Here is a 71,543-nt window from a genome sequence, read left to right on the forward strand (position 1 = left end):
ACTCCCTGACGAAGGACACCGGTCAGAGGCGAGAGCCAGCCCATTCTTGGTTTCAGATTTCTAACTGGGCCTGATCCGGGCGTTTCTGCCGCCCTAACCGGTGGTCACCGTGGGGCAGAGCCGCTGTGACGCGTCTCTGCTGACTCAGCCCGTCTCAGCTCCTTTGGTGAGGATGCTTCCTGATACGTGACTTCTCCCCTGCAATGCTCCTTTAAAGACCCAGGAAAGAGAAAAACGGCGAGCGCAGCCTGCTGCTCCTGGACCCTGGACGGGTTCTTCCATATTGCCGAACCGGGCCTGTCAGCAAACAGCCGTGGATGGACTCGGGAGCGGAAAACCAGGGTGAGCACCCACACCAGGGGAACTGGGCTCCCTGGATCAGACCGGTCTCTGAAGCCACAGTGTGGGAAGGCCCAGAAAGCAGAAGCCCTCTAGAACCATGTGCTGAGTTCACGGAGTTTCAACCTGATTCAGGGAAACCGCCCGCGGAGATAAACATTTAATGAGTCAATTAAACAAGAACCAGATTAGATAAAATTGTTGTAGAGTTACTGACTAATTAAAGAAAATAAGACATTTCCATGAAAAAAAAAAGCAAGCACTCCGAGCAAGGGCGCAGATAAGATAACTCTGGATGGAGCGGTACCACTGACGCTCACCTTGCTCTGCACCCGCCTCCCCCTTTCTCCACTCCGTACCAAGAACCGTGGGCAGCCTCTCCCACGCCCGAGGTCATTCAACAATCAAACACAGGATGCATTAATTTCCCCATCTTTCAGATGGCCCAGCAGGCTCAGAAAAGCGTGGTAACTCCCCCAGGCCATGCGGTAGGGAATGGAGCTGTGACTCCAGTGAGTCCTGGTCTCTTAAATAGGTCACCGCGGGGCGTCCCCACGATGGCAGGGGCAGTAAGAGAGCAACCAAGGGCAGCTTCCACCAGTTTCTTCAGTGCCCTCGGGGCTCCCCTCAAAGGGTCTCCTCTCTCTCCAGCTAACTGGTTCTCCGGTGCATCCTGTGGACAAAAACGGGGCTCTGTGAAGAGCAACCTCGCAGGGCGATCTGATCATCCTAACTGGGCAGGTCGTGGTGGGTGGTCACGTCCCCCAACCTGTAACTTCTTCAGCAAAAGGTTCTACGCCATCCCTGTCTGCGGTTCTTGTGCATCTGGGTTAACACACCTTTGAAATACCAGAACTGCTACCCCTTAAAGGGGGTGTTAACCCTCGAGACGGCGCAAAATCTGGGTCACTATCCTGTAATCCAATCCCACCTTGCCTTCTCCCACCCCCTTAATTTCAAATGCATACGGGAAGCTGCAAACTGTCATCTGAGATCTCGCTCCCTGGCATGCCATCAGTTTGACCGAAACAAACTCTTCCGAACATTCTCTACAGGTTTAGCTGTCTCTGATTCCTGAGGTTTGGACTGGAGCCCGAGGCTGCGCGTGTCTAAGTCCCCAGATGACGCTGGTGTTGCTGGCCCTGAGGACCAGACTGAGGACCGCTGAATGCCAACCCTGCCTTTCTTGGAGCACGGTGCTAGCATCTCAGAGGCTGTCTGAACACATCCTTCCTTCTTCTAATAACAAAATGCACACACAGTTTTGCTGAACCATCAGCGGTTTTTCTCCTTTGCAAAAGGACAGCTGTTCAGCTAACGTACAGGTTAAATAGGTCCCGCCGGCAGCCCCCACACCCACAGTAGCCACACTCTTTTCCCCTCTGTGAAACGGCCCTCAGTTCTGGCAAGTGGCTCGCACCCCGTCCGTTTCAGACCCAACCTATTTGGAGCGGGGACGTGCCCTGAGTGTCGTTGGCTGGGGCTCCGGTTGGAAACTCACTCGTGACTAAGCGGCTGTGTCTGCGTGGTGGCTGCTGGCCGAGGGAGGTCTCTGTTCCGGGCCAAGCCGCCAGGAATGCTGTCCGAATGCTGGGCGGTCCGCCTGTCCTCCGCTGAGCCGTGCTAGGCTCCCTTTTCTGTTCCCCACCCCCCATTCTTGTCAAAGTCACTGACATTCTCTAAGCGCTGTCCAACAGAAATAGATTGTAGCCACATAGATAATTTAATTTTTCTCGATCCCACACTAACAATACCTTACCTTCTCCCTATCCTCCGCCAAGTCCTTGGACCTGCTGTTCCTTAATATACTGTACTGTTCTCACATGGCTGTCCGGAACAGCCATGTTTCAGGTGCTCGCTAGCCACACGTGTGGCTGGTGGCTTCCCTGGGACAGTGCGGCTCTTCTGCATGTGGAACTGTTGTGCCATCTGAACCTAGAGAGAGCCCCTCTGTGAGAGGCAGAAATATACAAATGTTTACACCTGAGCATTGGTTTATGTTTATTAAACATACACATGTAAGCAGCCAAAATGTGGCGGCACTTAACCACAGACGGACTCGATTAGAATGCGGGTGGGGGGGGGGGGAGAGGGATATGCATTTCTAATGAGCTCGGAGGGTAATTTTGCAGCATTCAGCCGAGGACTTTCCACAGAAGGACGTTTCCAAAGCATCAGACAGAGAAGTATGAAATCCCACTCAGGGGTGTCAGGCCAGGGGCCAGAGGCAGCCCAGCGTCCAGTTTCTTCTGGAGAATGGTTATTCTGCTCATAGCCAAAGCCTGATTAGCATGTCTTCTTAACAGATACACATTTTGATCATTTGTCAGGATTGGGTTTTCAACCACTTTGTAGAAAACCCCTGTTCATTTGATTTTCTTATCTTGCTTTTGTGGTTTTTTAATTTACGGGCGCCCTAAATGTAGAGATTTGTGTGCAGGTGCTGCCACCTAGTGATAAAAGATGCTATTGCCACACATTGGAATAAATGTGGGCTTGCCCTCTGCTGGTGAAAGATGGCTGCAGTTTATAGCAGAGTTCCGCCCACTTGGGCGTATTGATGGCGGCCGCAGCAGACATTGTAAAGCAGTGGTCCTCAAACGCAGTTCCCGGATCAGCGGCAACAGCTGACCTGTCGATATCACATTTCCAAATTTGACATTCCAAAGCAGTGGTTTGCTGTATAATTAAAGTAGCTTATCCCTGTCGTAATTTTTCAAATTATATGTTATCCAGAAAACTGGGATGTCTGTGATATTCTTTCATTATTGTAAACCTGTATGTTAATAATAAAATTAGTAAATCTAATGTAGAAAAAAGAAATTGATCCTAACATTGAGTTTAGTGCTCATGGAAGGCCTGATCATGAGATTTTTCAACGGAAGATCTTTCTCCATTTCTGTTTTTGTTTTCCTGGTGGAGGAGTTGGCATCAAAATCAAGAGATTATGCAATTTTTTTTTAGCATCAATAACAGATGTTTGATAAACATAATCACTGGTTTTCTTCAAAGAGTTTTAAATTCCTTTGATGCTTTCAAGAGCTTTCTGCACGTTAGTCTGAGTCCTGCCTTGTTTGTCTTGTATCACTAAGTTTACTTAGTAGAGCATCTCAACTGAGCGCTGAGTAAGTACAATGTAAAGTCCATATTTCCAGAAGCATGACTTTGGCTTGCTTTTTTTTTTTTTTTTTTTGCATTTTAAAATGAGTATTACATTACTTCTCTTGTTACTTGACCTTTCCACCGTGCCTTTGAAATGGCCCCAAATTTAGGTTTGATAAATATGGGTTTTTTTATTTATTTTTATTTATTTATTTTTTACAGAGACAGAGAGTCAGAGGAATAGACAGGGACAGACAGACAGGAATGGAGACAGATGAGAAGCATCAATCATTAGTTTTTCGTTGCGTGTTGCGACTTCTTAGTTCATTGATTGCTTTCTCATATGTGCCTTGACCGCGGGCCTTCAGCAGACTGAGTAACCCCTTGCTGGAGCCAGCAACCCTGGGTCCAAAATGGTGAGCTTTTTGCTCAAGCCAGATGAGCCCGCATTCAATCTGGCGACCTCGGGGTCTCGAACCTGGGTTCTTCCACATCCCAGTCCAACGCTCTATCCATTGCGCCACCGCCTGGTCAGGCTAAATATGTTTTTAAAATGCAATTCTATAACACAAGTAGCTGTAAAGTTCGTGGGCAATGTTTTAAAAACTTGAAATGTTAAGGATTTTTGCTGCAGCATTTACTATCAAGTGAATTCAGAATAAGAGATATAGAATGTGTTTTAGAAATTTAGAAGACAGAGGACCACCATCACAGAGCTCCGCAAAGAGCCCTGTGCAGCTGCCCCGTCCCCTGTACTCTTTTCAGTGTGAGTGTGTGTGTGTGTGAGTGTGTGTGTGTGAGAGTGTGTGTATGTGTATGTGTGTGTGTGAGTGTGTGTGAGTGTGTGAGTGTATGTGTGTGTGTGTGCGTGTGTGGTGGGCATGGGGGCGGGGAGGGTGCTGAGCAGGTTGCATAGAAGATTCATTCTGACGTCCCTGTCTCCTGGAGCCTTTGCTAGAAGGTTCTGATGACCTGCTCTGGCTGTAGGCTACTGTGGAAGGCAGAATAGCTGCAGCCCTGGATCATGGTGCTAATCAGCTGACCTTCAGATAAGGAGAAGCTCCTGGGTCCTCCAGGTGGTCCCAGTGAAATCACAGGGTCCTTCAATAGAGGGGCAGGAAGCGGAAGTCAGTGTGGGAAAGATGGCGCCGTGGGACGGACTAGGCTGCTTGTGGCGACCTTGAAGGCGGAGGAAGGGGACCCGAGCCAAGGAATGTGGGGGATCTAGAAGCGGTAAGAACACGGGGTCTCCCCCGCAGTCTCCGGGAAGGGGTGCGGGCTTGCCAACAGCTTAGGGTAGCCTCGTGAGACCCACTTTGGACTTCTGACCTCCCGAACTTAAGTTCCTGATGACACCTTACCTTGTCTGTGTGTTTTAAGCCACTAACATATGTGGCCATTTGTCACAGCAGCAGTAGGACTCAAATACAACTACCACTGAATCCGAGTTTCAGCTTAGTGTCACTCCCAGGTGCTAGAGTCAACATGCTACGTCCTGAATCTCAGACGAGTATACCCATGAAAATAAATTTAGCCCTATCACATCTTGTAGTCAGTGGTACGCCGGTCAATGTTTAACTGTCAGCAGTCCAGGAAAAAATAAAGCCCTGACTTAGAGCATTTGCCAATTTCCAAGTTGAAAGGCTCCTTACCATTCTTCACTTTAACCTACAGGCATCTTATTACCAGACAATCCTGGGAGGAGATGCAGACTAGCCCACCGTTATGCAGTATTTTTATTATATAGACACAGTAGAGGTAAATAACCTTAAAAGCATAGATAATAGTAAGACGTAATGAAGATAAGTATTGGTAGGAGCGATGAGTTTTGGGTATTACCTGTATTTTTAATGTGCCGATTTGTAAGTTTATGTGATTTAAGGTTTAATAAGGGCTATACTTAACAGGTATCTCGTAAAACTCTTGGCACTGTAACCCCCGGCTGTCAGGAGCCCCTTCCGGCCAGCTCTGGCGCGCTGTGGCTCACAGTTCGCCCTTGCCTGTTCATCACCGTCAGAACGCGTTCCCGGGCACGCTCCCGGGACTCTAGCCCAGGACTGATGAGGTCGGAGCCCGCCTGGGTTGTCCGGGCTACAGTGGGATCTAATTCTTCTCGCGGCGCTAGAGGCGCACCCTGGTCGTCATGGCGAGGTTTCTGCAGGTGGAGGTAGCTCCCGTGGATGGGAGAGGGGCTGTCTCTGAGGGCAAGGCAGATTTAAGGGGAACTGAGGGTGGGGGGCTCAGGATCCTCGGCTTCATCCGTGTCTGTGCAAATATCCCCAGGTCCGAGTCCCCCTCCTTTCCCACCAGAGCCTTGCGGTGGTGCGATTGTTCTCACACTGTGGCCTGCATCACAATCACCTGGAGAACCTGATCAAACCCGGGAGATCAAACGCGGGAGATCAAACCCCGGGGGCTGGGCGCCATTCCCAGTTGGTCTGTTTAGTGGAGCCAAGAAGTTGCATTTCTAACAAGTCCCAGCTGACGCTGTTGCTGCTGGTGTGGGAACTATACTTTGAAACTGCCTCTGAGAGACCTGGTGGGTTTGAATGTTCATTTACTGTTGCAATTTTGCAGCCCTGACAACCAGGTGCTGGGCTCGGCTCCCGGCCACCTCTGCCTGGGATTACAGGAGGTCCTGGATCCCTTCCAGGCTGCCGAGGAGCTGCTGATGTTCCGTTCTGTCCTCGGTGGGGCACCCCTGGCCTTCAGGGTGCCCTCTCCCTCTGCAAGCTCTCTGGTTTGGTCAGGAAAAGTCAATGGGCCTTACTAGCCAGTTAACCTTTGAAGTGCAACGAGTCACCCAAAGCAGAATGGCTTAAGGAAACAATCATTTGATTTGCTTACATTCTGTGGGCCAGCTGGCCATTCTTCTCAGGTCTGGGCAGCTCGACTGGCCCTGGGTGGTCTAGAATGTTACGTCTGGGGTTTCAGCTGGGATGTGGGAGGTGCTGGGATGGCTGGGACCTCTTTCCACGAGGCCTCGTCCTCCGGGAGGCTGGCCCAGGTGTTGTCACATGGTGGCCCAGGGCTGCCCAAGAAGAAGAGGAGGCAAACCACAAAGGCACAAGCACGTGTGCAGCTTCTGTTTGTCACATCTGTGAATATCCCAGTGGCCTAAGAAATAGATGGCCTAGGCCAGAATCGGGATAGAGAAATACTCTACCTCTTTTTTTTTTTTTGTATTTTTCTGAAGCTGGAAACGGGGAGAGACAGACAGACTCCCGCATGCGCCCAACCGGGATCCAACCGGCACGCCCACCAGGGGCGAAGCTCTGCCCACCAGGGGGCAATGCTCTGCCCCTCCGGGTTGTTGCTCCGCCTCGACCAGAGCCACTCTAGCGCCTGGGGCACAGGCCAAGGAGCCATCCCCAGCGCCCGGGCCATCTTTGCTCCAATGGAGCCTTGGCTGCGGGAGGGGAAGAGAGAGACAGAGAGGAAGGAGGGGGTGGGGGTGGAGAAGCAAATGGGCGCTTCTCCTATGTGCCCTGGCCGGTAATCGAACCCGGGTCCCCCGCACGCCAGGCCGACGCTCTACCGCTGAGCCAACAGGCCAGGGCCCAATACTCTACCTCTAAATAGGGGGAACTGCAAGTCATTGTTGACCTTTGAACAATGCCAGGGTTAGAGGTGCTGACCCCGACCCCCAGTGGGCAGAAATCTGAGTATAACTTTTGACTCCCCCAAAACTTAGCTACTAACAGCCTACTGTTGACTGGAAACCTTATTAATAATATAAACAGCCGATTAGCACATATTTTGTATGTTATATACATTATATACTCTACTCTTACAATAAAGTAAGCTAGAGAAAAAAATGTTAAGAAGATTCTAAGAGAAAATACATTTATAGTACTGTATTATTTATTGAAAAAAATTTGCATATAAGTGGACCCACTTCAAACCAGCATTGTTCCAGAGCCAACTGTATTGTCTACTCTTTCCAGTTTTATTGAGATGTAGTTAACCTATTATATAAATCTAAGGTGTACAATTTAATGATTTGATATTGTGAAATTATTGCTACAGTGTTTAGTTATCACTCATCACCTCACAGTTACATTTTTTTCCCTTGTGATAAAAACTTTAAAGATCTACTCTTTTTGCAACTTTCAAATATACAATACAGCAGTGGTCCCCATACCCCGGGCCGCGGACCGGTACGGGTCTGTGGGCCATTTGGTACCAGTCCGCAGAGAAAGAATAAATATCTTATTTCCATTTTATTCATATTTAAGTCTGAACGATGTTTTATTTTTAAAAAATGACCAGATTCTCTCTGTTACATCCATCTAAGACTCACTCTTGACGCTTATCTCGGTCATGTGATACATTTATCCGTCCCACCCTAAAGGCCAGTGAAAATATTTTCTGACATTAAACCGGTCCGTGGCCCAAAAAAGGTTGGGGACCACTGCAATACAGTACTGTTAACCACAGTCACCATGCTGGCTACAAGGTCTCCAGAATTTATTTATCTTATAACTAGAAGTTTGACCTTTGACCACCTCCACTCAATTCTCTACCCCCTCCCCCCCACTTATGACATCCACATATCTAATCTCTCTCTGAGTTCATTTTTTCAATATATAACTGGTATCATATAGTATTTATTTCTTTATTTGGCTTATTTCACTGAGAAAAATGCATTTAAAACCCATCCATATTGTCACAAATGGCAGGATTTCCTTCCTTTTTAGGCCTTTCTGTTGGTGGTGGTCTACCACAATCACTATCTTTAGGGTGGCTGGAAGGACCACAGTCGCCTGACTTCCCACTCACTGTCTTGCACCCCACCTGTCCCTCCTCCGCCGTGACCACTGGGCAATAATTCAGGTCATCCTGATCCACTGCATATCCTTCAACGAGGGAGTTTATCCGTGGAGTCCTCATATGCATGAGCAAAACATTCTCACCATTGCATTCTGGGCTGTTTCCTAGGGCCGTTTCCTAAACTAATTACCCAATCAGGGTCCTGGCAGGCCAAAGGTGACATCCTCTAACTGGAGGCTGTGAGGAGAGTTCACTAAGGGATTACCGACCCGGGTGCAGGCAGGTTGGTCATGGTTAGTACAGTCTGCTGGAGTTAGCCCTCGCATGCTGCCATTACCACCTAAGCCTGAAGGGACAGGGGAGGCAGGAATGGCTGGGATTCAAGAGGGCAGCGGTCGAGGGGGACTTGCTAACCAGGACTGAAGCCTTCTGTGGGTAAATCCTGGGGACCCACGGGGAGGAAGCCAGGGGGTAAAAGCCTTGCCCTCTCTCTTTGCCTGCCCCCTGGTCTCCTGCTGGTGTCCCCCTTGGCCAATCCCACTGGACAGCGAAAGAGGAAGGGGTCGTGGGTGCATTCTACAGGTCGACCTCCCAAGGCAAAGAGCAATGCCCTCGTCTGAGCAGGGGCGGCTGGTCTGTCCACGCCAGGGTCAGCTGATAGTCCTGTTCCTTGTGGTAACAATGTATATATATAACCATCACCCTTTCCAACGTACAGGCCACGTGTCCATGCCTGAGCTCATCGAGAACGCACGTCGAGGCCGAGGTGGTCGGTGGTGCTCCCGTTTCACAGACGAGGCTACGGTGTAAGTGATCTGCTGGGTGACTTTGACCTGTACAGGCACACAGCTGCTTAGTGCTTTTTAGCTGTATCACACGTGCTTCTCTCCAGCTGAGGCTGCGATATAAGCAGACCCCTCGCCCGGTCACGAGCGCCTGCATGAGTTTGCTAGGGCTGCCACACAAGGTCCCACAGACTGGCTGGCTTAGACTCCAAGCCTTAGAGCAAGAGAAAGCTATAGTCTCTCAGTTCTGGAGGTGGGAGCAGGCTTGGTTTCTTCTCGAGAGGGTCTGTTCCGTGCCTCCCTCCTAGCTGCTGGTGGTTTGCTGGAAATCCTTGCCATGTTCTAACTTATAACACGTGACCCCGACCTCTGCCTTCATCCTCACACAGTGCTCCCCCTGTGTGCATGTCTGTCTCTCTCTGTGTCAGGTTTCTGCTGTTACAAGGGCGCCGATCCTTTTGGGTTAGGGTCCACCCTAATGACCTCATATTAGCCTGGTCATCTGAGAAGACCCCGTTTCCCATTAAGATCACAGTCACAGGTACCAGGATCTTCAACTTATTCTTTGGAGGACACAGTTCAGCTCATAAAAATAAATTCCCTATTATTAGACATATCAACCATGTTTGTTGTGGGTTCTACACTCGTCTAGTGGGAGGAAGGGTCAATTTACAGTATGAGGGAGAGTTTAATATTGTTTGAAGTATTGTGCTTTGGCTGTATCACACTCTCTGAAAACTACTCCAAGGATGTTCTAATAACTACTAATTAAAATATGTTATTAACTAGAATAAGACCTTCCCTGATTGTACCAGGTAAATCAGAAACCCCAAAACAACGAATGAACGAGTAGAAAGAGAGCAGCAGGCAAAGCTGCCCTCACGGTTTTCTGCTTTATTTTTATGGGTTCGAACCCACTCTGAACGGCAGGTGTCGCTGTTGCCTGCTCTGTGAGCGTTCATGCTCCACAAAAAGCTTTGGGTGGAAGTCATGAATGAGAAACAGTATCTGAGGCAGCCATGGTTTCCTCACGGGGCTGTTGGGATTCTCATCTGTGACGTTTCTCTAATGCTGGTAAGGCCTTCACGACCCTTCATCCCCATCCTCTCCTTTTGTTAGAGCAAAGGCATTTATTTTATTTCTTTTTTCAATCACGGTTGACATACAATATATATTAGTTTCAGATGTGCGCCATAGAGATTAGACATCCATATGAGTTAGGAAGTGAGCTTCCCAATACGTCTGGAGCCCACCTGGCACCAGACATCGTTGTTACAGTACTGTTGACTACGCCCTAGGCTCGGCTTTACATCCCTGCAGACTTTTGGTAACAATTTGTGCATCTTAACCCGCAAAGGGTTTATTGAAAATTCCACCCTGGTTCTCCACTTCAAGATCGAATCGAATATTTTGAAAGCAGGGCGGAGTGCAGCACAGCAGGGGTGAGGAGGAAGAGGGTGGGGTCTCCTGTCCAAACACCGGTTCCCACTGTCCCTGGGCAAGGAGCCCGCTCGGTGACCACGACCTGCAAGGACACTCCTTGGCTCCGGCTGGAAGGATCACAGATGGCAGGGAGGTGCGTTCCTGAAGGTGGTGGCTCGCATAATAAAGCCCTTCCTTTTCGACCCAGTTAAACACACACAAAAAGAAAGGCGCGGCCCACAGGAAACGTGCGGAAGGAATCCCGCCCTTCGGGAAGGAGGGGTGGGCGGGGCTGGAGAGGAAACCGCATCTGCTGTGGCGAGCTGCAGGGGCCCGGAAGCCACCTGCACAGGGCAGCTGGCCCTGGGAGGGGGCGTCGAGGAAGGGCCGAGGGAAGCAGAGGTCAGGGCCAGTGTGCGGCCACCTGCTTCAGATGTTTATGCAGCAGCAGCCTCCCTGTGGGGGCCTGTGGGAGTGGAGGGGGCCCTTTGTGGGATTTCCAACCTCTAGGATGGGTTAGGATGACTGTAACCTTTATGGAGGGCGGGGGCGGAGGGTCCTGGGACAGTCCTCATCCCAACGACTCAAATAGATAGCAGTATTGGTATAATTGGCTCAGTTTTACATATATATATATATATATATATATATATATATATATATATATATATATATATATAATTAATTTATTTATTTTACCTGTCTCATTTTTCTTGTTTTGAACATGCATTATGGTAAACGTTAGTGAAATGCACTTTGATTTTTACTCCCGTGTCACAGTTTTCAAACACTCCCACACTGAAGGATCTCTGAGCAGACTACTCGTCCTGCTGTTCATTAGGGCTGTTAGATGGTGAGGCGGTGCAGAGGGGTCAGGGCCGGTTGGAGTCTCCGGCCGCACGTTTCCCTGGGCCTAGCTGTCTCGTGGAGGCCCAAGCATGCTCCTCTGGGCCTGGGTCTGTCCTTCCGGCTGCGGCCGTGCTGGGACCCCTGAGCCTGTCTCCGCTTTCTCCAGAGGCTGTCAGAGATTTCCTGTGAATGCGAGCAATCTCTCATGTGATCTCTGGTTCCTGTTGTGTCAAACCCTGAGGGTGAGACCTAGCAATCCATTTTCTCATGGGAAGGGGGGGGGGATCATCCTGGTTAACCACTGACTTAAAGGAATGAATCTCTAATGGTGGAATTTCAGGTATCAGTAAACGTACTAGGGATAGAAAAACCCTCTCATGGCCTCTCGGATAATACCCATACACAACTTTCCACACTTCCTGCTCTTAAAGGGAGGAAATGGGAGCACCTTCTGTCTGTATTCCTCGTCCTTACATAGTTTTAAAAAACCTGTTAAACGTGGAAAAACGGATCCGTGACTTCTTCTAATCCGGAGGGACCCGAAACACTGAAGACAGGAACAGGGTCCGTCGTTTACACATCAAAGCTTTATTGTCTAGCTTGGTGGCCAAGCGGCGGCAACTCCAACAGTTGTCTGAGGGAGAGCTCGCTGGCCCTTTGTTCTACTTGGTTTTTATAGTTTTGTAAGTGGGAAGTACAGAAGCAAAAATTGTAATTAGGAGCCCTTTACCACTATTGGTTATAGTCATATGTCCTTTAACATGATAGGACCATGTTCAATTTACAAGCCATACATCCTTTTGGAGAAAACAAAATTTACAAGTCAACACAATGGCAGAAAGATATCTTTTTACATATTAAAAGGCATTCCTATATTATCTAGTGTTCATCTGCTATCTCTCTGTCCAGAGTCACACGTGTTAACTACATGCATTTACATAGTAGAGGTAGTTTCTGTGGGGACAAATGCTCGCAAATGGCTCATTGCTATAAGAAAAGGTTTATTTTGGCTTTTCTCTCCCTGCACCTGGCTAGCCATTCACCCCTTTCCCCACAGGTGTGGTGGAATGTCTGGGGATCCATGTTTTCCTCCCCTTTGCATTTACAATACAATGCCAAGGGCCATCCTGGTTATGCCAATCACACAGTACAGAGACTATTCTCACAATTTCTCTACACACCTTAACCCAAATTAATAAAATGTTCTCCCAGCCTCTTAAAATATTAATATTAATTCTGTAGTTTTTGGTACCTTACAACACCTGCGGGTGAAGTGGCTCAGTGGCTCCTCACTTCCTTCTAAACTGACGTTTTCCTTCCAGGTGTCAGAATGAGCACGATCGAGTTTTGTCCTTTCTCATCACTGTGAGAGATAAGAGTTGGGCATTTTTTTTCTCAACAGTTTTTCTTCACAAAAGGCAAAAGTATGATGCACCTCCCATTCCTGTGCCTGCAGGACCCACAAAGGCGTCTCTCATATCGCCAAGAGCTCCCCCGTGTGGTAGCTGCTGAGATAACCCGGGTGCTCTTGCCTTTGCCCTGGGCTCCCAGCTGATTCTAGGTGTGGGTTTGAGGTGAAAGGCAGGCATGGTGTGAGGGATTTACTGGGTAACAGACCTGAGAATAGCAAAGTGTTACCCCTTTCGATTCAAGTTGACCCTTTAATTTCTCATCCAGAAGAAACTAGTCACGGGGGAATGCGAGGGACCCAAACAGGCTGACAGGTATAGGGGTTAGAGGGCCGTCCCCTCCCCAGGTGACTGCCTTTTTTCTCCCTGCCCTTCCCCCGGAATGCAGAACTTTCTAAGCACTTTCTGGCGCCGGTCCCACGGGACTCCTGGTGTTCTGCAAACAAATACGTGAGCAAAAAGCTGGGTTTCTTTACTGCGGGACTTCTCAGGGGCTCGACAATGCAAATAGACCTTGCAGGACTCCAAAGATACAGTGGAAGTGTGAGATTTCCCTAACTCTTTCAAACATGGAACCTCACTTACAGGGGTCACAGACAAGACTGGTGTTCTGTGAACCACTCTCTGGAAACTCTTACCTGGTCTGAGCTGCAAGGAGCTAATGATAACCAGCAGTGGCCGTGAGAAAACAGGGGACTTTGAAGGCTGCGAATGTAGCTCCTGTAGCCTCATTGCTGAGTAAACGGGACACTTCTCCCCTCTTTTCCTATTAGCCTGAATTTCTAACTCTCCGGTCCCGAATATTTCTGTTCGCCTCTAGTTTTCTACGGGGCTTTAAATGGACACGTGCCTATTAAGCCAGCCCCAGGAATCTCGTTAGCCTCTTTCTGTGTACAATGTGTGCCCTATCGGTAAGCTATGCAGTCATTTTATATTCCTCGAGTGACCCCGACTGAGCCGGCCTGGAGCGGAGGCTGCCAGGTCCTTAGTGCCTGGAAGGAAGGACGTGGGGAGGAAGCTTTTCGGGCGACACAATGCTCTGTTCTAGAAGTTCCATGGAAGGGAAATGCTCAGCCCAGCTCTCGGAAACACCCAGAGTAAACTTGAATTGACCCGATAATGCGCTGAAGGTGCAGATCTGGTAGTTAGTGGATAAAGGGTGCTCCTCTTCCATTTTTTTTCTTTGAAAGCCCTACTTAGATATTTATTCCCAGTGCAGTCCGGATAAAAGACCCAGCTTAAAACTACCACGATGTTGGCCTCTCAACCGCCCAAGGATGGCATTGATGGAACCCAAGGAAGGCCAAGATGTTGACGTCTCAGGCATCAAGGATGGCATTGACGGAGTGGAGTGGCCCCAGAGCCCAGAAGGCCAGCCCCATGGTTTCCCTCCCTGCTTACTCAGTTCTCTCCCTGCCTTCCCTTGTCCCCGGTGTTACCAAATGTAGCAAACAAAAATGACAACACCCAATTCAATTTAAGTATCAGATCACCAACGACTAACGTTTCAGTAAAAGTGTGTCCCATGATGTGTTTGGGTCATACTTGCACTAAAGTTATTTGTCAGTCACCTGAAATTGAAATTGACCTGGGTGTGCATGTACCCCTTCTCCCGAGAGCGTGCCCTCTGTCGGTCGTGGGGACGAGCGTTCCTGTCTCAGGCTCTGCTCGGGGGGAACCCGCTAGGAAAGTCGGGGTGGGAGGGCAGGAAAGGGATAGACGCAGTTTGAGCCACTCAGGGCGCTTTGTTCAAAGCTGGTGAGTGAGGGGGCTGTGAGCAGCGTCCCCACAAGGACTCCAGGAATCTGAGCACCAGACGCAGATGCAGCTGCGTGCGGCCCCCGTGGGGGCCATCAGTTCTCACAGAGACGACCGTGGCCACCGGGTCACCCCAGAGCAGGACTCGGCTTCCTGGGTTTGACCTAATTAGGTGTGATATCTCGGTGGGAACAGATGCCAACAGATTTATGTTACTTCAGTGCTGCCTCCTCCCTAACCCTCCTGGATTACAGGAACTGTGCTGCTGACCCGAACTCACTGACTCCTGTCCGAACAGCAACAATGTAGCTTCATTGCCTCCTCTTTCCACAGGGCAATCCTCTGGTGTTAGGTGGCCGTGTTTCCCTGAGGAGAGCTCCATTCTCTCAGTGCACATGTGAACTTGAGCTAGACCCATGGCAGGTGCCTTATAAAACCAACTCACCTGTGAGTCTTAGATACCTTAAAAAATAATCCACCGCGGGGCACTGTTTTCTAGTGCATATGAGGATTTCAGGTGTGCGGACAAGCCTGGTGATCTTGTTAGAATGCGGGTTCTGGCTCATCTGTCTGGTGGGGCCTGGGGCTCTGCATTTCTGACAGCTCTCGGGTCATGCCAGGTATCCACCCATTGTCCTCCTCTCACAGCAGGTGCGCGGGTGGCGGACAGCCCAGTCCCAGAGCTCCTGTGCCTTACCACTGAATCAGTGACCGGAGAGGCTGATGAAACGACTGGGTGAACGGGACTGATTCGTAGATGAATTCACAGGAACTGGGCCGGGAGACTTGCAGGCATCCATAGTGGATGTCAGGTCGCTGGGGTTCAAGTTCAGCTACTGCCTCTCACTGGGTGAGCTTGGATGTCACTTACCTTGTTAACTTCACAGTCAGATGGGGTCATAACAGTGACTCCCTCAGAGAGCTACTGGAGGGCTCCATGGCCTAATGCATGTTAAATGCTTTGCCCTGAGTCTGTCGAGTGAATGTCTAATAACCAGTAACCGCTATGACCACTCTAACCTCAGGCAGCGGTCCCCGTGCCAGCCAGCAGGGCGATTCACCGTGGTCCCTCGGGCAGGAGGCAGGACCCGGCCAGGCCCCGAGTGGATGGGACCCGGGCCTTTCCCCTCACTGTCCCGCGCTCTCTCACCGTCTTGCAGCAGCTTGTTTCTTCAGCCGTACAGTCTGCGTCCCGGTCCTGTGACTGGTGGGGGTCTGTGTGGGCGTGCCGCAGCCGGCGCCGGTTACAGACGGGGCTGGGCCTCTAATGGGCGGCGGCGCTGTTCTCAAACGGAACGGCAACAGTCCCTGTGCCCCTGAAAGGCGTGTCGTCACTGGGAAAAGGAAGGGGAACGTCAGACCGCCCTGGGGGTGATCAGTCCGTGCAGACAGAGTACCCAGACGACTCAGCCCGCGTCCTTTCTGCTCAGTAGAGGGTTAGCTCAATGCCTTCGTCCGCCTTCTACAGCAACTCCACCGCCCCTCGGCTTTTATAGACTGAACCTCCCTGCGGCCAGCTACAAATTGCCACAGCAGCAGGGCATTACCTGTACCCACCCCGAGCACCAGCCCCATGGTCTCCTCACCTCTGTGGGGTGACTGGGTCCCCGCTCACAGACACCTGCTAGCGTCCCAGAGTAGCACTGGTCCCCGGGAAGCAAACACGTCAAGCTTCCAAAAGAAAGGAAAGTGCTGTGTCTTTGGGAAGACTTGGCTTCGATTTCTAGCGGTGAGTGATATGTAAAATTATGGCTCTGAATTGTGACTTTTGAGGATTCGAAGCAGGCTGAGGCTTATTCTCATTTATGTATGAAATAAGTTGTTACCCCTAACAGTCGAGAAGATGGTCATTTTAAAGCACTCTCCCTGGCTGGCGCGGCAGCGAGGGACAGGACTGCTGGGATGAGGGGTGTGCTCCGTCTGCTCTGTGCAGTCAGCAGACTGTCGTCCCTGCGGCTCTCGTGTGACCGAGGACAGAATTTTAAACTTTACTTCCGGTTAAAAATATTTTAATAGCGGCTACTGCCTTGCATAGAGCAGTTCTAGAGAGAGGGAGAACTTTATGCATCCAAGCTCGGGAGGCTGACAGCTTGGATTATCAAGGAGGTCCTCAGACAGCATGTGACGTCCAGAGTATGGGCCACCGGCAAGTGGCTTCTTTCCTACTTGCCCGCACCCTCCTTGGAAGACACTCTCCAAGGATGATACTGCAGTGAATAAAATGTCTTTTACTTGCCTAGCGGAAAGAACTAGTTGTTATAGTTTAGAGGCCCTTAACGAACAAGGCTGCAAATCGTAGCATACTGCACACTGTGCTGGGACTCCTGGAGGAAGGCAGGGAGAACGTCCTCGATGTCCCTCATCCCGTGTGGACGCCATGATCTACCCGTTCCCTCCATCTCCCTCTGCCCCTTCCCGCCCAGTCCTGCCGAGGGAAACCCTGGGCCTTGTTTATTTCCTGGTGAAAATGTTAGAACTGAGGTACAGAGATGACACACAGTCCCCTGGGGCATGGAGAAATGTCTTTATTGTCTTTAAAGCAAATTGTCAGGAGCTGAATCTTGAGTGTTTGGGGGGGAGCCTGAGAGATGGCCTCTTGGTGCCACACCAGCCCTTCTCTGAGGTTCTGCCATCCCGAGGTGCAGCGGGGGGCTGGGCACTGGGACAGTGGGTACAGTGAGGAGCTGGGCACTGGGGACAGTGGGGTACAGCGGGGGGCTGGGCACTGGGGACAGTGGGGTACAGAGGGGGGCTGGGCACTGGGACAGTGGGGTGCAGTGGGGGGCTGGGCACTGGGGACAGTGGGTACAGTGAGGAGCTGGGCACTGGGGACAGTGGGGTACAGCGGGGGGCTGGGCACTGGGGACAGTGGGATGCAGCGGGGGGCTGGGCACTGGGGACAGTGGGGTGCAGCGGGGGGCTGGGCACTGGGACAGTGGGTACAGTGAGGAGCTGGGCACTGGGGACAGTGGGGTACAGCGGGGGGCTGGGCACTGGGGACAGTGGGGTACAGAGGGGGGCTGGGCCTGGGACAGTGGGGTGCAGTGGGGGGCTGGGCACTGGGGACAGTGGGGTGCAGCGGGGGGCTGGGTACTGGGGACATTGGGGTGCAGCGGGGGGCTGGGCACTGGGGACAGTGGGTACAGCAGGGGGCTGGGCACTGGGGACAGTGGGTACAGCGAGGAGCTAGGCACTGGGGACAGTGGGTACAGCGAGGAGCTGGGCACTGGGGACAGTGGGTACAGCGAGGAGCTGGGCACTGGGGACAGTGGGGTACAGCGGGGGGCTGGGCACTGGGGACAGTGGGGTGCAGCGGGGGGCTGGGCACTGGGGACAGTGGGGTGCAGCGGGGGGCTGGGCACTGGGGACAGTGGGGTGCAGCGGGGGGCTGGGCACTGGGGACATTGGGGTGCAGCGGGGGGCTGGGCACTGGGGACAGTGGGGTGCAGCGGGGGGCTGGGCACTGGGGACATTGGGATGCAGCGGGGGGCTGGGCACTGGGGACAGTGGAGTACAGTGGAGGCTGGGCACTGGGGACAGTGGGGTACAGTGAGGAGCTGGGCACTGGGGACAGTGGGGTGCAGTGGGGGCTGGGCACTGGGGACAGTGGGGTACAGTGGGGGCTGGGCACTGGGGACAGTGGGGTACAGCGGGGGGCTGGGCACTGGGGACAGTGGGGTGCAGCGGGGGGCTGGGTACTGGGGACATTGGGATGCAGCGGGGGGCTGGGCACTGGGGACAGTGGGGTGCAGTGGGGGGCTGGGCACTGGGGACAGTGGGGTGCAGCGGGGGGCTGGGCACTGGGGACAGTGGGGTGCAGCGGGGGGCTGGGCACTGGGGACAGTGGGGTGCAGCGGGGGGCTGGGTACTGGGGACATTGGGGTGCAGCGGGGGGCTGGGCACTGGGGACAGTGGGGTGCAGCGGGAGGCTGGGCACTGGGGACATTGGGATGCAGCGGGGGGCTGGGCACTGGGGACAGTGGAGTACAGTGGAGGCTGGGCACTGGGGACAGTGGGGTACAGTGAGGAGCTGGGCACTGGGGACAGTGGGGTGCAGTGGGGGCTGGGCACTGGGGACAGTGGGGTACAGTGGGGGCTGGGCACTGGGGACAGTGGGGTGCAGCGGGGGGCTGGGCACTGGGGACAGTGGGGTGCAGCGGGGGGCTGGGCACTGGGGACAGTGGGGTGCAGTGGGGGGCTGGGCACTGGGGACAGTGGGGTACAGTGGGGGCTGAGACACTGGGGCAGTGGGGTGCAGTTGCGAGCTGGGCACTGGGGACAGTGGGGTGCAGCAGGGAGCTGGATATCGAGGACAGGGTACGGTGGGGAGCTGGGCATTGGGAACAACAGGGGCCGCAGGGAGCTGGCAGGGATCCTGGAGCTGCAGTGTGGCCACACAGATCCCCTCTCCTCCCAGGGTGACCCCTCAGTGAGCTCTGGTTTACTGAAACCACAGAGTGAACGTGGAGCGGTCTTTGCGCCCCTGAGGTAAGGGAGCGTGATGGCCTGACCTCCCTCTTTGAATTGAGGGGGGAGAAGATTCAGAGGACACAACCCAGACTTGCCACATTGTGAGTGCCCAGTGGCGGCCCAGGGCAGGAGCCCCCGTGTTGGACAGCAGAGCCACAGAGCATTTCCATCCCTGTGGGATGTTCTGTTGGTCAGTGCGGGGCCAGACCAGCGATTTTCAACTGTGTGCTGCAAGAATTTTTAAAACGTGCGCACCTAACTATTTAGCCAGGGCCCTGACCTCTTTTCCTTTGGATTGTCAAATAAAAAAGGTCACAACAGCCAACACACAATAGACACCCAGTGTGGATGAATCAAAAGTACAATTTTTTTGGGTCAGATTGGCAAAAATATCTTTTTTGGTGTGCCACAGAATATTAGTAATTACTTTACGTGTACCATGCAATGAAAAAGGCTGAAAATTGGGGGGTTAGACCAAGCCCTGTGCATTCACCCACTTAATTCGTACAGGTTAGGGAGTCACAGTCTCACCGAGGGGTGGACCGAGGGCGCTGGGGTGTGAAGGTTCGCCAGGGAGCAGATGGTGGCCGGGCTGCGGGTTTCTACCCAGACCGCTCTGACTTCTGATCACATCCCCCAGAGCTCGAGAGGCTGGCTGCTCGCCACAGCGGCAGTGTGTGGCTATCTTAAGACCGTGTTAAAGAAAAGTGTTCGGCCCTGGCCGGTGGTAGAGCGTCGGCCTGGCGTGCGAGGGGACCCGGGTTCGATTCCCGGCCAGGGCACATAGGAGAGGCACCCATTTGCTTCTCCACCCCCACCCCCTCCTTCCTCTCTGTCTCTCTCTTCCCCTCCCGCAGCCAAGGCTCCATTGGAGCAAAGATGGCCCGGGCGCTGGGGATGGCTCCTTGGCCTCTGCCCCAGGCGCTAGAGTGGCTCTGATTGCGGCAGAGCGACGCCCCGGAGGGGCAGAGCATCGCCCCCTGGTGGGCAGAGCGTCGCCCCCTGGTGGGCGTGCCGGGTGGATCCCGGTCGGGCGCATGCGGGAGTCTGTCTGACTGTCTCTCCCCGTTTCCAGCTTCAGAAAAAAAAAAAAAAGTGTTCAAGCTATCCTGTGAGAACATTGTGATGAGAGCAGATAGGGGGTGTTTAATAACTGAAGGAACGGCTCCTTATCTTCGAGGGGTCGGCGTACGTGGGAGCAGGCATTTTTTGCCTTGTTAGCTACAAGCCTCAGCGCCCCGGAGATGTGGGAATCTCCGCGGTCCCTCCTCGGTGCCTTTAATACCCGGAGATAAAGCCCAGACTTCTGAAACAAAGGTGTGATTGTTCGCCTCTCGGCTTTGGAGAACGGCGTCAGCTATCCAGCAAATGGAAGCCTAATTGTGACCAGATTCAGGTCTCACCAGTTTGGTGCTCTCCCAGGGACCTGTCTGGGCCTGAGTCTCATCCTCCCTCCAGCCCCCATCCCGGACCCCCTGGCAGCTTCAGCTCCCGAGTCTTGCTGATGGAAACGGAGCTCCGGGCTCAGGTGGGCAGCATGGGACCCTGACTGGGATAAGAGAGGCCCCGGGCTTCTCCTATCATATTTGGGATGTCGGGGGCCGGGGTTCTGAACAGACAGCCTGCTTCTTCCAGGATCGCTGGCTCATTCATGGGAAATCATGGGTATAAATAAGAAACCTGCTGAGAGAGAGCAGAAAAGAACAAAGGAAGATTAAGACGAGGAGATTAAAGATTGTTTTCTTTGATTAATTCCCCCCCCCCTTTATGCTTTGTAGGCTACACATTGGATTAGACTGAAAGCATTTAAAAAGGTTTAACTCTTGTTAATGATCCACAAAGCTATGTAAACAAAATTTTGCCTAGACGTGGGGTTTTCAAAGGGCAAATGCAAGTGAGGATCTATTTTGTTAAGAAGCCAAAGATTCATGCTTTTAAGGAGCAAATGTCTTAATAAATATTTGCATAGTACTCTCCATTTTACAAAATACTGTTCCCTCATCATTTTATTATCGGTCCTGGCAGGTGGGTGGGGTTATTATCATTACCATACAGGCTAAGCAGGCTAGAAGGCCATGGAATTTGGAATTAAACAGAGGCAGGGCCAGATTCCATCCATAGTATAATCTGTGTGACCTTGAACAACACTTAACCTTTCTCAGTCTGTTTCCTCTGAGATTAGCTGACATTTGTCGAGACTGATTGCTACCAACACGTACAACGGCACCGAGAGCAGCTGGAAGGACAAGGAGTGGGGGAGCTGGTGGGAAGCAGTCAGGGATCAGCCCGAGAATTCGGGTCAAGTTCAGGCCTGGCAAGAAGGATCAAAGAGGAATTCTAGTCCTGTAGTCTGTGTCAGACACAAAAGCAAGTGTCTGAGTGTGGCAGACTCACCCCAAGGTGACCCCCAGAGAGGTATCTCCCCTCCTCTTGAGTGGCTTCTAACCAATAGGAGGCTGGAAAGAGTATTGCTGTCACTCCCTGACCGGGTGAGACCACATGCTGAAGGTGAGGGATGTCACTCCCCTGACTGGGGAACTCAGCAGACTGGAGGAGGGCTCTACCGCGGGACTTTGAAGAAGTAAGCTGCCATGTTGTGAGATGGCCACATGCTACATGGCAGGGAACTGTGGGTGACCCCTAGGAGCTGACCCCCAGTCCCCTGCCCCAGCGAGAAGCCAGAGCCCTGGGTCCCTCAGCTTCCACGAGGTGAACTTGAGTGAACTCAGAAGCGGAATCTCCTCTAGTCAAGTCTCCAGATGAGAACCCAGACCGGCGGCCTCTGAGACCCCGAGGGGAAGACCCCCACAACCTGTGCCCAGACGCCTGACCCACGGAGGCGCGGACATGACAAATGGCGTATTTCAGCCACGAAGCTGGTGATTTGCTACATAGCAACAGAGAACATGCTATATAGCAACAGAGAACATGCTATATAGCAACAGAGAACATGCTACATAGCAACAGAGAACATGCTACATAGCAACAGAGAACATGCTACATAGCAACAGAGAACATGCTACATAGCAACAGAGAACATGCTATATAGCAACAGAGAACATGCTATATAGCAACAGAGAACATGCTATATAGCAACAGAGAACATGCTATATAGCAACAGAGAACATGCTATATAGCAACAGAGAACATGCTACATAGCAACAGAGAACATGCTACATAGCAACAGAGAACATGCTATATAGCAACAGAGAACATGCTACATAGCAACAAAGAACATGCTATATAGCAACAGAGAACATGCTATATAGCAACAGAGAACATGCTATATAGCAACAGAGAACATGCTATATAGCAACAGAGAACATGCTATATAGCAACAGAGAACATGCTATATAGCAACAGAGAACATGCTACATAGCAACAGAGAACACTGAGGCTTGGGAGAAACTCCCTCAGCCGCCCGAGTGGGGGACGTGAGGTCAGGCAAGTCAAGGTCTCATGTGGAAGGCAGTCTAGGAGCCCAGCCTGGCGACATCCAGTTGCACGTGGTGAGGGAACAAGGTTGCCTTTGTGAGAGAGTGACCGAGCCTCCGTCTTCGGCTCCAGGCAGATGTCACTCTATCAGTCACACTATTTAAAAGGCAGTTGCTGCTGATGCCCTGGCCACGCCCCCCCACTGGCTGAGAGAGAGATGGCCAGGTGCCCCTGAGGAGCAACGGCCCGAAGGCCCGGTCGGGATGCCACTTCTTCAGGTGGGGGCAGTGAGGGAATGAGTGGATGCAGACACCCCCCCCCCCCCTTCGAGCCTGGAGGGGCTCAGGCACACAACTCGAGGCTTACCCGGTAATCAGAGACAGAGGAAACCAGGGAATGGGTCTTACTCTCAAATAGGAAAGTTCATTCAGAGGTCAGGTGACTAGTTATTTAGCAACCAGGAGAGGTTTCTCACTTGGACTCAGATCCATAATTCGAAGCTCTCCGTCGTCTCCCAGGGCCCACATCCGCGCAGCCATCTGCCTGGGACTCGGGGTCTCTAGCGAGACGGGTGAGCTACCGGGCAGAGGTGCGCAGAGCTCTCCAGCCAGATTCCGCGATGCCCAGATGCTGCGGGGGCACAAAGCTCACTCTCAACAGCTGGAAGTATTATCTGGGTTGAGCTCCTGGCTACACAAGCTTGAGCCCTGCTCCGACACCTCGCCCAGACGGAGGCCCATCAGCAGTGGCGGCCTGTGAACAATGGATTTTAGCTTATCTTTGATGAGTGCCGGAGCAGTGCAGCATCGGCCGTGGAAATACTTCCCCTCTCGAGCTATCAGCGGAGCAGGCCCAGCCTCCATCGCAGCCCTTGCTGGCCGCACAGGAAGCCGGCTCCTACTGGCTTCCCACACAGACTAACAGGATTAGAATTGGGGCCTTCAGACTCTAAGCAAAGCTGTGATTCTCAAGCCTGGATGCATAGTAAAACGTCCCAGCCAATCCTCGGATGAGTCATACCAGAACCTCTGGAGATGGTAATAAGGCATCAGGTGCCTTATTAATTGCCCAGGTGATCCCAAGGTACAGCCAAGGATGAGAACCACTGAAAGGGTGTTTTCTATATCAGCTCCAGCATATAGGCCTGACAGTAACTGATCCTTGGACGTCATATATATTTGAATATATAAATATATATGTATATGTATACATACACATATACTCTTTGAAGATTTATATAGATAGATGGGTCCATCTATACCTATAGCAGGGGTCAGGAACCTATGGCTCATGAGCCAGATGTGGCTCTTTTGATGGCTGCATCTGGCTCGCAGACAAATCTTTAATAAAAAAAATAATGTTAAAAATATAAAACAGGCCCTGGCCGGTTGTCTCAGTGGTAGAGCGTCGGCCTGGCGTGTGGGAGTCCTGGGTTCGATTCCCGGCCAGGGCACACAGGAGAAGTGCCCATCTACTTCTCCACCCCTCCCCCTCTCCTTCCTCTCTGTCTCTCTCTTCCCCTCCCACAGCCAAGGCTCCATTGGAGCAAAGTTGGCCTGGGAGCTGAGGACGGCTCTGTGGCCTCTGCCTCAGGCACTAGAATGGCTCTGGTCACAACAGAGTGATGCCCTAGATGGGCAGAGCATCGCCCCCTAGTGGGCATGCCGGGTGGATCCCAATCGGGTGCATACGGGAGTCTGTCTGACTTGCCTCCCTGTTTTCAACTTCAGAAAAATAAAAAAATATATATATATGTAAAACATTCTCATGTATTACAATCCATTCATTTCCTACCACTCATGTTCATGGTTGTGGGTGGCTAGAGCCAATCACAGCTGTCCTCCGGGACAACACCAAATTTTTATTGGATAATGCGTAATGTACACGGGTCGTTGTGAGGTCAGGAAGTAAACTTCCCTCCTTTTAATCAAGTAGTCTGCTAACTTATTGCAGAAACCCTTTTGATGAAGAAGATAGCTAAAAGAAAAAAAGATGAGGAGTATCGTACTCTTCAGCAGGAATGGACAGAGTAATTCACCTTTGTGGAGAGAGCAGGTTCTGCAGTGTGTTTAATATGCAATGATAAAATTGCATCAATGAAATGGTCAAATATAAAGTGGCACTTCAACACATGCCATACTACATTTGCATCGAAATATCCGGTGGGGGACAGCAGGAAGAAAGCATGTCAAGAGCTACTGTGCAGAGTGCAAGCTAGTCAGCAGCAACTCCGTGTTTGGACCCAACAAGGTGACTAGAATTTGGCTAGCTTTGTTGGTGCTTTAGCAATTGTGAGAAACGGAAAGCCATTCACAGTTGGGGAGTATGGCAAAACATTCATGGTTGATGTTGCCAATGAACTTTTTGACAACTTTTCGGATAAAGACAAGATAATCAAACGAATAAAAGACATGCGTCTGTCGGCAAGAACTGTTCACAATCGTACCATCATGATGGCAAATCAAATTGAGGCAACACAAGTGAAGGACATAAATGCAGCGCTATTCTTTTCTCGTGCTTTGGATGAATCAATAGACGTAAGCCATTTATCCCAGTTCAGCGTGATTGCAAGGTATGCTGTCGGTGACACACTACATGAGGAAAGTCTTGCTGTTTTGCCTATGAAAGAGACAACAAGAGGGGAGGATTTATTCAAGTCTTTCACTGAGTTTGCTAAAGAAAAAAATCTACTGATGGATAAACTTATTTCGGTGTGTACTGATGGTGCTCCGTGCATGGTGGGGAAAAACAGAGGATTCGTAGCACTTCTTTGTGAACATGAAAAGAGACACATCCTAAGTTTTCACAGCATCCTACATCAAGAGACTCTTTGTATTCAGATGTGTGGCGAGCAGCTTGGTGAGGTGATGTCACTGGTCATTTGGGTGGTCAACTTTATTGTTGCCTGAGCTTTAAATGATCGCCAGTCATTTAAATAAAACACTGCTGGATGAAGTTGAGAATAATTATCCTGGTCTGCTTCTGCACAGCAATGTGCATTGGTTGTCAAGAGAGAAGGTGCTCAGCCATTTTGCGGCTTGTCTGAGCGAAATCCGGACTTTTTGAAATGAAAAACATTGAGCATCCTGAGTTAGCTAACACTGAGTGGCTCCTGAAGTTCTACTATCTCGTGGACATGACTGAACATCTGAACCAGCTCAATGTGAAAATGCAAGGCATTGGAAATACAGTCTTATCCCTTCAACAAGCAGTGTTTGCATTTGAAAACAAGCTGGAACTCTTCATCACGGACAGGTCGTTTACTACTTTGAAAAACTGGGAGAGTTTAAAGATGCATGCACAGCAAGTGACCCTGCTCAACATCTTGATCTCCAGCAGCTAGCGGGCTTCACATCTAATCTCCTGCAGTCATTCAAAGTGCACTTTGGAGAATTTCGTGAGCACACTAGTCTTTTTTTTTTTTTTTTTTTGTATTTTTCTGAAGCTGGAAACGGGGAGGCAGTCAGACAGACAACCTTATGCACCCGACTGGGATCCACCCGGCACGCCCACCAGGGGGCGATGCTCTGCCCATCCGGGGCGTCGCTCTGTAGTGACCAGAGCCACTCTAGCACCTGGGGCAGAGGCCAAGGAGCCTTCCCCAGTGTCCGGGCCATCTTTTGCTCCAATGGAGCCTCGGCTGCGGGAGGGGAAGAAAGAGACAGAGAGGAAGGAGAGAGGGAGAGGTGGAGAAGCAGATGGGCACTTCTCCTATGTGCCCTGGCCGGGAATCGAACCCAGGACTCCTGCACACCAGGCTGACGCTCTACTACTGAGCCAACCGGCCAGGGCCGCGCACTCGTCTTTTTAAGTTTATCACCCATCCACACGAGTGTGCAGTGGATAGTGCCAACCTGAGTTACATCCCCAGTGTCTCTGTCAGAGATTTTGAGCTACAGGCTGCTGACCTGAAGGCCTCAGACATGTGGGTGAATAAGTTCAAGTCACTGAATGAAGATTTGGAAAGACTTGCACAACAGCAAGCAGAGTTGGCGAGCAAACACAAGTGGGGAGAAATGGAAAAACTTCAACCCACGGACCAGCTGATTGTCAAAATTTGGAATGCACTTCTCATCACATACTACACACTGCAGTGTGTGAGTATTGCTGTACTGACAATGTTTGGCTCTACGTATGCATGTGAGCAGTCTTTCTCACATCTAAAGAACATTAAGACCAACCTACGATCACGTTTAACGGATGGAAGTCTCAACACCTGCATGAAGCTTAACCTCACCACGTATCAACCAGACTACAAAGCCATCAGCAAAACCATGCAGCACTAGAAGTCGCATTAATGGTAAGAAGTACTTTATTCATCATTGGTTAGCAACAGCATAACAATGTTATTAAAAAGAATTTAGAGACTTATTGTACTTTAAAATTGTTGGTCTTACATAAAATGCACACATTTACTTTTATTTAGTGTTAAACATATTGTATGGCTCTCGTGGAATTACATTTTAAAATATGTGGCGTTCATGGCTCTCTCAGTCAAAAAGGTTCCCGACCCCTGACCTATAGATACATAGATTATAATATGTATCTCCCTTCAAAGTGATAGGCAATGAGCTTAGCATCCCATAAACGTTCATGTTGAACTGTGTGGGATGAGGGTGTGTCGGCCTCTTTCCATAGGAAATCCTGATTTAGAAGTTTGAAGAACGAAGGAGGGAGAAAAATAGACTCTTTAGGATTCCTGACCCAATTTAAAGATGAAGAGAGGACCAGAGTAATCATTTAGTAGTCTAAACTGTGGTAGCCTGGCCCTATTCTTACAGCCAAAAAGGTTTTTTAAAGAATTTTTTTTTCTTTTGCTAGAGTAAGGGATTGTGTGGGAGAAATGAGGGTTCTATGTTTGGGGAAGTATTAATTTTAGATAATTTAGATGTGGAAGGGTTGAAAATATAGTACAGAGAATTGCTGTGTAGGCTTCATACACACACACACACGCACGTACACACACACACACACACACACAAACACCCCCTGCCATGTAACATCTTACATGATCATAGAATATTTGGGTAAACTAAGAAATCAACCTTGGCATGATACATTAAACCACAGACTTTATTTGGACTTGACTACTTTCCCCACTACTGTCCCTTTTCTTGTTCCAGCATCCCACATCTCGTTAAGTTGTCATGTCTCCTTAGCCTTCCCCATCTGTGACAACCCCTCAGTTCGTCCTCGTCTTTAGTGGCCTTCAAAGGATACAACCGAAGGTACCCTTCTCAGCGCATCATACCGGGGGTGAGAATTTTGATACAGGTTGCTGTTGATGTTAACCTTGATCACTTGGCCGAGGTGGTGTTCATCAGGGTTCTCCACCATAAACTTACTATTTTTCTCTTGTGATTATTAAATATTTGAGGAAAGATACTTTGAGACCATGCAAGTCTCCTGTTCCTGCTTGAATTCCTGCCCCCCGATTTGAGCATCCTTTGGTGGGTCTTGCTTTTGGCTGTTATTACTGTGAAGATCTAATGGTGATGTTCTGGTTCCTTCATTCCTTCTACATTTGTTCATAGGAATTCTTCTGTAAGCAAGACTTGTTAATTCGCCCTTGTTTATTAATTCAGTTATTTATATCAGCATGAGCTCGTGGATATTTATCTTATTCTTTGGGTTATAATCCAATCCTATTGCTTATTTTTTTATTTTACTTTATTTTATTTTTTTGCTCAGGTGGTTGCAACTTTGGCCTTTGGGAGCACCTTCAGCGCCCCTTTGATATGCCACATCTTTTCATTTATATTTTAGTGCTTCTTTACTTTCTGGCACCACAAGATATTTCCGGCTCATCTTGTAAAGTTTTCTCCAATTCTAGAATGAACCAGTTCCCCAAGGAGCCAAATGGTGTTAGAAACCAAGATCTGGGCAGCAGATGCACTCATTGCTCCTGGGGTGTCATTGCTTACTCACCTATCTCGTGGATGGGATAAGGAAATGTATGTATATATATGTGCTAACTCACTAATATACACACCTGCTTTTATTTCTGTATCTCTCTCTCTTTCTCTCTTTCTCTCTCTTTCTGTATCTTTTAGGACATAAGTCTATACTGACTGTGTCTAACTCTAATCCAGCAGCTGAGAATGCATTCAGGCCTTCCATCATTCCTTATTTGTAACTTTTTTTCCTAACAGTAAGAAATGGGCTGTAATTATTTGCAATACATTTACTTATTTGTTCTTCTCTAGTATATGAATAATTTCAGAATTCCTAATTCCTGTCCCTATGCAAAGCAGACACACCAGCTAGAGTACAGTGTTTGTGTACATAGCTTTTTTTTTTTTTTTTTTTTCCTTTAGCCTCACAGTATTCAAGCAAAGCTTTTCCAAAGTGTTTTGGTAGGTCCTATTGTCAGCAGGGTCACCTGGTGGGTTTATGCTAACTTTTTTTTTTTTTAATAATTTTATTTTTAATGGGGCAAAATCAATAAATCAGGATACATATATTCAAAGATAACAACTCCAGGTTATCTTGTCATTCACTTATATTGCATTTATATTGCATACCCATCACCCAAAGTCAGATTGTCCTCTGTCACCTTCTATCTAGTTTTCTTTGTGCCCCTCCCCCTCCCCTTTCCCTCTCCCTCTTCCCCCTCCCCCCGTAACCACCACACTCTTATCAATGTCTCTTAGTTTCACCTTTATGTCCCACCTACATATGGAATAATGCAGTTCCTGGTTTTTTCTGATTTACTTATTTCACTTCGTATAATGTTATCAAGATCCCACCATTTTGCTGTAAATGATCCGATGTCATCATTTCTTATGGCTGAGTAGTATTCCATAGTGTATATGTGCCACATCTTCTTTATCCAGTCATCTATGCTAACTTTTGAGAAGCTGTGAAATGACTTTCCAAGGTGACTGCCCCATTTTGTGTTCCCACCAACAGTGCAGGAAAGTCCCAGTTGCTCTGCATTTTTGTCAGCCCTGGGGATTGTGAGATTTGGGGGGGGACAAATTACTTAGTCTCTTTTCCTTATCTGTAAAAGGGAGTTAATAATAGTACCTCCCTTATTCAGTTGTATGAGAGTCAAATGAATCAATGTGTAAAACACGCAGAACAGGGGAGTCAGATAAAACCAGGACACCTGGTTAAAATTGAATTCTAGATACATACATTCACATACTATCTGAGATATCCTTATGCTAAAAAAAAAAAAGTTTATTCAAAATTTGATTTCAGCAAAAATACAGAAATCCCAGTCGGATTTGTATTTTAGGTAAACAAGTATTTTTAAGTGTAAATATGTCCCAAATAATATTTATCTGATGTCTTAGGGGCTTTATGTAGAGGTGACCTTTTCTCAAGTCTCAGCTTTGTCCCCAGAGAAACCCTTTGCCAAAGGAATTTTCAAAAGAAAGCAGATGTGGAAGAGATTCCGAGGCTGTTGGATGAGCTGGGACTGTATCTCCTGGCTGGTGAAAGTCTGCATTGAAGTTGAATCTACATACAAAGCACAGCTGGGTCCCTTCTCACCTGGTAAACAGGCCCAGGGTCCTGGCGTGAGAGAGAAGCAGCGTCCTGCTGACCCACCGTCCTGACTGGTCACACAGAAGACGAGTTCAGGGCTGGCTGGCTTCAAAGCAGACTTAAGATACTGCTATTTTTACCCCAGCAGATTACCTGCGACTTTTCTGAGGGTTTCCTCTCGAGTGACTTCCTTGGGGCTTTCTACTTGAAAGTAGGTCATTATCCTTTTGAATCAAATTGGCAAAGGGAGACCGGTCTGAGATAAGGAGAGCGATCTTATAAATAAGGGGTCTTCTGGAATCCTGGCAGGTGCTTAATTGACTGGAATAACCCATAATTATATTTCCTCTTCAAATTGTATCCCCTCTTCCTTTTCAAAGACCAGGTAATGCTCACAAATACTTCCATAGCATTCACCGTGTGCCAAATGTTCAAAGACCTTTACATATATTCACTCGTGAAACCTTTACCACGTGAGGCAAGGTGTTATTATCAACCCTATTCGTCAGATGAGGAAATCAAGGCACAGAGAGGTGAAGCAACCTGCTTAGCGTATCACAGCCAGCAAGTGGCAGGGGTCTGAACACAGGCCCTTTGGCTCCAGAGTCCGTGCTTTTAACAACCACACCGCACAGACTCCAAGGTCTGGTGGGACTCCGTCTCACAGCTCGGTGGTCTCAGTTGGACATAATCATTTCATTTTCCTGGAACGTATTGAGCATGTTTTTTAACCTTTGGTCCAAGAAGTGAGTTTTGCCTTCCCTTGCACTGTGAATAGGCCTCAGCCTGGCCTGAACTGATGGTCACAAGGAGCACCCAGTCAGAGACTGCTGTCTGAGCTGCAGAGCGAGCAGGTAGAGCAAACCCTCCGTGAACCCAAGAACAGCTGCCCGCACAGCATCAGGGGACCGAGAGGGGGAGCGGTGCTGGGTAGTGATCTGAGCCCGAGGTCTCCAAACTCACTGAATCGGGGGCTGTTGCTAATGCAGCCCTGATTTCTCGTTGCAGGTGATAAATCTTCCTAATGGCATCTCAAACACATTGTTCTAAATTTAAATATTTTAATATTAATTTATTCTAATGCCACCTCAAGTGGATAATGAACAACACCATCAGCTGAATTAACAAGAGAACAGAGAAATCTTAGGCAAACCCTTGCAAACTCTCTTCCCTGGGAGTGAATCCAGGGGATGGGAAAAAACATTCCATCAAAACTCATTTCTTATTCAGCTGGGTAATAACGACACTCAGAATCATCATAAGTATAAAAGACTGTTACATTTCTAGCCTTTTGAGGAATGCAATGGCATAGCTGTCTACTTCTCTGCGAGTGTGAGTTTCAGCCGTCAGCACAGCATAGTAACAACTTACCAACTATTCCCTGTGCAACGGTCCTTTCTATGTACTTTACCCAGATACCTCACTTAATTCTTCTAACAATCAGGTGCTTTTCACCCCCACTTCACATGCAGCCCCTGCCTCCCTGTCTGTCTTATCTCCTGCCATTGCAGCTGTCATTTATACATTACTTTAGAGTCTAGAAAAATTCAAGTCCTGTCGCTCCCACCCCATCCTTCTTCTGGCCTCTGTGCCTTTGAGTACGGTGTATACTCGGTTAGCGATGGCCTTTCCTCCAGCTCCATGACACCCTACCCTCTAGTGCTCTGGGGAGGTTTAACCACCATCTTATCTCTCCAGGAGGAAAAAGCTTAGTTTGTAGGGATTGCTGGTTTCTGAGATGAAAGTGCTTACATCATTGCTGATTTCAAGTTACTGCTCTGGTTGCTAAATGCAGAATTGGGAAGAGATGTATGTCACTGACTTTTGCAGGCCAGTGTGAATGATTTAAGCCCACCCTTGACACCACCGGTCTGCTCAAAAAGTAACTCCTCCAGGAAGTCTTCCTGTGCTGGCTGTTCCCATGACATCCTGTGCATTTTTCTACCATTGCACTTCATACACTAATATACCTTTTCTGCTTCTACATCTGTTTTTTCCTCAGATTCAGCTCCATGAAGATAGGAGTCACGTTTTTTCCCCCCTGTGTTTCTGGCACCTAACGCAGTGCCTGGTACACAGTTATCACCTGCTCCGTGTTTATTGTATGAATAAGCGTAGCTGCTCCTTACCGAAATAATGTCATTTTCTCTCTGTCAGCACGTTATATTGTCTTAGAAATGACCTTATCCAAACAACCTGTTGGAAAGGCTCCCGCGGACTCGTTGGACGGGAGCTGAGAGGGTCTGGCTGGGCGAGAGTTCGGTCAGCATGGCCGGCGGCCAGAGAGCCGGTTTCCCCAGTCGCTGTCTGCGGCACCGAACCTTCAGAATCCGGTGGAGAGCGGCAGCACCACTGATTACAATGCCTTTGACCTCATCTGTTTTCTTTCTCTAACACCATGTCATTATGCAGGTGGGTGGGGACCTTGCAGTTGACGCTGCACTTTCTTTCCAAACCTCAGATTTACAAGGCTTAAAACTTTCGCATAGGTTTTTTTAGGTCTCCGGGCCTGACCCAAGCCCCGCCAGCAACTGCCAGTGGCACCCACATGGGCAGTGGGAGGTGCTGATGCCAGCTGGCATTAGCAAGATATATGTGATGAAAACTCAGGTCCAAAAATAACGAATACTTCCTTTGCATCTTGCCAATAACGTATATCATAGAATGGAAGGATTTTAGGGAGGCGGCTGACTCATTCGTGAAACCCCCTCCCCCAGGAATGAGTTCCCTGGGCTGCAGAAGTATGTCCAGCAGGTGCCACCCTCTGTCAGGCGCCCAGTCTCCTTCCCTTGGCATTTAGGGCCTCCACACTCTGGCCTTAACCTTTTAATCATCAGAACCACTTTACCATAGCGTTCGGTATTCTCAGGGTGCAAAAGGGATACAATTGGCTAATTATGGCTTTTTACTTAGGAAGTCACCTTTTCTCCTTTCTAGTTCACCTTTTCTTTTCTACCCCACGTTCAAAGGCAGAGCTCCTGTGTATGGCTTTTCTCTCTGCAGTGAGAGAAAGTGGAATCCTCAGTATGGGGAGCCTACGTCTGTCCCTCAGATCTAGGTTAAAGCTTCCCCTGGGCAGCACCTAGGCCTCTGATTGGTGGAGCCTCCGGATTTGTGCAGGGAATTCATACAAATCAGCCTTTCCTTTACATGAATGTCAGGGATGGTGCGGAAGAGAAGCCTCTAGCCCCACTTTGCTCTAGAGCAGGTATTCTCAGCTCTCACCACGCATCAGAATCACCTGGGATACTTGTAAAATATATAGAGATGCCTGCTCCACCCTCCTCCCTGCCATCCTGAATCACCTGGTCTGTGGTAGGGTCTGGGCGCTGGCAGGATTGAAGTCTCCTCAGATGAGTCTAATGACCTAACATGCAGCTGAAGTTGGCCAGGTGGGCTAAGGGGATCCTAATTGGCTCCTACTCTTTGCTGTTTTGTTTTGTTTTGGTTGTTTTTTAAAAATTATTTTAGAGAGAGATGGGGAGGTTAGTTAGAGGGGAGAGAGAAACATCCATCTGTGCCCGTATATGCCCTGACTGGGAATCGAACCAGCAACCCCTGCACGTCAGGATGATTCTCTAACCAACCGAGCCCTCCAGGCAGGGCTCTTTGCTGTTGTCTGTTCAGCCAGCTGCTCCTCCAGCACTGCATCGGCAGGTCCCTTCTCATCCCTGCTTGGCCTAAACCAGCCTGTTCTTTCTCTCTCTTATCAGCCCCCACCTCCCAAGGATCACCCTGGGACTTCCCAGTTCCCATTTCTCATGCCCTGTGGAGTCAGACCTTTCTTCCAAGATCCTACCCTCCCTCTTATCAGCCGCCAGCAGCTCCAACGTGAGTCAAAGTGGGAATAAGTAAACGCCAGCTTGTGTCTCATCCCACATCTGGAACAGATCATTGTTGCAACTCCATCGAGACTTGCCAGGCACGGTGTTGAGTGCGGAGTCCCCGGGCTAGCCCTGGGTTGTACAGGAAAACACGAATGTTTGGCTTTGCTTTCAGGGAACTTCACATCAAAAAAAGGAAAACAGAGCCACACACATGATTATAAGGCATCACGACAGGGAAAGGCGATGCCACCGGAGTGATTGGAAGTGGATTTCTAAGCAGGATCTCTCCCTGGGAAACTGAGGAAGACAACCTCATCTTATCTCACAGAAGCTTCCATAATCAAGTCAAGCCTGGAATTTTCCCCTCAGCTTCAGAAATCTTTGACATCAGCTACTGATCTGGCAGAGGGAAAGAATAATTGTTCTAAGTGAAGAGAATGATGTCTAACATATACATGTGCCTTCTTAGGCAAATGCAAATAGCAGCTCCAAAAAATTAATTTACTTTATTTCAATTATATTTAGGCACGCCACTATGATGCTGTGGCCATTGCTATATATCCTAAAGGAGACAGCATATTGGATGGCACAGATCTGTGATCCTCTGGTTCTATGAATATATATATTTAAAAAGTAATGTAAGTAACCCACGGGCTGGGAGGTGATATTTGCAAAAAACCATCTGATAAAGGACTTGTATCCAGTACATGGAAAGCACTTCTAAAAATCAGTAAGAAAAAGACAACCTAATACAAAATGGGCAACGGATCTGAATAAGCTCTTCAAAAAGAGGATTTGTAAATGTCCAACCGGCTTATGGAAAAGGTCCAACATTTTCATTCACCAAGGAAGTGCTAAGTAAAACCATAGTGAGGCACTACTTGATAGTCACGGGAATGTCTTAAAATTAGATGGACTGTACAGGTGTTGCTAAGCATATGGACGAACTGGAATTCTTGTACATTGTTGATGGAATCGTAACTTCATGCAACCCTTGGAAAATGGGCATAATCCGCTAACGTTAAACTTGCAGCAGCTCTGGGACCCAGTAGTTGGACCCCTAGGTGCCCATGCCTGTGCCAGTTCCTGATTTACTGCCTGTCAGGTCACCCCTGATAGACTGCTCTGAGGAAATGGATCTGGGCCCTTTAAATGTATTTTTTCCTTTGGCAGCTGGTACCGAAATTTAATCAGTAGAGGCTGCTGGTGAGACACTGCAGAAGGAGTGCTGCTTCCTGGTTCCCACGTGCTTGCTCCTCAGGCTCCGGCCTGTGCTTTTCCGGCCCCAGCTCCTCCGGCACAAGCGGCCTCCTGCAGTGCGCGCGGGTCCCTGGTTCCCGGTTCCCGGGTCCCGCTCCCGCAGCTCCCGTGGCTTCTCCGGGTCTTGGCAACCACCGGGCACGGTGGCCCGCAGCAGCTGGTGGCTTGCAGCTTCCCCAGGCAGTCCCTTTGGTCAGTTTTGCGGTAGAATGCCTCCGATATGATGGTGCCCTGTGAACAGCGTTCCTTGGTTCTTTAGGACGGATTTCCAGAAACTTCCAGAGGGCAGATTTCCTGAAGGTTCCACCGGTATAGCAAGCGCTGTAGTGACTCCTCTGTTATTCAGTGAACCCAGCGCATGCGCCTTCCAGCAAGGTCTGCCTCTCGGAACACGCCAGAGGGCAGAGGTAGGGATGGACCTTCCCTGAGTGCTGGCCCAGCCTGCGGTTGGCAGCTGCTCCTTATATCTGCTCTTCCTGTATTCTTTAGATTTTTCCTTTTTACTTCTTTTTACTCCTGTTATAGTTAAACATTCTTCATAGTAAATCACTTGTTATGCCGTTTGTAGTTAAATTTAGTCCATATTCAACTTCCTATTCAAATTTATTATGTGATTTTGCTCTTCTGATTGGACGGACACAGTCCAAGAAAAATACATGTATCTGTCCACTAAAAGACACATACAAGAATGTTCACAGAAGTCTTATTCATAATAGCCCCAAACTGGAAACCACCCAAAACTCTGTCAACAGTAGAATAGATAGATGAATCATGCTGTATTCGCACAATGCAATACTTCTTGGCAGGAAAGAGGAGAGCTACCTGTGGGTGAATCTCACCGACAGAGCCGAGTGAAAGAAGCCAGGTCCAAGAGTGCAGACCAAGGCTCTATTCAGATGATGTCCAAGAAGACACTAAATAAATAAGTCGCCTGACCTGTGGTGGCACAGTGGATAAAGCGTCAACCTGGAAATGCTGAGGTTGCCGGTTCAAAACCCTGGGCTTGCCTGGTCAAGGCACATATGGGAGTTGATGCTTTCTGCTCCTCCCCCCTTCTCTCTCTCTCTCTCCCCCCTCTCTATAATGAATAAATAAAATCTTTATAAATAAATAAGTCTATGGTGACAAGTCATGCCTGACTGGTAGTGGGGCAGTGGATAGAGTGTTGACCCAGAATGCTGAGGTCCCCGGTTCAAAACCCTTAGGTTGCTGGTTTCAGTGTGGGCTCATCTGGCTTGAGCATGGGGTCGCAGGTTTGAGCAAGGGATTACTGGCATGTATGAGAAGCAATCAATGAACAACTGAAGTGTAGCAACTATGAATTGATGCGTCTCGCTCTCTCCCTTTCTCTCTCTCTCTCAAATTAATAAAAATAAATAAATCTATGGTGACAAGTCTGAATAGTAGCTGCTTCTAGGGCCAGAGTAGATATTGACTAAGAAAGAGTGCAGGGTTATGGGGGTATTTGAAACATTTATATCTTGAGCAAAGGGTGGTCACATAGGTGTATACTTATGTACAAAGTCACCAATTTGTGCACTTTACTGTGTGTCTATTATCCCTTGATAAAAGAACACAAACCAGCGTAAGAAAGCAATGGAAATATAAGGTCATAGAAAAGGGCTGTGGGTGTAGAGCTGTGTAGACCAGATCCCCCCTGGCCGATTCCCCTGCCCCACCCTCCCCAGCAACGCGCAGCCACTTGAACGCGGTGTTTTCCAAGCGCTCCCCGAGACCAACGGCCATCAATGTGTTCCCGAAGCCTCTGCAGCATTCAGGGCAAGACGCCGAGGGGCGCGACTGGAAACCGAGTGATTTTCTCACGTGCACGGTCAGTTAGTGGTGGAAACCAATTCCTCAGCCTGTGCCTTCCCAGCCCGAGCACTTTCTGCCTACCCGGTGGCTTTGCAGAGGGCTTCTTTCTGGAGACGTCTGAGATGAGTAATGGGGTGTTTTATAGGATGTGGCAGCGACCTTCATACAAGTAAAGCCAACAGGGAATGATTTTGAAATAAAATCCTGTCACAGTTGGTTGGCACTGATGTGTGTGTGTGTGTGTGTGTGTGTGTGTGTGTTTTATATAGTGTCTTCTTGCTGCAGTGATAAAGACTGTAGGAGAGTTGATGAAAGGGAGGACTTGGTGTCAACTTGGTAGCTGTAAGAAATCATTTCACTTCAGCCCTGGCTGCTTGGCTCAGTGGTAGAGCATCAGCCAGGTGTGTGGATGTCCTGGGTTCGACTCCCCGCCAGGGCACACAGGAGAAGTGCCCATTTGCTTCTTCACCCTTCCCCTCTCCTTTCATTCTATCTCTTTCTTTCCCTCCGGCAGCCAAGGCTCCATTGAAGCAAAGTGGGCCCGGGTGCTGAGGATGACTACATGGTCTCTGCCTTAGGCACTAGAATAGCTTCGGTTGCAACCAGAGCAACGCCCCAGATGGGCAGAGCATTGCCCCCTGGTGGGCGTGCCGGGTGGATCCTGGTCGGGCACATGTGGGAGTCTGTCTCTCTGCCTCCCCGCTTCTCACTTCAGAAAAATACAAAAAATAAAAAAGAAATCATTTCACTTCAAAATAGAGAGCAGAAATGTGGGAAGTCAAAATAGACGCCCCCCCAGCTCTTGACCTCCCTACTCTTCTCAGGCAGGAGTCAAAGGAGGAGGGGGAGCTCAGCCGTGCAAGCAATCTCTTTGAAACTCCGGGCTTGCCCAGCCAAGGCACATATTAGAAGCAACTACTATGAGTTGATGCTTCCCGCTCTCCCCCTTCCCCCGCTTTCTCTTTCTCCTCTCTCTAAAATCAATAAATTTTTAAAGCTCTAAAAAAAAAAAGTAAAACAAAAGTTTTAAAAAGAAAGATAGCAATCTCCAAGAACCGGGGTCAGGATAAGCAGCTGTCATAAGGACAGATACATGATTCACCTGTTGAGAATCCCGGTTGTGCTTCCCGACCATGTGAGGCAACCAGCTCCCTTTGCACAATCACAGAAGCAGAGTCAAGGTGTGAGCTTGGGGTGAGATTCCCAGCCCTGGTCATCACTGCAAGGGAGTCATTTAGCCTCTGGTCACTCTGTTAACAAGGCACAAACATAGCTGAGATGAAAGGAGTTCGCTCAGTGTCTAGTAGAGAGTCTGTCCATTTACTGATTTGGGGGGAGAGGGAAACGAAGTCATTTCCCCTTTCTCTGGACTCACGCAATCCTTTAACTGTAACTTTCTCTCGGTGTTTGTGCCAGTTAGTGGATTGTCCTTCGGCTTCAAACCCACCCTTTTCTGTCCTGCTTTGTTGTCCTGGCGCTGGACTCAGCACCGGGCAGTCTCCTTCCACAGCAGCTCAATGTTGCGCTCTACCAAGAGAGGGCGCTGTAAAGTCAAAGGGACGCTTTTGTTCCACGTGCTGCTGTTTCCCATGCCGTTTGGAGCAACTCAAGAGTCCAGAGGGTCCCAGCAATGATCACCTCAGTGGCAATGGCTCTCAGAGTCCTGAGATGGGCACCTTCCAGCACCCTGTTTATTTTAGGCCGCCCTCTCTTCAAGGATCTGTAGCACAGACTTACGGAACCGTCCTCCATGTTTCTAAGGTCCTTATTTACTTTTCCTTCATCCTAGGGATGCTAGCTGCCTTCTGAGTTTCTGCCTCTGTGACACCTTCCAGTTCTCTTCTACTCCTTTTAGTAGTTCACCTTTTGCCTAGCTAACAATTCTTCATACAAGATGTCCCCGGTTCAAATTACTAATGGGGCTTGTCTATGAACTGATCCCTATAAGATATGACGCTGGATCCATCTGACTCTTTCCCGGGTGTTTGCATTCCCTGATGAGCCGCTGTGTTGGCTTCTAAGGGAGCAGCCTTCCAGCTGGGGTATGTTAGATTGGCTATATTTCAGGGAATTAATTTTCAGATCCCAGACTTTCACGTATCCTCTCTCCTAATAAGATCAGCCTGAGAGCATGCCTGCCGGGGAGGGCCCGTGGGAAAGGTCCTGCTTTCTCAGCTCACCGTCTTCTTTCACAGAGAAAGGCCCACCTCTCCTTTCTCCCTGATTTTATGGTGCATTGGCTTAAGTTGTAATACATTTATGTGGTTTTGATTAATTTTGTTGAAACTACAATAGTTTAACAAGAACTCAATCCAGAGAAAAACTTTGAACATCTAAAGGCTTACGATGACAGAAAATATAAAAACAATTATTTTGACTTATATTGTGTTGTTCTCACATAGAATTATGCAAGGGCGATTAATAAGGGATGTTCAAGTATGAAATACATTACAACGGTAAAATTTGGGAAGTGGCACGGAAATATGAATTCAAGGGAAACAGGAAACAATATTGTTACCATTAAAAAGTCATTTGTGCGGTTGGCTCAGCGGTAGAGCGTCGGCCTGGCATGCGGGGGACCCGGGTTCGATTCCCGGCCAGGGCACATAGGAGAAGCGCCCATTTGCTTCTCCACCCCCCCCCTCCTTCCTCTCTGTCTCTCTCTTCCCCTCCCGCAGCCAAGGCTCCATTGGAGCAAGGATGGCCTGGGCGCTGGGGATGGCTCCTTGGCCTCTGCCCCAGGCGCTAGAGTGGCTCTGGTCGTGGCAGAGCGACGCCCCAGAGGGGCAGAGCATCACCCTCTGGTGGGCAGAGCGTCACCCCTGGTGGGCGTGCCGGGTGAATCCCGGTCGGGCGCATGTGGGAGTCTGTCTGACTGTCTCTCCCTGTTTCCAGCTTCAGAAAAATACAAAAAAAAAAAAAAAAGTCATTTGTGTATTTTTAAATTTTGGATGATGATAAATATAAAATCACTATGGGATCCAGACTTGTCTGGATACTTATAAAAGCAAGCAATAACATTTTTGTTTTAAATTGTGGATATTGTCTGCAACTATTTACATGCAGGAAGAGAAACTTTTTATATATTTTATCCTTAAAAAGTTCAAGAGCATATGTGGTTTTCCATTGTTTTAGGAGATACATAGGCAAAGTTGCCCCACTTACAAGGAGCTATGAATGAATGAAGTCTGACTGGATAAATAAATGAATGAATAAGTGACTTAGCAGCCAAAAGCAAGAAGTCCCCCTTTGGATAAGTGAGAATGTCCCATTTCCCTTCTTCGTTTCTGGGTACCTCGTCTTGGGGGAGATATGCACATGGCACGTGGTGGAAGCCAGCATGCCCTTGACATGGGGGCCTGGGTCAGGGGCCAGGTCAGCCCGAGCTTCTCCTTGGTCTTTATTTTAGAGTGCCCTGTGGCTGAAGGAACGGCTAAGGTAGTGTATTTCCTTAATGCCTGGTGTGTGATAAAGGCTTGTGAGCTATAGCCTTTATTTTGTCATCTGTAAAATGGACTTAGAAATTCCAGATTGGTGACAGTTGGAATATTCATTTTACCTTTCGAAGGGAACACTGTGGCACAATAGAAAAACACGGTCTCGGAGACAGGAGACCCTTGTCGACACACTGGATTTGTAGTAACTGGTTACATGTCGTTTATCAAATGCCTACTTCTCTGCGCCTCGGTTTCCTCATTGGTAATAAGAGGGTGGTGATACCTGTGAGCCTTAGAGGAGATTGTACATTTAAATGCATTCAGCACGTGGTGGGTGCCCAGTAAGTGTTTGCTGAAGCGAAAGCGAAAGTACTAGTTGGCAGTGAACTTCGGGTATATCCGCCCCTCCGGCTCCAAGGGCTGCCATTTCCTCTCCCATAAATTAAACCAGGAGGCTACCTAGGGCAGACACCGCCACAGTTCTTGATCACGTAAGGACTTCCCAGCCTGATGCAAGCATGTGGAACAATTGACTGTTGCGCGTGCACGGGTTCCCACTTCACTCCCACAAATGTCTGTGCGCGTGTTGGACAACAAGGCCTGTGCTTCAGTCGTTGCCTCGGGCCAGGTGTGTTTGCAGGCGGTTCATCTTCGGAGTCTATGGAAGTAGTCAACGTCAAGTATTTATTTAGGGTCAATAAAACCATTATATATATGTTATCTAAAACATAAAACACAGGCAACCTAGCTTCATGCCAGAGTGGTTACTGAATCTGCTCTCTTGTAAATGAACAGTACTGGCTGATGTTCCAGCCAACCGAATTGCAGGCCGACGGGCGCACGTGCACACCACACACACCACACACACACACACACACACACACACACACACACACACACACACACACACACACTGATTTCTTTACACCAGTTGATGACAGTTCCCTGTCACCAAACTGGTAGTAGTTCAGCTGGCATTTTATGAGCAATGAGGTCAACTGAGACAGTGGAGCGCTTGTGCAAAGTACCTGATAATACAATGAGAAGGTTTTGCCCATCGCGGCCACCCAGGAGTAAAGGAAAGCGGCCGTGGCTGCGGCGTCCGGTCAGGCGAAGCAGCACTGACCCTGCTTCCGCACTCAGACCGCCAGTCTTCAGAGTCGGGAGTGCTCGCTGGGCTCCGCATGCATTTCCACTAATAAGAGAGATGAATTTTAAAATGAGCTTTCTGATGCTCTCTGGAGAATACACCCTCAGGTCATATTTCTACAAAGATTATAGATCTCATTCCAGACCCCAATTACCTACAGGAAATAGCGATCGCAAGATTGGCGGAGGAAAGTCAAGGTCCTAGCGTGTTCCAGACACGGGCTAAGCGCTCCCCCAGGTCCTGTGTCATTACTCTGGGCGCCACCGGGAGGCAGGGGTGAGGGGTGGTCGCATTCCTTCCACTGCACAGGTGTCAACACTGAGGTTCGGGGAGTTTAAATTTGGTACCGGGGCTTTGGGGGCTCCGGAGGCTGTGTTAGTATTCCGCACAGCCCAGGGGCCCAGAGCAGTGTCCTCAGTCTGGGCTGCAGGTCAGAAGCAGCACTGTTGGGGTTCGCACTGCTGGGAGGTAAGAGGTCTCCTAGGGCAGTGGAATGTTTCTCAACCTTCAGAACCACCGGGAGAGGAGGTCTGTTACAACAGATTGCTGGCTCCTGCCTCCGGAGCTCTGAGCCCTCACGTCTCCAGTTAGCCTGAGAACACGCATTTCTAACAGGTTTCCCCGTGCCAGGTGCCACCGTTGCTGCTGGTGGGGCCCTCGCTTCATGAGCTGTTGTCTTAAAGTATTGCTTCTCCAGATGCCATCTTGACCCAGAGTATCGAAGTCAGAATTACTTTTAGACTCAAATGCAGATTCTTGGGCCCAGGCCCAGACCTTTAGAAGGGTGGACGCCAGGGATCTGCCTTTTAGTGAGGTGTTCCGGGCGATTTTCAGTCCACGGAAGGGTGAGAACCGCCATCCAGTGGATTATTTATTTATTTATTTATTTATTTATTTTATAAATCCATTTTTATTCATTTTAATGGGGTGACATCAATAAATCAGGGTACATATATTCAAAGAAAACATGTCCAGGTTATCTTGTCATTCAATTATGTTGCATACCCTTCACTCAACGTTAGATTGTACTCCGTCACCTTCTAACTAGTTTTCTTTGTGCCCCTCCCCCTCCCCTCCCTTCTTTCTCCCTTCTTACCCCCCCTGCCCCCCCCCCCTATAACCACCACACTCTTGTTCATGTCTCTTAGTCTCGTTTTTACATCCCACCAATGTATGGAATCCTGCAGTTCTTGTTTTTTTTTCTGATTTACTTATTTCACTCCATATAATGTTATCAAGATCCCACCATTTTGTTGTAAGTGATCCGATGTCATCACTTCCCATGGCTGAATAGTATACCATGGTGTATATGTGCCACATCTTCTTTATCCAGTCTTCTTTTTTTTTTTTTTTATAGTGATTAAAGCCTTTAAGCAAACTCTTGGCCAATACAGCAAGAATCCATAAAACAGTAGTGTCCTTAACATGTTCACCAAGTCCAAGTTGGCACCATCACCATGCCAAATCCCTGAAAAATGCAACCCAACCACAGTTCAGTCTGTTAGGAACTGTCACAGGGAGCAGGAGTCCAGGAAAAGTCCACATCCAGGAAACGTCCGCATGGCACTGGAATTGTCACAATTCTATACTTTGCAGCTCACGACCAAGTCCCAGTGACCGCTGTTTCTAGCTGGTAATGATTCAGGTAGACTGGAAAAGCCATCTGCAGCATGTGTGGAGATGGAGCTTCTGTTCTCCTCTGCCTGGAGAGATGAGACCTGGTTGCTTTTCCCTGGAGCTCTGCGACTGTGGCATGGTAAAGAGAACCTTGGGAATACACTAAGCTGGGTGGCAAAGGTAGATTCCTCCTACCTCAATGCCCCACACATATTTCAGGCTGGGACCTACTCCTAATTTAGAGCTCTCTTTCCCCCTTTTGCCAACATCCAGTGGATTTTTAAATGCTCCCTCATCTCACAGACAAGCTAGCTTTTCACTTCTGTCTCATTTTGAGTGACAGCCACGGAGCAGAGCTCCATTCACAACTGACCGTTAGTTGTTGTTGTGACTTGCTTCTGGTTACTCGAAATGCCCATAAAGGATGTCTTAGTCCATGCTTCATAAATAAAACCCCCAAAAAGGAAGTTTTTTACTAATATTAAAAAAGAAAAATTGTCAAGTGTCCACCTCATGAGGAGGAAAGAGGCCTGAGAAGAGGTCCCCTCAGGCTTGCCTGTCCAAGTAACCCCAGGAGGAGAAAGGCATCATTCCATGAACGGGTTTCTGGGCAGCGCTGGTCACGGCCTGGCTTCCTCAGGGCTGGAAATGTCCCCAGAAAGTGCCACTCACAGGCTGAGGAGGAGGAAGCCAGGCCCGGGGGCGGAGGCGCCCTGAAGAGAAGCAGGTGCTTCCCTGGCCCTGCCCCGCAGCTGTGGCCCCTGAGGGAAGCCAGACACCAAAAGAAGTATTTATAGTTGCTCTGCTGGCCCCTAGCCGTTCTCACAGGACCTCCCACCGATCCCAGCACCCCTGGCTGGAGACACGAGGGAGGGAGAGGCTGGTGGGCCGAGGTGGAGATGGGCCAGATATCCTCCCTGAAGAGTTGCAGAAATCAGTCACTCTTAAGTTACAAATACAATGGAATTTCAAATGAGGGCGAAGGGAAGGTCATGGGAAGAGGCTTCCCATTGTTCTTCCATGGATCCAAAATGAGCTGCGGGCCCAGGAGAACCCGCGTGAAGGTCTGGGCCGCCAGGGGCAGAGCTGGGGACGGTCGCTCTGCTCCTCCCTCAGGGGAAGGTCTGGGCCGCCACGGGCAGAGCTGGGGACAGTCGCTCTGCTCCTCGCTAAGGGGAAGGTCCGGGCCACCACGGGCAGAACTGGGGACGGTCGCTCTGCTCCTCACTCAGGGGAAGGTCTGGGCCACCACGGGCAGAGCTGGGGACAGTCGCTCTGCTCCTCGCTAAGGGGAAGGTCCGGGCCGCCACGGGCAGAACTGGGGACAGTCGCTCTGCTCCTCGCTGGGGACAGTCGCTCTGCTCCTCGCTCAGGGGAAGGTCTGGGCCGCCAGGGGCAGAGCTGGGGACGGTCGCTCTGCTCCTCCCTCAGGGGAAGGTCTGGGCCGCCAGGGGCAGAGCTGGGGACGGTCGCTCTGCTCCTCGCTCAGGGGAAGGTCTGGGTCCCGGTTCTGGCTGTGCTGCCCACCCCACCCCTGCCCAGAGGCCTCACGCTGACACCAGCTTTCCAGATTTCCGGCCAAACCTGTCAGCGGAAACAATGGCCCTCTTTTCTGTCGCAGCCTCTCATTGAGGCCGTAGGGGTACAGATGGAGACTGATGTAACCCAGCTCTCCGCGCGTGGCTTTCTCCACCTGTGGACGGCCTGGGGTTCACCCAGGTGACAGGAAATGCACACCCTGAGGGGGAGGTGTCCACTGTCCGCTCGGGGGGCCAGCCACAGTGTCCCCTCTCACACAGAAGCGGATTAGGGAGCCCATGAAATATCTTGTCAGGCTTGACAGGGCACAGCTCGTCAGCTGGAAGTTTCTGAGTAAGATCGTTAGATCTCCAGGGGAAAAGCAACAGAACAGCAAGTGTTCCGGAAAGGGTTTCACTTCTTGGCTGGCAGGAAGCCCGCCGTGGAGCCCGTTAGGCGGGGCCGCAGGTGGGGCTCCTGTCCGCGGCACAGTCGTCCATTGTCTGTCCGAGCCCGGCTTCCCCGCAGGGTCGCTGGGAGTGGACGAAGCAGCCCCTCAGTGGCTGGTGAGCTCGCCTGGCGGGTCTACAGAGAGAGGCCAGTGGCCCTGAGTACGCACAGTGGGTGAGATTTTAGAAAACTTCCTGGAAGTGGAATGAAATTTATATTTTAGTTTTCCTATTTTATTTTTAGGAGGAAGTAGGTAAGAGTGGGCTGAAACGTAGGTAGAGGCAGTTGAAGTTAACGTAATGGTAGAGCGAGGCGCCCAAGAAGAGCAGTAACCAGCGGTGAGCACGCCCTTGTGTGCTGCCTCCTGTGCGAAGTGCTGTCGATACATTGTCTCATTCAGTCCTCGCCATACCCCAGTGGGGTAGGGGCAGCCACTCTCCCTCCCTCATAGCAGAGGAAACCGGGGCCCAGTGGGTAGGTGCAGCCACTCTCCCTCCCTCATAGCAGAGGAAACCGGGGCCCAGTGGGGTAGATGCAGCCACTCTCTCCCTCATAGCAGAGGAAACCGGGGCCCAGTGGGGTAGGTGCAGCCACTCTCCCTCCCTCATAGCAGAGGAAACCGAGGCCCAGCAAAGCTAACGGGCTGGCTCTTGGTCCCAGGACCGGGATGACAGAGTTGGGGCTCCCACCACCACCTCCCCAAGAGCACAGCCTCCGCCTCAGCCCTGCGCGTGGCTCTGCCTCATCGGACGGTCCACCCGCACTGGCTCTGCGGCTGGGCTCCTCCAAGGGCCCCCCAGGTCCCAGGAGTCCCAGGTCCCTTCCTCGCACAGTGTGGGGGCTGGGGAGGGGACTCGGTCAGCATCCCCACGAGAGAGCCCACTACAGGGAGAGCCTCTCGGGCTGGCCCAGGATGCTGCGAGCCCCCACTCCTATCCCCGGGGGCTTCCTCCCAAACTCCCACCTGCGCCCAGTCGGCCCTTGCTCCGGCCTGGGCCTTGTGCAGCGGGGGTGACTTTCTGGGCACAAACCCATGGTGGCTCCAGCCCAGTGGGAGTGTTTTGCCCGACTCTCGGTGTGGTAGGAGTGAACAGGGAGAGGGAGCTGAAGGCAGGTGCCAACCGCTGGTCCCCCATGGGACTCGGCGACACCGCGCTGTGTCCTGTCATGGGTGGGCTGGGGCCCTTCTCCAGGGGTGGCCGGTGGCGGCCACTGACTGTGTACAGTGTGGAAGGGATGCAACCGCAACACAAGTTACGTTGCGTGGAATGGAAGATCTTTGCAGTCTGGTGGTGGGAAGTCCATTTTGTGTGTTTTTTCATCAGGTAGGAAATATTGCTGTAAGGTTTCAGCCACGCCCAGGGGAAGCTTTTTCTCCCTGAGCTCCTCACGGTTTTTTGTTTAGCATGTTGCTTAGATAATATGGTCATTTATGGCTTCCTTGTTTACTGTTATATCCCCATATCCAGAGGAGCTCCTGTCATGGGGTGGGCACTAAATACTTATGATTAAATGAATAATTAATTGGATAAGTAAATCAATAAAACATTTTTTATTGCTTAGGTCCTAGATTCCTGGAGATAACCAGAGAACAGGGCTCTGGGATTTTCTCTGAGTCATAACAAAGGAATGTCACTTTCAGAGATCGGGGGACTGTGTCAGTTCAGATCCTGCAAGGAGCAGACACTGGAACAGAATTAAAGTGCGGGTGTACTGGGGGAAGCACCTGTGAAAAAGGGAAGACGCAGGACTGGGTGAGGGAGAGCACTGTGTGAGGAGAAAGGAGTGGGCAGGAGTGTGAAGCCGGGGGCTTCCCCGCGTCAGGGCGGGGCAGCTGGAGGCCCCTGCAGGCCCCTGCTCCAGCACTGGCTGCGCCTAGAGGCTCCCAGCGGGAGGGTGGGGACCACCTGGTGTGACAAGAGTTATCGCTTTTCCTTCATCAGGCAATGACTTCTCGTCCCATGTTTCTTGCATTTGTGGGCACCTGCGTCTCCATCGCCTCTACACCTTCCTTCTTTCCAGCACCCCAGAGTTCTCCCCACTGGGGGGTCCGGTGACTCCGGACACACTGGCCCTCGCAACATTGCCACGTTCTCCCTCTTTCTGACCAATTTCCAAATGTCTCAAACTCAAAAAGCCCCTGACCTCCCTGGAACATATTTGTTTCTGTGACTATTTGCTTTCCTAAGATTCCAGCTCTGTCAAGGGGCCATCAGGTGCTCCAGGCGAAACCCTGCGGTGCTCATCCTTCACTCCGAGATTCCTTTCTCAAGGCTCGGACACCACCACCCACCCCTCCAGCCCCGGACACCGAGGAAGGGCTCTACAGGCCCCACCTCAGCCCGCAGGCCCCGCGGCAGGAGAGTGGGGACACTGCGTCAGAATCCCAGCTGCGTCAGAACCGGCCACACAACATCCTTGTTTCAGTCACAGGGTCTGCTTATCAGGATCTCAGTAAACAACCGAAAGGAGGAGGTCTCTGTTATCAGCAGGGGGAAAGCTCGTTCCTTTTCTTGACCCCTTGCATCCTGGCAGTGGACTTGCTGAGTAAATAATCCTGTTTACTTAAGTTGCTTTCCCTGGAAAAATGCTGGTTCTAACAACCCCCCCCCCTTGTATTAGGCGGTTCCTCTCACTGTGACCTTCTTCTTCTTTTTTTTTTTTTTTTTTTTTTGTATTTCTCTGAAGCTGGAAACGGAGAGAGACAGTTAGACAGACTCCCGCATGCGCCCGACCGGGATCCACCCGGCATGCCCACCAGGGGCGATGCTCTGCCCACCAGGGGGCGATGCTCTGCCCCTCCGGGGAGTCGCTCTGTTGCGACCAGAGCCACTCTAGCGCCTGGGGCAGAGGCCAAGGAGCCATCCCCAGCGCCCGGGCCATCTCTGCTCCAATGGAGCCTTGGTTGCGGGAGGGGAAGAGAGACAGAGAGGAAAGAGAGGGGGAGGGGTGGAGAAGCAGATGGGCGCTTCTCCTGTGTGCCCTGGCCAGGAATCGAACCCGGGACTTCTGCACGCCAGGTCGACGCTCTACCACTGAGCCAACCGGCCAGGGCTTCACTGTGACCTTCTTGTCCCCCGTAGTTACAGTGACTGCCATGGCCTTCCTCCTGTTCATTCATTCACTCATTCAGTTTTTGTTCACTCCACAGACACTTACCAAGGAGGGAGCCACCTTATAGTCACTCTGACTGGAACGATCTTATGGTCAGAGTCATGGGCTCTGCAGCCAGACCGACTGTCCCTGTCTAGGATGTGGGACCACAGTCAAGTTGCCTAACCTCTCTCCACCTCCGTGTTCTCATCTGTGAATGGGTTTGATAGAACGCCCACCTCAGAGGTTCATGGGGATTAAAATGGTTAGATGTGGTAAGATAGTGAAAGGGATACTGGTCAGTAACTTCAAATCCTTACACTCAAGGAAGTTCTTTCGAGTGAGGTGTGAACGGTCGTGTCAAAGGCTGGTGTGAGCTATGACCAGGGTAAACTTAGAACTCCTCCAACTAGGAAAACTTTTGAAATGGGGGTACTAGAATAATGAAAATTACACAGGTCTTGAAATTATGTATTGATTAACAGTTTCAGTACAGTGGTAGAAATATAAATAGTTCTCTTCAAAAGTGAATATAGGTCAGTTTTCTCAGTGGATAGAGCGTCATCGGGCATGCAGAAGTCCGGGGTTCAATCCCCAGTCGGGGCACACATGAGAAGCAACCATCTGCTTCTCTTCTTCCCCTCCTTCTCCCCCTTCTCTCTCTTCCTGTCTTGCAGCCAGTGGCTCTATAGGTTTGAGGGTCGGCCCCAGGAGCTGAGGACAGCTCTATTGATTGGAGCATTGGCCCAACATGGGATTGCTGGGTTGATCCTGATTGGGGTGCATGCAGGGGTCTGTCTCACTGTCTCCCTTCCTCTCACGTATAGGGAAGAAGGGAAAAAATGACTCAAGGAAGCATCTGAGATCTTGTTCTCCACATGTCATTAGTTTGGCTCAAAGAAACTCATAAAAAAATTAATGTAAAAAATAACATTCTTTTGGCCCTGGCCAGTTGGCTCAGCGGTAGAGCGTCGGCCTGGCATGCGGGGGACCTGGGTTTGATTCCCGGCCAGGGCACATAGGAGAAGCGCCCATTTGCTTCTCCACCCCCCTCCTCTCCTTCCTCTCTGTCTCTCTCTTCCCCTCCTGCAGCCAAGGCTCCATTGGAGCAAAGATGGCCCAGGCGCTGGGGATGGCTCCTTGGCCTCTGCCCCAGGCGCTGGAGTGGCTCTGGTCGGGGCAGAGCGACGCCCCAGAGGGGCAGAGCATCGCCCCCCTGGTGGGCAGAGCCTCGTCCCTGGTGGGTGTGCCGGGTGGATCCCGGTCGGGCGCATGCGGGAGTCTGTCTGACTGTCTCTCCCCGTTTCCAGCTTCGGAAAAATACAAAAAATAAAAATAAAAAAAAAATAACATTCTTTTTAAAAAATAAAGTAACTTTGTTCATGTACATAAAGTGAAGTTTTTAAATAAAAATTTTATGTAAATTAAGAAAATTTTATGTAAATTTTAAAAGTAAATTAAGAAAATAAAAGCAAAATAGGATAATATTGTATGTGTTGTACATAAATACATGTTTGTCTACTTTAATTAGTTTCTCAGTCATAACTGTACTATGGTAAGTTTCTGGCTTACATTTGAAGAATGTATTTATTTCTATGTCTTTTTATTTTTAATTTTTAAGATAATATTGAATGCTATATTATTTACAGTTGCATTTCATGAGTCATAAACTTGAAATTGACCCCTCTCTGTGGACCAACGTTTTGATAATTGAGAAAGTACTCTATCTGGAGGTGCTGAATTATTTAGTAAGCTCAGAACAAATGCAGCTGAATGGAAGATATTCTCAATTCTAATGTTTTTGGTTTGGGTGTGTTAATATTTCTGCCCAAACAATTGTATAGGGCATGTCTTTTGTCCTTATTCAGAGTGTCTTTATTCAACAGAGATTTTTACAAGACCTGAATTGTCAAATAACTTTTCACTATTTACAATTCTTTAGAACATTTCATGAAGGTTGAGTGTCATAAAACTGCAGGCGCCTTTTCAATTATATTCCAATTCAGTACAGAATATAAATTGATCCAATTAAAAACAGGAGCTTCATCAAAAGACCCTTCCCACAAGTCAAGGTATTGTCACCTCTGGGCTCCTGCAGTTTAATTTTTTCATTTCCTCCCTGGTCTGGGAGAGACGATTTCAATGTTTGTTTCAGATCACTCCAAGTCGTAAAAAGCTTCGCTACCTGAATTTCTTTTGTCTGCTCCATATATTGAATAATCTATTAAAATACTCCAATTGATTTTCATCAGAATGTAACCAAGCATTTAAAGAATTATTTCGGGACACGTAGGTTGATTTACAGAATAGTTCTTTGAAGGCTCAAAGATTTGTAAAATTGGATTGCTGGTGGGCACAGAGCAAGGAGGAGAACGTGCTCAGGCATGCTGGGGGTTTTTGTTGTTATAGTTGATGCATGGAGTCGGTTTGTTTTGAGAGGGGTGACTGTATAATTAATATAAACTCTGCCGCAAGAATTTTATACTTCTCTGTTTAGGTACAAAAACACTTGTAATTTTTGACAAGGACTGTTTTCTCTTTCCTTTCATGGAATACCCCAGTTTGTTTGGCTACTGTCATGAATTACGTGCTCTGCAGAAGTTTCCGAGTGCATTCCACTCCATAGCTTTCTTATTTTGGTAAGAACATTCTTTCCCATGAACCTAAGCACCCCTCAAAATTTGTATTTCTGTTACGACTGCAAAGACAAGTCTTTTTTTTTTTTTCAGTGCTGAACTTTGGAACTAGATTTGTAACAGTGTTCCCCAACAATGTCAGATGTTGTACCTGAGAATAGATTTCCAACAATTTTACTCTGATTTCGTGGATTGTATGGGAGAAACCCCCACCGTTGTTGGAACTAACCAGTTTTCTGTTTGCAGTGTCTGAGGACTCGTGTACAAAGGGCTTCGTGCTGCTGGTCAGCCTCTCCTCTTTTGCTAATGTCACCAACTGTCAGCTATCAGTCAGTATGTACAGACTTGATATAAAAACAAGCAAAATGAATTGAAAAGGACAGTCCTTTGGTCTAAATGAAAAGTCATGCTCCACAGGACAGTATGTAAACACATATACCTTCGGCAGCTGCACGTGTGAAATTGTGGTTTAAGAGGACAGCCTTCTTAAAATAGTGTTAATTTTTTAAGTAGAGGCTGGAACTTCTTCAGTACACTTGTGTCTGCTTTTTATGTGCTCAGCGATGTCCCCAGCATCCCATGGTGGGTGGTCAACATCATCAAAGAGTTTGTACAAGTTACATAGTTATCAGCTTTCTTGATGCGTGGAAATCCAGTACTTAGTTTTTCATTTAACATTTAACGTGCATCTTTTAGTTTGCTGCTGAAAACATTCGTTGCCAGATAGTAAAATAGATAGTTGTAATTTTAGGCCATATTATAAGTGAAAAACTTCTGCCTCAAGAGTGTTCAGATTAGTCATCATGCCCTTTCTTGCAGGAGTGTGCAGTCTCTGGCTCCCACGTGTTTCACGTAGGTGCTAACATGCAGTGTCCTGCCCAGAAGATGTACAGTTCCAGAGTGCAGTGCGCCGGGCAGGACACGCGTGGCTGGCATAGCAAACGGCCAGCGGGAACAGTGGTGCTGAACGCATCCCATCACCTTCCAAAACCAGAAGGAGGTAATATAGATATCATATAGTATGTATCATATATACGTATCAGATATATATGTATCGAATACATATATGTAATCAACAGCAAGTGCCCTTCATGCTGTCCTTAAAAGGAAGATGTTTGTTATCCCTTGTTCTGGAAAATTTCAAGAAAAGGGAGAAGTTATTGCTGGCCACCTTTCACACGTAAGCATGGCATTAAAATGAGAACCATATACATCTTATATTTGCAGACCAGACCACAATAGAAGCCGAAAGTACCAAGGACGTCTACCAAACTCACCCCAGCTCATTTTCATGCCATCCCCATTCGCAGTATTTTATAGAAAAAGAAAACATCTGGGACACATGCTAAAAATTGCCCGGGACGCCAGGCCTGACCTGGTACTGTCAGGTGCACGGGAAGTGTTATCTCACTGGCGATGGGTGAGGTAGACGGGCCTTCCTCTGGGATGGATCCCCAAGGGAGTCAGGTCTCCAGGGGGAGGCAGGACAGGTTTCTCAGGATGGGCAGCACCTGAGCAGAACCTTACAGACAGGTCAGAATTGTCAGGTCCAGTATAAGAAATGTCTAAAAAAGTAAGAGCTCTGTGTAAGCCGTTTATTTATCTCCGTTATCACAAAAACCCTTGACTCACGTTACTCTGATTTTACGCCCGAGGAAACCGAGGCTTGGAGAGCTTGAGGAGTTTGTGTGAGGTCCCCGCCGGTACTTGGTGCGCTGAGCTGCATGCAGAGGTCTGTGCCTCCAGCGCTGGGCATCTGTCCTGGCAGGTCCACCAGGCAGTTCCGTACATCCCGGGGCTCAGCACAAGAGGCGGCGTGCACACTGGGAAACTGCAAGCCGTTCTGGCAAAAACCGTGGTGGGCTGGGTCTGACGAAAGGCGCTGCTGGAGGGAGACAGAGGCCAGGCTGGCAGGCGTGGGATGCCAGGCTAACTGGAATTGAGTCTTGAGAGTTGCAGAGAGCCATCGCAAAGCCCCCTTCTCCAGGAAGACCTCCGAGTGACCAGCCTTTGCGGGCCTCTCACCCGGAGTGCGTACTGATTACAGGCGAGCTTTAGCTCTGGCTAAGGTACCTGCGACTGAGTACTCTACTGAATACTGTCTTGTATAGTTTCTCACTGTTTTATGTGTGTGTGTTTGGTCTCTTAAGCAAGAACTTCAGTTTGTTTTTTTTTTTTTAAGGCAGAGATGGATGCATTATGGATAATATAAGTTTCTTAATAACCCCTTCTGAATGCTAAGCACACAAGAAGTTTTCAGAAAAATATTTGCTGATAAAGATGGGTTGTCAGCAAATGGATTTTGATTTGCATTTTATTGACTTCTCTAATATAGTCATGTATCACTTCCGTGACGGGGATATGTTTTGAGAAATGCATCGTGAGACGGTTCTGTTGTGCAAACATCATAGACTGCACTTACACAAACCTAGTTGGGATAGCCTACTGCTGAGATTGTGCGTGCTGTACTTCCATACCACCTGGCAGTGCAGTGGGTTTGTTTACACCAGCACAGCACAAGATCACAAGCCTGTGAGTCATGTTCGGTGCCGTGACTCTTCCACGTCTTTGACATCGTTACGCAATAGGAATTTTTTTAGCTCCAGTATATAATCTCGTGGTACCACTATCATATACGTGGATGGCTGTTGACTGAAACATCATTATGACGCACATGACAGGATCGCAAAGTTTTAGAAATTTGATTTTGAGTTTGAATGTGCCTTAATTCTGCTTTTTGACATTCAGCCACTTTTGTGTTGTCCCGAAAACTTACCGTTTAGTTTGCTCTTGCCTGGGGCTTCCATGTTAGTTGCTTAGCTTTGTGTTTTGATTGTACTTTCCACTTTCTTTCTGACCCATCTGCCTAGCAGGTTCGTCTTCTCCCTGACATTTATGGTTGAGTAAGTCCAGATGGTCAGGCAGCTGCCCCATTAATGCAGTGGTTCTCAAACTTTTTTGAAGTCGGGGCGCATTTAAAATCCTACAAATAATTGTAGGCGCACTGTATACAAATTTCTGAGAAATATGTTATAATAATTAAGACAAATATTAAATAAAGAATATATAAAATCTAAGCATGCTTTTATGGTAATTAAACGAAATAAATACAACAAAATTAAATTTATTCTGACATTAAAAAACATTTTTATGTTACATTTTTTGAGTTATGCTTTTTAGAATTTGTAAAAAAGAGGGGTTAAAAAATAAAAAAATGACAAAAAAGTTATCTTTTTATATATATAGTACAGTCTTAGTAAGATTTAGTAAATTTGGCAGGTCCCGGCGTGAATGTGTTAAGTTTTTTCATTTTTGTGTTTATGAGAAACATGAGCCTGATGTGTCCTAGCGATTTCTTCAATATTTGGGCATATATTTGAAAAGCAAACTCTCATTTCCTTGTCAATGCTTTGAAGAATTCCTCTCTTTTTACTCTTAATTGTGTTGAGTGCAGAAAACCCCCACCATACATATCATCTTAACTTTACACCAAACAAAGGATAGAAGAAACTTGCCTCCAGTTTTTCCAGGGAACATGGGGGGTAGTGTAAACAATCCAGCACCACAGCTTAACAGCCTTTTGCAACCTAATCAGGCAACTGAAGTGGGGTGTTGGGCAGACTGTCAGCTTTCAGCCAATTCCCCACACCTCTGTCCCCCAAAAATCTAAACTCCAAAGACCCTGTTGGATTTTGGTCCTCCAGAGGCACATATTTCTCTGGAATACCATAGGGTGCACCTGGAAATCTTCTAGGGTGCACACCTTGACAACCACTGCATTAATGCCTCACTGGACACTCCCATTGGTGTGTTTCTTGATTTTAATCTCAATTGATTAACCTGTACTCATTTTGGTCAATCTGAACAGACCTGCATAGGACGAGAACTCTAAAATGGTGTTATACAACATGATAACCAGCCACCACATGTGGCTATTTACATTAAATAAAATTTAAAATTCAGCTCCCTTGCCTCAGCAGTAGAGCATCAGCCTGACGTGTGGAAGTTCCGGGTTCAATTCCTGGTCAGGGCACACAGGAGAAGTGACCATCTGCTTCTACACCCCCCTCCCCATCTCTCTCTCTCTCTCTCTCTCTCTCTCTCTCTCTCTCTCTCTCTCTCTCTCTCTCTCTCTCTCTCTCTCTCTCTCTTTCTCTTTCTCTTCCCCTCCCACAGCCATGGCTTGAATGGTTTGAGCAAAGTTGGCCCCGGGTGCTGAGGAAGGCTCTATAACCTTGCCTCAGGTGCTAAAATAGCTTGATTGCCAAGCAACGGAGCGGTGGATCAGAGGGGCAGAGCATCACCCTACAGGGGGCTTGCCAGGTAGATCCCAGTCAGGGCTCATGCAGGAGTCTGTCTCTGCCTGCCTGCCTCTCACTTAATAATAAAATAAGATAAAATAAAATAAAATAAAATAAAATTCACTTCCTCAGTCACTCTAGTCACATTTCAAGTGCTTAGTTGCCACATGTGGCTATTGGCTACCATATTAGGCAGCACAAATTTGGAACCTTTTCATCATTGCAGAAAATTCTACTGGAAGCAGGCAATTGATTTAGGGTAAGAGTATTGAATCAATTAACACATTCTGCTGCCAAAACTGAGCAGTATAAATCAAAGTTTTGTTGACTGATTCCTATTCTGGCTTATTTATCATTTAATATAATATTAATAGAATCCCTAGGGGTAAAATTACTTGTATAAGTATTTAAGTATCTATGTCTTTCAACAAATCTGCGAGCTCTTCCCAGAATAGGGCACGTGTTTTATCTTTCTGTCTGCCAGGCTTGGATTTGTGTCTGGAACTGTTTGGAGAATGAATAAATAAATGCTTAGAAACATCATTTAATTTTCTCTTTTGCTAACTCTAGCTATTAGTCTCACAGATTATGTTCTGAGATATCTGTTCTTACTAATCTTAATGCTGTGTACTCTGGGAATATGAGAGAAAGAAACAGTTCAAGGGTGACATCCAAGTCTATTTGAAAATATGAAGAATCTATGGTGGGGGACACAGAAGGAAGAGCCCCTGGGGGCCCGTGTGGGGTCAGTGGCAGCCTTGTACTGGGGGACACATGACTCTCGTTTGTCTTTTTTTGTGAAGTTGGGGGAAGCTGGCATGGGTCGCCATGATTTTTGATGGCCACAGGTGCCCTGTCCCTTGGGCAAGGAAGGCAGGACAAACAATGGGGAATCAGCTTCCTGTCCCTTTTCTTTCCCTGGAGGGGCCCTCTGCCAGGGCCCTGTGATGCTTATCTGGACTCTGCAGAGCTTAGGAATGAGGTCATCCGGGAAGTCGAATCCCTTTGATACAATTATCTCCGCATCCTCGGGGCTTTGTTCTCCCAGAGGATGACGGTGACCCTCATGCTTCTTACGTGGTTAGAGCAGCTGCTGAGAGGCGAATGCCAGGTGCAGGCTTTCGTGTGGCTGGGCGTGTCCATCCCCCGCCATCAGGACGGGGCCCAGGGATGCAGGTGGGCGCCCTCAGTAGTGCTACACAGGAGAGGAGAGGAGAGGAGGAGGCTGTGTCTGTGATGGGGACTCTTTCCCACACAAACACGTCCGTATATACACACAGGTAGGCACACACACATTTGACATGACAAAGCCAGCGGTTTCTCCTCTTCAATTCATCTTAGTTGACAAGCAGTTAGACCAGTTCTGCGGGCTCTTTGTGTTCTAAAGGGGTAGGGGTGGTAACTTTGTGAAATGACATTTCTCCTCAGTCCTGAGCCCATCTCTTCACATCTTTTAGTATACGCTTCCCTATTGTATGTGGACACATTACAATATTTTCTACACAATAGGAATTCTCCTGTGTTGAAGGCCTTTCCAAAACCCTGTAATGTGTGCCCCCTTCCTACATAAATCCCCACTTCCTACACCGTGTGTGGTCTAACCAGTCCTGCCATGAGCACTAGATCACCTCTTCCCAGGGTCGCAGTGAATCGGGGGGGGGGGGGGGGGGAGGAGGTTGGTGATAGTGAGGGAAGATGTCCCAGCCGTTGCCCAAGTCCAGTCAAATAAGTAGGAGACCTTGAAGTGTGCACTTCTTGTGGAATAACACAGTCACTTAGGACTTGTTTCATTCTGAGAGTCCCTGTCTCCTCTCTCTCTCTCTCTCTCTCTCTCTCTCTCTCGTTTCTCTATTTCATTTTCTTGTTGATTATTGAAATGTGCTGTCAGCAATCGGGAGCATTTGTTGGCAGACAAATGCTGAAGATCTTAGAATTTTCCTGCTTGGGGTTGAGCTCATAAAGCAACTGGAAGTCCTTGGCTCTCGGGGAGTGATGAGGACAGTTCTCTAGAAAAAGAAACAATTCCCTGTGTGTGTAAATACTTCACTGTTCATATCATCAGTAGTCCATAGCAGAAGAACAAGCTAGAAGAGTGAACTGCCTATTAGAAACCTGAAGGGAAGTTTCCCCCATTGGTGTGTGTGGGGGGAGGGAGGATTGGAGTACTGGGTAACAAAGGGCATTGGCTGATTGGGGCTGCCTGCTGTTAATTCTCCCATCCTCTTGGGAGCAGTTTCCCAGTCTTCATTCAGATAATGCACTAGCCAAGGAAGGAAACAGATGGCACAACCTCCGGGTTTAACAAAGTGGCTGGTTACGGAGATGTGGGTGGGACGGGGACCAGTAGAGGAGAGAGAAGAGCTCAGGAGCTGGCAACCGCAGAGAGCCATTGCCAACCCCGGGCCCGATGGGACCAGAGCCTGGCTGGAGCTGGACTGCGGAGATTGGCCACCACCCAACAGAAGCTGTCCCTCTGTAGAAACACAGCCTCCGTTAGAACCTCAGCAAGTCAGGGGGCAGGCTGGGGAGGTCATTACCCCGTCCTCTTCTCCGCCCACCTTCTGAGCAGCTGGTGCTGTCCCGGGGATGAAACCCACCCAGGAGCCAGACAGCAAATGAGCTGAGTGACACAGTCTGAAGAGTGTGCCCCGGAACAGAGAATGAACAGGGGGGGGGGGTGGATAGGAGGTGTGTTCAGACAGCGCAGGTATCCTGATGCCTCTCCCACCAGCCCCTGTGCCCTGGGAGAGGAGGCGCCACCCAAAACCCCAGCCTTGGGCCCTGATTCTCTAACTTCCAACCAGGAGAACACGTGGCCCAGCTCAGGACAGTGAGTCCAAGGAAAGTTCTTCTAGAGACTTGAGAAAAGAAGATGTGTCCCTTCTATGAGAGCTCCTGGGAGAGAGAGATGTAAACTCAGGGACCCCCGGCTGCTCCCGCTGCTCCCGCCATTCTGCGGCAAGGGGAGGCAGCTGTCGGACAGAGGGAGCTGGGGGGGGGGGGGACTGTAGCTTTGTGCCATCGTTGGGCCACCGAAGTTCACCTTCCTACTGCAGCTTTTAATTACGGGGCCCATACTGTGTCTTTGTCATTTACGTCAACACGCGCTGGAGTTGCTGGATGGGGACGTGATTGGGGAAAACGCAGGTCAAGAGCTGATAAGAAAGACCGTGTCATGATGTGCCTGGGCCAGGCTGAGGCTGGGAAGGCCCCGGGGCAGGTTGGACAGGCCGTTTCCAGTGAGATCATCACATTCTTGAAGCAGCAGACTCGGCTCTCTTTGCCTTGCTCGAGAATAACTGGGTGTTGAGGTAAAACCGGGGGCTGTGTTCTCAGCACCCTGGGGCATGACCCTTAGCAGAGTAAGCCTGGAGACGCAGCCCGTGGTTTGTGTCAGAACCAAGCCAGCCATGGCGGAGGGAGGACGTGAGGGTGTCCCCCAGCGGCCAGCATCCACGTCAGATCTTCATTAACAGCGTTTTCCTTTGTTGGGGGTTGCAGTAACGCCTCTGCTGGGTCACGTTCTTAAAGATGTTTTCCTAAAGATGTTCCCCTGCCAGGGCTGATGGCAAATAGGAAGATAGACTATGGCGTTAGTTTCAGTTATATTTATCGAGCACTTTCTATACATCTGGCTTTAACCTAAGCACTTTATGGGCACTAATTCATTTCCTCTTCATCTCATCCTATGAGAAACTGATTGTTATGTTTCCCAATACGCAGATGAGAGAAATGAGAAGTTACCTGGGTTGAATCTTAAGTGATTGGAAGGATTTTAGTCATTTGGTTCACCCTCTTTAAAACACTTTGAAATATTGTGTATACACAAAGGAATATATATATATAAATGTATTATAACGAGTGCCTGTGTCCATAGCAGTTGGCGAAAAGGCACTGTTAAAGGCGCTGAGGATCAGTTTCCTAGGCGAGTCCCTCATACTCGCTATCCTTGAGGTCGACCCGTGACTGAACTTTGTTTTCAGAACTCCTTGCCTTTTCCGTATGACTTTATTACCTTGTAGAGCTGCCCAACCTGTGTCAGACCTTTTAAGCCCATCAGACACACTTAAAATCTTACACAATAGATTGTTTATATTTACAAGGTTGTGAACTTTATATAAATAGTATCATTCTGTATAATGATGCAGCATGATTTGAGATTAATTCAGGTTGTTTCCTCATTCCTCGTGGAAATATGATGTCTCTTTTTATGACTACACCCCACTTTGTGTGTGTGTGTGTGTGTTGTGTGTGTGTGTTTTGCTGTTGTTGGACACTTGTGGAGGGGTTTCTTACTATTCAAACTTTGCCACTATGAACACTCCCAAGGTGTCTCTAGGTGCCCATGGGTAGGGGTCTCCCCAGGGTATCGGCCTGGGAGTGGGGTGTCTCATTTGTAGGGTTTATGCAGCGTTGAGTGCCCTGGATAAAGACTCATTGTTTAGCAAAGTGATTGTGTCTGTTTACACACCCACAGACATGTATAAGGAATTCTATACACCATAGTCTTCCTTACCCTTGGTGTTGTCGGATTTAAAAAAAGAAATCTATCTTCTGAGTATGTCGGACACTATTTGGTTTGTTTCAGGTCAGTATCCGGACAAGGCTCAGACATCGCGATCGCGGGCCACCGCCCTGAGGTCTCTCCTGCTGCCTCGGTTTCTCTCCATCTCTCATTTTGTCCTGCGCAGTTTCTTTGTTGAAGAAACCAGGTCATTTATTCTGTGTGGTTTCCCCAAGTCTGCACTTTGCTGATTGCCTTTCAATGTGTCACTCAGCATATTCCATTGACCTCTCTTTTTCCGGTAAATTGGTGATAAGGTCTAGAGAATTGGTCAGACTTAGCTTTAATTTTTTGACAAGAATATTTCAGATGGTGTGTTGTACTTCTACCCATCAGGAAAAATATCCAGGTAACTGTATTTTTCCCCCCAATGATATTAACAACAGCCATTAGTAATTCTATTGTTTTTTTATTGCAGTTGATGTTCTATATTATTTTGTATTAGTTCCAGGTGTACAGCATGGTTTAGACAATTACTTAATTTACAGAGTGTTCCCCCTGACAGTTCCATACCCACCTGGCACTATGCATAGCCATTACCACATGACTCACTCTGTTCCCTAGGCTGTGCCTTACATGCCCGTGACCATTCTGTAACTGCCAATGTGTACGTCTTAATCCCTTCACCTTTGCTACCCAGCCTCCCACCCCCACTCCCCTCTGGCAGCCTTACATTTGATCTCTGCAACCAGGAGTTTGTTCCTGTTTTGTTCATTCATTCCTTTTGTTTTTTATTATTTTTTAAAACGATTTTTAAATTGATTTTACAGAGAGAGAAAAGAGAGGAGTGGGGAGCAAGAAGTTATCAACTCATAGTTGCGTCACTTTAGTTCTTCACTGATTGCGTGTTGTGTGTGCCTTGACCAGGCAAGCCCAGGGTTTTGAACCGGCAGCTGCAGCATTCCGGGCTGATGCTTTATCTACTGCGCCACTGCAGGTCAGGCTTTTCATTTATTTTGCTCTTTCAATTCCACATAGGAGTGAAATCATACGGCACTTGTCTTTATCTGACTTATTTCACTTAGCATAATACCCTCTAGAAAGATCCATCCATGCTGTCACAAATGATAAAAATATTCTTGTTTATGGCCAAGTAATATTCCACTGTAGGTATACATGTATCACATCTTTCTACACTCGCCTACTGATGGGCACTTGGGTTTCTTTCATATCCTCAGCCATTAATGGGTGTTTCCTAGCTTCACTATTTAATTATGGTGTTAAACTTCTATCCCTCCCATTCTGTGTATTAGCTGGGATACATCTATGAAGAAATCCTTTTCTTCATCGGCTATTTGGCATCCTAAGATACAGTTTATAATCAGATTCAGTTTGCTAGATTTTTCTTTTCCATTTATTTATTGTTTTCAAATGAGCAAATTGGTTGTCAGCATCCTCTGAATATGACCAGTGAATTTTTAAAATGATTTTCTACCATTTAAAATATGTTTGATATTTCAGCCCATTGGAAATATTAAACTTACTATTTGATAGTGACATTGAATTTCAAAGTTAACTTGGATAAATCCAAGTTCAGAGTCTTAGTCATAGTGAAATGTTCCCATAGAAAGTTCTAATTACAAAGTCAGGGGCATATTGGAAGAAGTCTGTACTTTGCTTTCAAGCTCCCCACCGAGCAGGTAATGAGTTTCTGGTCTCGCTGGCCTTGGTGTTGGACTCGATGAATATCAAGCACACCTATACTCCTTGTAGGCCTCTTCAGAATGCTAATGATTCACATTTCTTACAAAAATGCTAGGGAAAATCTTTTTTTTTTTCCTTTTGGTTTACTGGGCTTTCTCCCGCTAGATCTGTATTCCAGAAGAGTGTTGACAACACCAAAGCTCTCCCGGAGGTCAAAACGGAAACGCTCAGAATTGAATTTGGACACAAATGGAACTGTCTAGCTGTGGTGGGAAGTTGATGGAGAGGAACTCCGCGGAGTCTGACTCGGCTGCCTGGTAGACAGAGTCGTCAGAGCAGCCTAGACTGTGAGCTCTTCGATGTGCCCTGGGGCTCCTGACACCTTTCTGGGCCTCAGTTTCCTCAACTGTCAGATGGGCACAAAACAAAAACTGTTCGTCTCACAAGGTCTAGCCAGATTGTAATGCAGTGACACTACTCAGCGCAGTGTGTGGCACTTAGTAAGCATTCAGATAATGGTAACTCTTACTGCTGTCGCTATTGTCAGTCATCTCTGTCCCTCCATCAGCACCCACAAGAGCCTGTTTAATAGGAGCACAGTAAATGGTTCCTCAATTACGATCACCCCTGTCCTCACTTAGCACAGAGCCAGGCATCCAGCCAGTGTTCAATAAATGAATGCTAAGTGATTGAAAAACTCCACTTTCATAATGTGGTCGCCAGACCTCTAATTCATACCGGATATTCAGAAAAATGGTGTTTAACCTCATTTATAAAGTAATCAAAATCTTCCTATTTTTCTATTACGTGCTCTGAGAGAGAGAGGCAGTGCCGTGTGGTCGGTATAAACATAGTTGCTGGAGCTGGACCAGCTGGCTTCAAATCCTCGCTGTGCTTCTTACCTGCTGTGTGACCTAGGGCAAGTGATCTGCTCTCACTGTGCCCGATTTCTTCACCTGTCAAATGATGGTGTCTTCCTATAGGGATTAGAGAGTTACGCATGGAAGTTATTACAACTGGCAAATAACAAAGGCCCTGTCAGTATGTGCCAGGGAAGGGAAGAAGCTTGAAAGGGCTAAGGCAGAGCCCTCTCCTCAGAGGAGCCCCCCTGTCCTGCGGGACCCACTGTGCCAACTGGGTGTGCACGAAGGAAATGCCAACCCTACGGGAACAATTGAGAATAGAAACAGAGGTTTTTCGGTACATGTTAACAACCGCCTCTCTCTGAGAAAACGTTCTTTCCAATTTCTGTGTTGTAAATATTCCAGTCTAAAGCCACCATGGAGACACTGCTGAATGTGGCGCTGGGAAAAGAGGCACACAGTTGGTTCTTGCTGGGACACGGTTCCAGGGCACTACTGAGTAGAAGCTTCAGGATTCCAAAGAGGAACTCCACATATTAGTGATAGGAGCTGAGTGCTTTCAAGTCCCAGCAGTTGGCGAGTTCTTCCTGAGTTTGGGCACCAGATGGTAGGCCGGAGGGAGAGGCTGCTTTGTTTTACATGGCCTACCACTTAAACAAACAAACAGACAAACTCTTATTACCTGATCCCTAAATCCTTCCAGGAAGTCAGTTTGACCAGTCAACCCTTAACCTTGAGATTGCCTGTGGCTAGGACCATTATGAAGATAGTTTAGGCTTGTTGATTTGAGAGAAAAATAGAAGGATGGGACCCCCATTGTAGTCTTCTTCAGGCAACTCTGGGTGAAAGAATCGCACCATAATCCTAGGTCCCAGCTCTGTGGGTAACGTTAACAAAACACTTTAAATTTGCCATACATATACATATACATATACATATACATATACATATACATATACATATACATATACATATACATATACATATACATACATATATATATATAATTATTTTTTTGAGAGACAGGAGAGGAGAGAGATGAGAAGCATCAATTTGTAGTTGTGGCACCTTACTGTTCACTGATTTCTTCTCATATGTGCCTTGACTGGGGGGCTCCTACCAAGCCAGTGACCCCTTGCTCAAGCCAGCAACCTTGGGCTCAAGCCAGCGACCATGGGGTCATGTCTATGATCCCACACTCAAGCTGGTCAGCCCGTACTCAAGCCAGATGAGCCGGCGCCAAGGCTGGTGACCTCACGGTTTTTAACCTGGGACCTCAGAGTCCCAGGTCGATGCTCTATCCACTGTGCCACCACTGGTCAGGCTTAAACTTGCTATTTTTTTTTTAGGTTTTATCATAATACAACAGGTAGAATAACATGGTGGAAGTCGTTCTTTCTGTACAACAAGGGTCTCTGGCTGCCTGCCTCCCAGTGGCACGACAGGATCAACGTCCTGACCACATGGCTAGATCACCTGTGAAAGAAATGAGTGCTACCTTTGAGGACAGGATCAAATGACTAAAGCAGAACACTCCTGAGTGCTCTCCTGCCTCTGCCACAGGGAACAGCCATGTTCCAGGTGGAGAACACTCCTGAGTGCTCTCCTGCCTCTGCCACAGTGAACAGCCATGTTCCAGGTGGAGAACACTCCTGAGTGCTCTCCTGCCTCTGCCACAGGGAACAGCCATGTTCCAGGTGGAGAACACTCCTGAGTGCTCTCCTGCCTCTGCCATAGTGAACAGCCATGTTCCAGGTGGAGAACACTCCTGAGTGCTCTCCTGCCTCTGCCACAGGGAACAGCCATGTTCCAGGTGGAGAACACTCCTGAGTGCTCTCCTGCCTCTGCCACAGGGAACAGCCATGTTCCAGGTGGAGAACACTCCTGAGTGCTCTCCTGCCTCTGCCACAGGGAACAGCCATGTTCCAGGTGGAGAACACTCCTGAGTGCTCTCCTGCCTCTGCCACAGGGAACAGCCATGTTCCAGGTGGAGAACACTCCTGAGTGCTCTCCTGCCTCTGCCACAGGGAACAGCCATGTTCCAGGTGGAGAACACTCCTGAGTGCTCTCCTGCCTCTGCCACAGGGAACAGCCATGTTCCAGGTGGAGAACACTCCTGAGTGCTCTCCTGCCTCTGCCACAGGGAACAGCCATGTTCCAGGTGGAGAACACTCCTGAGTGCTCTCCTGCCTCTGCCATAGTGAACAGCCATGTTCCAGGTGGAGAACACTCCTGAGTGCTCTCCTGCCTCTGCCACAGGGAACAGCCATGTTCCAGGTGGAGAACACTCCTGAGTGCTCTCCTGCCTCTGCCACAGGGAACAGCCATGTTCCAGGTGGTGGCTGCTTGGTTGCGTGGATGCTGCAGAGATCGCCTGGAGTGGCTGCCCCAGCGGAGTCAGGAGAGCGAGCCAGAGACATGTGTGTGTTGTGTTAACCCGCTGAGGTTGTGGGCGTTCATTCTGGAGCACAGCCTATCCTCTCCTGATGCAAGGATCGGACACGGGAATCGAATGCAATGATAAAAGTTGGATGGAAGTATTCGGACAGCATTGAAGCATCTCCCCAAAGAAGGAAGGAGCACCTCTAAAATAAGCAAGGGGGTGGAACAATTTGAGATAACTCATTCTTGGAAACCTACTTGTATTTCTTTGACATAGAAATTGCACTCTATGTAAGGACATCTGATAGGAGGTCTAGACCACAGGGCACATGTATTGTTAGCTTTCCTGGTCGCGGGCTGGAGAGCAGTCAGCCGGGAGCCTTCGGGATACAAGTTTCCAGAAGTGTTAGGGATGGGGGAAGCTGTGTTGCTGGTTTGGGGAACAGAAGCCCTCCGAGATGCAGACCCTGGTGGTTGGAAGCATCAGAAACTCATAAATAAATGTCCAAGTGCTGTGAGTGACGAAATGACAGCTGCTGCTCCAGGCTCCAAAGCCTGAGGTCTCTGGACCACAATACCCTGCTTAGCTCCCTGGGTCCCTGAGCCATGATCGTCTCCTGAGCACGCCACCCACCCCTCATGGCCCCAAAGGGCTCCATCTAGAGGCCATTCGGTACCCAATGCGTAGAGGAGGCCCATCTTGGATGAAACTACTTTAAATGGACAAGATGGAATCCACTGCCCAGGGTGGTCAGAGAGTTAAATGAGCGTAGCATTCTTGGAACACTGTCTGGTACAGAGCACACGGGCAGTAAATGCGTAGCTGTGATGGCGCCGAGGACAACGGGCTGGGCAGGACAGGATGAAGCGCGGGAACACGGCTGCAGAGGGCGCGAGGGGGTCGGAGGAGGAGAGAGTAAAGGCTCTCGTCGCAGGGGGCCGTTTCACAGGGGCTGTCGGCCTTGGCACACTGCTCTTGCCTCTCCTTGAGGTTTGGGGGTGACAGACTTCCTTATCAACTAGAGCTGTCTGAGAGCGCTTCCTGCCACATCCTGGGTCCCACTCCTGCTCCAGGCTGTCCTCCTGACCCTAACGCTGATGACAAGACAAGGCATTCAACCTGAGGTTGGAATTCTGGGCTTCACGGCACCTAGGATAGGGCTTCCCGATGGCTTCTTCAGCTGAGCCTACGGCCCAGCACTTCACGTTTGCGTATGTCAGCGATTTTCAACCGCTGTGTCGCAAGAAGTTTTAAAACATGCAATACTTGCCTATTTAGTCATGGACACTGACCTCTTTCCCCTTAGATTTTCAAATAAAAATATGACAACAGCCAATACAACAAGGGTCGTCCAGTGTGATTGAATCAAAATTATACCTATTTTTTTTTTTTTTTGTCAGATTGGCAAAAATAGATTTTTGGGTAACTGCAAAATGTTATTTTAAAAAATATTTATGGATTATTTTAGAGAGAGAGAGAAGAAGAGAGGGTGGATGACAGACACAGAGAGAGAAGGAGACACTGATTTGTTGTTCCACTTATTTGTGCACTCATTGGTTGGTTCTTGTACGTGCCCTGACCAGGGATTGAACCCACAACTGACTGAGCTACCTGGCCAGGGCCTGGGGTACCACAAAATTTTAGTAATTAGGTTATGTGTGCCATGAGATGAAAAAGGTAGGAAACCACTGGCTTACATGATAACGCCAGTTTAGAGTGTCCTAGAAGTGTGTGCGTGCATGCGTGTGCGTGCACACACATGGTTAATCTGCAGGATAGGTGTCATTTTAGATATTCTGGAAAATAATTGTTCTTCATCAGGGCAAATGGCAGTCGCCATTTCCTATCTTTCCTGAAAGCCAAAGGAGAAAAGCAGTGGCTCACATCACGGAACAGGTGTTTCAGATTAGATATAAGGGGGAATTTCTTTTTCGGATGGATTTGATAAACCCCGGAATGGATTGTCAAGGGAAATTTTGAAGCCTCTTTCTCTGGGAGCTTTTTAAAATGGAATAGATGCTCAGCGGCCTGATAGTTGAAGCACAGCCCTACCTGGAGGTGGGGTGGTGGGTAGGCTTCGGGAGGGGGGGGGAAGGAGCAAGGAGAGCTTCGTCTCCCCGGCGCTGCTGACCAAGCATTTTGTTCCGCTTTTCAGAGCAGTTCGGCATTCCTGATTATTTTTCCTGACTTTAAAGGTCACAGATGTCCATTATTTAAAATTCAGATAATACAGAAAAGTATGGAATAGTAAAAAAATCAAACCACATACTAAAATCCAGAGGCAACAGAAATGATTTATTTTTGAGGTGTGTGTGTGTGTGTGTGTGTGTGTGTGTGTGTGTGTGTATTCCAGACTTTTTATACAGGACACGGAGCCTGCAGAGATTTATATCATATACTGCATGCTTTTGTAATCTAGTTTTTATACCAGTGGGCGCCTTCCCGTGTTGATAAACATTGCTTTATATCATTTTTGGTAGCTAAAGATTATTCCACGGTACGCATGTAGCACAATTTATTTAATCAATTTGCTACCGTGGGGGTTTAGGTTGATTTCCCTGAAATCCTCGTGTATATAATACGTGCTAGTGGAGTCGTCCAATTACATTTTAAGAATAAATCCCTAGAAGTAAAATGGCTATGTAAAGGGTATGTCTGTTAAAATTCTTTTACCTATTGCTCGAGTCCCCTTCGGGAAGGTCGTATCAATTTCCATTACCATCAGTGATGCTTGAGAGTGTCTGCTGCCCCTTCTTCTGAGTAACAGTGGCTACTGTCCATGTTCACTGGCTATCCTCAGTGTTTTAACAGGCACTTCTTTGAGTCCTGTGAATACTGAGGTCTTCCATCACTTATATTTCCTCTGTGACTTGCCTTTTGTGTTTTTCACCCATTTTTTGATTGGGGGCCTAGAGGGAGAGAGAGGGAGAGTCATATAGGTGGGTTATAATGATATCTCTTTTCTTTCTAAGCTGTCTTTTAACTCTACTGATTATGGGATTTACTACATAGAAGATTATTCTTTGGGCTCCATTAAGTATAGCTAGAATAGAACGAACTTCTGGAATCCTGGCCAAAACTGTGTCACCTGCTTCTGGGCCTGATGAAGTCTCAAGTCACCAAGGAATACCAGGCACTCCTGGTGGGTAGGTGGATAAGGCTGTATAAAAATGGCCAGTGCATATTTTATAGAATCGGGTCAGGGATGCCCACCATTGAATGAAGTCAGAGCCACTGGGCTTGACAACGGAACACAAACGAATCCTTCAATAGATGAGCTCGTGGTGTCGGGTCTAGCAAGAGATAGGGGACAAAGGGAAGATAGGAAAGGTGGTCCTTCAGGGCCAGTCCCCCTGCTCCCCTCCGTCTAACAGTAGCAGCACTGATGGAATCAACTGATCAATGTAATGGAAATGCTCAAATCAATAGTGTGTGACAGCCCTTTCAATAGGATATAAGGATAATTGCTTGAAAAGGGTAAAAGTCAATCAATCAAACAGGTGTTATGTCCACAGAATGCTAGATAATCAAATTGATGCTTTCCCCAAATTGACACATTTAAATTTACATTGTTTCTGTCCCATGTAGAGACAGTCAAGCACATTGTCCCTTCAACTGGAATCCAGGTACCATCTGCTTTGGGAAGGTTGTTTCAGACGAGATCGGGCGCATTCAGGGTGTTATGGCCATAGACAGAAGGTTGTTTCAACACAGATTCCTAGGTCCCTTGGACCTCATGGAGCAGGCTCTGGTTCCCAAGTGCTTTTAAGGTAGACACTCTCACCTGGCTGCACATTCGAACTACCTGGGGATCTTTTACATAGCATAGGCTGCACCGCAGACCAATCGATAAGAATCTAGATGGCATTGTGGGGTGTGGAGCGAGAACCCAGGCATCAATATGCTTTAAAGCTGGCCAGGTGATTCCAAAGTGCAGCCACAGTTAGGAATCACTGAGTTAAGTTGCATGGGAGGAGGTGGGTATCAGAGATCTCTTCAAAGCTTCCTGTGGGATTCTAATGTGTAGAAATTACAAAGCATGCCCACTGAGAGATGTGACCTATAGAAACGGCCTGGGAGCATTCCTTCTGAGCTCCTGGGGCTGTGTGCTGTAGTCATGACGCATGGTGGGTTCTTGTCTGGTGAAAACCTGTTATGGAGTGGCCATGTGGCCATGTCCCTGTTCTGTTTATGTTTCTAACACAGCAGTCAGAAAGTCCCTACTGCCCAAATCCTAAACTCTTAACATTTTTCTTGGTTGTATGTCATGGTCCCCTCCTCCCAGAGCATTCCCAGGTGCATCCTGCCTCCCCTTCCTCCCTCCCTTTGCCCTCAAGGCCTTACCCAGCCTTCTCTAGAGCATTCAGAGTACAGGCTTTTCTCTCACCAAGTGTGTGAGAACCTGCTATTTAACCTATCAACAATCCCTGTTCATGCAGACTAAGGGAATCATGTGCTACTCTCCCCAGATAACCCTTGTGTTTTAGTTGGAAACTATTGGAGAGAATTCCTCCAACCAGATAAGGCAAAAAAAAAATTCCTTCTGATCCAAACTCAACTTGTCTTTTCAAAAATCTTTGTGGTACCCATATTAACAAAGACTATTTCTTATCCATGCTATATATTCACTGAGGAGCCCTGAGGAGATGGGAGTGGGGGGTGGGGGAGGAGAATGCTCTGTTCCACAAAGTCACTCAGGGTCCCAGGCTGAAAGGGGTTTTACCATCTTGTAAATGTGTGTGTGGTTGGGGGGGTGCCCTTCTCAATCCCTTGGACCAGGTAAGAGAGAGAGAGGTAAGATAGTCACACACAGGTTTTGCACTGCTTTAGCCAGAAGTGACATATGTCATTTCTATTCATCCTTCATTGGCTGGGACTGGTCACATGAGTCCACCTGGCTGCATGGCTTTGAGAAGGGCCAGGGAATACTTGTCAGCATTCATTTCTTTGCCATCCTCTGTAAGGTATCTGTCATTTCTGGTTCAAGGAGCAATCTCAGGGAGATTAAGAAATGTGCCTCAAGAGACACAAAATTGGAGCTGGGCCTTACACATGGGTGGTCTCACTTGAGTTTTTGTGTTCCTTCTACCCCATCAATGACCGACTTCAGGCACTTGGAGAAGTGTTCTCCACTCCGGTCAGCATTTATTTATCCTCAAGGGCATCTGGCAAATGCAAAACACCACCACCAAGCAGCAGCTGACACTAGAAATGTCTGGGCTGTAAATATGGATAATTGTACTATTTTTATAGGGTGTGCTCATTAAACCATCAGGTGAAGTCTCTAATGCCATCCTGGGAATATAAAGGAGCATGCTTGGTGCCTAAAAATAAAGAACTGATTCACTATGGGTTGTTAATACATCTATTGCTTAAAAAAGAAAAAAAAAGAAAAAAAGCAGCCATCAATCAGCACAGCTCCTGTGTGTATAAAAGACACATTTGCACTGCTAATGGCTGCTTTCTGCAACTTCTGGAATTCTGCCATCCCGAATTGCTCCAGGTACTGAGATGACAGGTTGGAGGACAGTATTTTTTTTCTCCTTCCCCTGTGATCAGCGTGGCTGTGGTTGCTTATGAACCCACAGCAAGAACGGGAGTGAGGAACTCACTACACTGAACACTTCACAATCACAACGTGAAACTTGGCAAGTGACGAAATTTCTTACCTCATCCCATTGCTTGGCGTCTATTGTTTTGATTATTACATCTTAAAATACTGGACATTTCCCAAATAGCCAGTCACATTAATGGGAAAGAAGAGCGTGCCCCGCGGTGGGTAGACCCCACTTATCTTTGTTTCAAGAAGGAGTTGTGTTGTCCCTGGTCCCCAGCACCTCTGGGAAGTGCTCACTTACGCAGTCTGCCCCTCACAACCTAATGCCATGCTTTGAGTTGTATTTGCAGAAATATTGGCAAGCCCATCCCAAACCTTCCTCTCTGGCTTGGCACCTCCTCCCGTCCCCCAAGGAAACTGTTCTCCTAGAACGGGGTCCAAGGCAAGAGCTTCTAGGACGGCTAGAACACCAACATCAAAAAAATTCAAACAACGATAAAAACAGCCAGGATTAATGAGCTTCCCCGTATACGCCAGGCACTCCTGGAAGCACTTTATGTTACTGAATCCTCCCAGCATCTCTCTGAAGTGGCTGCTACCATTCACTTTCTTTTACAGATAAGGGAGCTTGAGGCACAGAGAGGTCAGGAAACTTGGCCAAAGTCACACAACTAGAAAGTGACAGGGCGAGTGATAAAAGCAGACAGAATGGTTTCAGAATTCAGACTCTTGACCAATAAAGAGAATAAAACACAAAAAGGTTTTGAAGGGGAAAAATGATTGAAGAGAGGTAACCCACAATTCCTTTGCTATGTGTCTCTCGTTGACTGCTAGGAGGCCTGGCATACAACGGAGTTACCTTCCCAGCAGGTCAGACCCAGACCCTGGCTATGGTTCTGTGGGGGGTCTGGGCCCCAAACTGAGCTGATGATCATTGAAACTGCCTGGGGACTTTAAAAGGCAGCTATTCAAGCCCTGCTCCTGGGCCCTGGAAATCATGTTTGACGTGAAACTTCCTTGGGTGTTTCTAATGGCCAGAGAGTCTTTGGAGTCCCTGCCTTAGCAGACTGTTCCCAAGCACAGGGACAGACCAGAGCAGGCCTGGGGTACAGGAGGCAGGCCCGAGACGAATCGCCCTTCATGTGCATGGAAAGTCTAGTTTAAAAATAGCACACAGGCTAGGTTTGAAGAGAAGAAGAAGTGATCATTGTTCAGAACCGGAAACGTTCATCCAGCAAGGGTCTGATCATCAGTCTGCCCCAGCCGTCCATATTGCCATCGTGACGGGACTGAGGGCCTTTGGAAGGCACCTTTTTTTTTTTTTTTACAGTGACAGAGAGAGTCAGAGAGAGGGATAGATAGGAACAGACAGGAACAGAGAGAGATGAGAAGCATCTATCATTAGTTTTTCATTGCGACACCTTAGTTGTTCATTGATTGCTTTCTCATATGTGCCTTGACCGTGGGCCTTCAACAGACCGAGTAACCCCTTGCTCAGGCCAGCGACCTTGGGTCCAAGCTGGTGAGCTTTTGCTCAAACCAGATGAGCCCGCTCTCAAACTGGTGACCTCAAGGTCTCGAACCTGGGTCCT

General features: G+C 48.6%; 1 protein-coding gene across 1 annotated transcript; it reads right to left on the reverse strand.

Annotated features, from left to right (window-relative positions):
- Window positions 1-5,386: 5,386 nt before the first annotated feature.
- LOC136383859 (uncharacterized) lies at window positions 5,387-22,869 on the reverse strand. The gene is made up of 7 exons (XM_066353774.1): window positions 22,818-22,869; window positions 17,532-18,767; window positions 17,281-17,430; window positions 17,046-17,162; window positions 15,588-15,771; window positions 6,362-6,472; window positions 5,387-5,639 (listed from the first exon to the last, which is right to left on the reverse strand). The coding sequence occupies exons 1-7, from the start codon at window positions 22,867-22,869 to the stop codon at window positions 5,387-5,389; spliced, it is 2,103 nt and encodes a 700-aa protein (XP_066209871.1).
- Window positions 22,870-71,543: the final 48,674 nt, after the last annotated feature.

This window comes from Saccopteryx leptura, chromosome 12 (genome assembly GCF_036850995.1).
Source record: "Saccopteryx leptura isolate mSacLep1 chromosome 12, mSacLep1_pri_phased_curated, whole genome shotgun sequence".
NCBI classification, from domain to species: Eukaryota; Metazoa; Chordata; class Mammalia; order Chiroptera; family Emballonuridae; genus Saccopteryx; species Saccopteryx leptura.

Bases quoted from the DNA above. Each gene is read 5' to 3' on its own strand.
- LOC136383859 (XM_066353774.1), bottom strand. From the start codon at position 22,869: ATGTGGGCCCTGGGAGACGACGGAGAGCTTCGAATTATGGATCTGAGT. The intron at 18,768-22,817 runs GTGAGAAACCTC...CCCAATGCCCAG, and splicing joins AATTATGGATCTGAGTCCAA to CTCCCCACCGTACCCTGTCC. The intron at 17,163-17,280 runs GTACCCCACTGT...CACTGTCCCCAG, and splicing joins CCAGTGCCCAGCCCCCCGCT to TGCCCAGCCCCCCGCTGTAC.